The sequence below is a fragment of the Piliocolobus tephrosceles genome, chromosome 8, assembly GCF_002776525.5.
Source record: "Piliocolobus tephrosceles isolate RC106 chromosome 8, ASM277652v3, whole genome shotgun sequence".
NCBI classification, from domain to species: domain Eukaryota; kingdom Metazoa; phylum Chordata; class Mammalia; order Primates; family Cercopithecidae; genus Piliocolobus; species Piliocolobus tephrosceles.
In genome coordinates, this window is record NC_045441.1 from 73702261 (window position 1) to 73774349 (window position 72089).

The 72089-nt window shown below is 36.9% G+C and overlaps 1 protein-coding gene across 5 annotated transcripts; it reads right to left on the bottom strand.

The window, feature by feature from the left end:
* Window positions 1-11620: 11620 nt before the first annotated feature.
* MIOS (meiosis regulator for oocyte development) lies at window positions 11621-48587 on the bottom strand. 5 transcript variants are annotated; one of them, XM_023224862.1, is made up of 12 exons: window positions 48358-48587; window positions 47300-47397; window positions 41654-42987; window positions 41230-41328; window positions 32086-32340; window positions 29613-29782; window positions 26889-26954; window positions 25894-26052; window positions 19937-20089; window positions 18612-18816; window positions 13033-13162; window positions 11621-12107 (listed from the first exon to the last, which is right to left on the bottom strand). In XM_023224862.1, the coding sequence occupies exons 3-12, from the start codon at window positions 42945-42947 to the stop codon at window positions 12011-12013; spliced, it is 2628 nt and encodes an 875-aa protein (XP_023080630.1). In that variant the 5' UTR covers window positions 42948-42987; window positions 47300-47397; window positions 48358-48587; the 3' UTR covers window positions 11621-12010. The 5 variants fall into 5 exon arrangements, with proteins under 5 accessions (XP_023080630.1, XP_023080632.1, XP_023080631.1 ...); XM_023224864.1 differs by lacking the exon at window positions 48358-48587 and adding an exon at window positions 47950-48347; XM_023224863.1 differs by lacking the exon at window positions 48358-48587 and adding an exon at window positions 47739-47951.
* Window positions 48588-72089: the final 23502 nt, after the last annotated feature.

Sequence of the window (72089 nt, forward strand, 5' to 3'; positions counted from 1 at the left end):
CCATCTCCAAAACTCATTTCATTGTATAAAACTGAAACTCTGTATCCATTAAACAGTAACTCCCCATTCTCTCCCCTTTAGTCTCTGGCTACCACCTTTCTATTTTCTGTTTCTATGATTTTGACCAATCTAAGTACCTTATACAGGTGGAATCATAAAGTATTTGTATTTTTTGGTTAGATTATTTTGTTTAGCATAATATCCTCAAAATTTATTCATGCTTCAGCATATCAGAATTTCCTTTTTTTTTTTTTTTCTGGTCAGGGTCTTAATCTGCCACTCAGGCTGGATTGAAGTGGTGTGATCACAGCTCACTACAGCTTCCGCCTCTCAGGTTCAAGCAATCCTCCCACCTTAGCTTCCCGAGTAGCTAAGACTACAGGCATATGCCACCATGTCTGGCACAGTTTTGTATTTTTTGTAGACATGGGATCTCACTATGTTGCCCAGGCTCTTCTTGAACTCCTGGCCTCAAGCAATCCTCCTATCTCAGCCACCCAAAGTGTGCTGGGATTTCAGGCGTGAGCCACCACATCCAGCTCCTTTCTTTATAAGGCTGAATAATATTGCCTTGAATATGTATACCACATTTTCCTTACTCATTCATCTGTCCAGGACACTTGAGTTGCTTTCACATTTCAACTATTGTGAATAATGCTGCTATAAATATTGGTACACAAATAACTCTTTGAGACCATTTCAAAAAATTGCTTTCAATTCTTTTAAGTATATACCCAGAAGTGGAATTGCTGGATCATATGGTAATTCTTTTTTCTTTCTTGTTTTTTTCATTTTTATTTTTTTTGAGACAAAGTCTCACTCTGTCACCTAGGCTGGAGTGCATTGGCACAAGCATGGCTTGTTGAAGCCTTGATCTCCTGGGCTCAAGTGATCCTTCTGCTTCAGCCGAGACTACAGGTATGTTCCACCATGCCCAACTATTTTGGAAATTTCTTTTGGTAGAGTTGGGATCTCGCTGTGTTGCCCAGGCTGGTCGTGAACTCGTAGGCTCAAGCAATCCTCCCACCATGGCCTCCCCAAGTGCTGGGATTACAGGTGTGAGCCACCACACCTGGCTGGTAATTCTATTTTTAATTTTTTGAAGAAAGGCCATACTGTTTCCCACAGTGACTTTGCATGAGCCTGCAACATTTTTATAATAAAAAGTTAGCTTTAAAATTATTGGAAGTTCTTAGAATATACATTATACTAACAAAATAATTAATCTGGTCCAGTTCATTGTCTATGAAATATAAGAGTACTAGACTTCAGTCAAGAGACTTGAGATCTAATTTCAGCTTTACCATCCGGTTCGAATACCTCTTCAATTGTTCAAATTGGTAGTTAAGCTGAAAATGGCGAACAGGTGAACACTGGCCAGTTGGTAGTTGGTGCCTAGAATACTATGCTGAAAAAAGATCTGAGGGAAAGTGGGAGATTGATGAGCCACTTGTGCCAAAGGTAAAGAAGAAGTGTGTGGTCACTTATTCACGACCAGATCAAGCACAACTTGGCCTAACCTGTCCCATATCATGGTGACTGAAACGAGTTGCTGTATTTCTCATTGGAGAATTTTAACACATAGAGGAAGTTTGCAATTGGCTCACACGTAGAAATCTTGTTACTATGTGTTTTTCTTATCACCCAGTGCTTCTTACTATGACCATTTTCTTCCCATTTTTCAAAATACAAGTACGACTCAGCTATCTACATTAATCAGTGTTAGGTAAAAATGTCCTCTACTTAACAGTCCTCAAAACAGCCTTTGTTAGCTTCTTCTTAAAAGCTCACAAAGACAGAAAGAAATGAAAAGTCACAATACCACCACCAACAGATGGTGGAAATAATATTAATCAAGTATAGGACAGAGCAGCTGGATTGAGGACCTATGATAGCTCCATTTCATTGTATAATCAATTCGTCTCAGCTCTGAAGAAAATGCACATGCACTTTGATTGGGTGACCAATACAATGTAGTAAAGGTAGTCTCTTAATTCAGAGGCAGATAAAACCAACTGTTTATATTAGAATTTGAAATTCAAAGAGGGGAAGAGAGAGGAAACAATGAAGAAATAGGAGAAAGCCATGCTGGAAGATGAATATAGATGAGGAGGGAGTTTAAGCTCAGTAATATTGAGAACTTGAAGAACTTGGTCCCAGGAGCAGAAAGAGATGCTAAAATACCGATTCCAAGTACCATTCATTTTCCTTGGATGTATCATTTAACCAAAACTACAATCTGTCACTTTTTTGTAGGACTATGAAGACCCACATTATCTGCCATCTGTTTTAGAAATGCAGCCCACGTCATCCCGACATCTAAATGATGTTCTTATCACCTCATTCTCACATCTGCCTGCTGAAATATAAGAAAAGCTTTATTTTGCTGTATCTCAGTACCATTTGTAAATATCCTTCCTCTAACTTTCTGCTTTCTGGATAAATTACGACTTTTCAAAAATGCCTAACTCTATCCTTTCTTCTCTGAAGGAAATAATTTGGCAACTTCATTGGTCACCATTGAATGCAAATTGTAGCATTTCATAAATTTGCATTTCAAGGAACATGACAGTGATTAATAAAAAGAATGAGAAGTTTGGAAATCTTAGAGGGTTGTTCTTGAAACAAGAACAATCCTTCCATGCTTCCTTCCTCAATCTAAGGTTTTGTGATGCTGTCTGATGAGCAAAAAAACAAAACCACCTTACCAGGTCTGACAGAGTGACTCAGAAGGGATTATTTTTTGTTATTTTTAATGCCTAACTTAATTCTTTTATTTAAATGCTAATTGATTATCCTAGTACAACCCTCTAGTGGCAGAATCAATTTCAGTAATGATGTTGATGGCTGCAATGTGATCAACTGAAGCCTCCACCACTTGGTACAAAAGGAATGGAAATGATAGGCAGCTCATTAATCATTTATTCCAGAGATGAATGTGTTCAGTTGCTGATAGGGTGCTGTAGGTGAATGCTGCCAAAATGAGAAATGTCAATTGTCAGGCCTCATGCATAATAACTGTGGAGCTATTTTTAAGCTTCTTTGAAGATCAAAGTTATGCCTTTTCCCTACAGTTCCATCACATATGCTTGGCAATTCTGTTCTCTGAAAATTCATTTTCACCATGCTCAGATGTCTCTGCTTGAGAAAATATATACAGCTCAAAATCTAGCATATTTGAAAAGTTATCTAGAATCTGCAGAGGTCCACACCCTGGAAGAGGACTCTAAATGAATAAACAAGAAGTAAAAGATGCAAACCTGGAGCATGCAATGAGTAACTGTTTTGGCCAGTTTTTCCCATGAGATATGTTTTACCAGGATGATACACGTTTTTAATTTTCCAGGTCCCCATAGGGAACATACATTTTCTGTATTCATGTAACACTTTCTGAAGACAGAAGTAACAAAATTCAATAAAATATATTTAAAAACAACAAAATGTTTCTAAAAGAGTAGTTGTCCCCAGATGAACTTGAAAATCTGTCCCTAGCTTATCTCTAAATTGTGTCTGGTTCTTCCAGTAGAAAAAAAAGAAAAAATGTACCCTGTCTGGAGTATTCTCTTTTGAAACCCAACAGTATCTTAACGTTAATTGAAAGAGTTACACTCAATTTTCCAAAAAGCATTTCATGTATTTCAGAAAGCTGTCTATGTTTAAAGTTGCTAATCTATCCCAAGAGTGATGTGACCATACATTCCATTTTTGAAGAATGGAAGAAAAAGATCAGAAGATTTAAAATGATAAAACATATTACTTTATTTATTTATTATTATTATTTTTTGAGACGGAGTTTCGCTCTGTCGCCCGGGCTGGAGTGCAGTGGTGCAATCTCAGCTCACTGCAAGCTCCGCCTCCCGGGTTTAAGCCATTCTCCTGCCTCAGCCTCCCGAGTAGCTGGGACTACAGGCGCCCGCCACCACGTCCGGCTAGTTTTTTGTATTTTTTAGTAGAGACGGGGTTTCATCGTGTTAGCCAGGATGGTCTTGATCTCCTGACCTCGTGATCCGCCCGTCTCGGCCTCCCAAAGTGCTGGGATTACAGGCTTGAGCCACTGTGCCTGGCCTTTAACATATTACTTTTTAAAGAAGTATTACTTTATCAAGAGATACTTCTCCCACATTTGTCACATTGCTGAATATGTTTGCTCCATAAATTACACATCTCCATCTATTTTGGGAACATTTATGTACCATAAAGATACATATCCATAGTTGTTCAAATATTAAGTATACTTACTTAATGCATAATGAAAGTTTGCAAATTGACAAGGAAAATTTTTTTTGACCTAACACCCCAGGAACTTTGTAACATTCAAATTTTTACTATTCAAATTTTTACATTCAAATTTAAGCACTATGGTGCTAAAAAGGATACTTAGCTTTACATTTTACGGTAGCAACTTCTTATTTAACTATCATCAGCAAAATATATGGCTGCAATGTGATATAAATCTGGATAAGCATGAGTTTGGACATCTATTATTTCAAACTCCAGTCTTTCTTATGTGTAAGTGGAGCTAAAATTCTTTAAATAAAAAAGATGTAAGATAAACAGTTTGCATGAATTCTTACATATATATCTGTTTCAAGTTGTGAGACATTAATCCCTCCAAATGCTCCTCCAGACTTCCCTGTCTTTGTGACTTTATATTTTAAGAGACTGATTTGATTCCTGCATCTAAATTTCCAGTTAAGAAATTACGTTAAGGCAATAAGCTTTTCATAAATTGAATGATGAAAGTCTCTACTGAATTATTATTGCTGCTGTTTCTAACGTTACATAAATTATCCTTTAATCCTAAAGTTGCCTTTTTAGCAAAGCATTTTAAAACATTGTGCCATTAATAGCAGATGAGTAAGAACATTACATTTTTGAAAAATGTTATGGAAATCTCTATTTCCTCAAATTATTTTTAATCAGAAAATAATTTTTAAAGTCCAAAATGAGAAAATTAAATAGACATTTCCTGGCTTGCAGAAAGAGATGCTAAAATGATACTCATTTTATGCAAATGCTATAGCAGTTGTTATTAAGCTTAATAGATTTGAGTCTGCTGACAACTATGCTTATATCTACCTCTTCCATTAGACATACAACTCCTCCAAGGCAACTATAGTGCCATCAATCCTTTGACATCAGAACCTTTAACACAGCGTCCAGCACACCTAGGTACGTGTATGTACTTTGTTGAAGCAAAGACACATAGGCATGTTCAGAATTCATCACTTAAACCTAAATAACCTGCTATGATTGGAAATGAATTGAGAAAAGTGCACTCCAGATTAGACTGAACAATAATCATATAAATTCAGTACACAGAGGAGGACAGCTTTCCCACCACAGATCCAGAGCCAAAACAGAGGAGTCAGGAAATCTCATGAGGAAGATATAGGAGAAAAAATATTGAAATAAAGTTATTAATCATGTACCCACTAAGCTCAGGGAAATCAGAATTATTTTACATATTCATTTCCCAATATGCTAAATAGAGAACATAATGCACTACTTCCAAATGTAATGAAGAATTGAGAGGACTATATCTTGTTATTCCTGTATATTACTAGTATAGAATAAGAAATCTATAAAATGCTTTCTGAACAAATAGATCTCAATCCAAATTTTCATAATACTTTGTGGCCTGTTTTTTCACCTCATAAAATAAATCTGAACACACGATTGTTTCACTGTGTTTAATAACAAGATACAAGGTCATGGATAACTTTTCTAAAAGCCAGTATATATATACACACATATATATGTGTATACATATATGGGTATAAATACGTATATATATGTATATACATACCTATATGTATATGTGTATATATACGGTGTGTGTGTGTGCAAGAGACAGGAGAGATGCACATACATTTATATATTCACATAAATACGTATGTGTGTGTATATATACGTGTGTGTATATGTATGGTGTGTGTGCAAGAGACAGAGGAGAGAGAGATGCACATACATTTATATATTCATTATTATTGGGAAAAATCAAAGATACAGATATGAAGAAAATGTTACTCAAAATTCTACTCGTTAAAGATGGCCACTGTTAAAAGTTTCTGTATTAACCATATCCCATACAAATATATTTATATGCTAGATATACTATCCTATAACTTCCCTTTCCTTTCACTTACCATTAAGAAACCTTTGTCAATGAAAATATCTATATTAATTGAATCATTTCTTAGTCACCCACTATATGCATATACAATAATTTATTCTTTTCTATTATTGGACATTTAGGTTTCCAAGTTTTTATTATAAACAATACTGTGTAGAATCATATCACAAAAATATACATTTTTGTGCACTCATGCAATCAATTCCTCAGAAAATATTCCCAGCATACTATGTCAAAGGGTATGAACCTTTTTATGGCTTCTGACAGTTTACCTGTCCTCCAGACTTAAACTCTCATAAGCTGTTATCTCAGAATGTTTCCGTCCCATATCCATGAATGCCTATTATTTTAAATCTGTGCAGACAAGCGAAAAGTAATCTACTTTTTAAGCAGCATGTTACTGATTTAGCATTTATTTAAATTTGTCAGCTGTTCTATTTTGCTTGCACAAGTCCTTGATTGATATTATCTACTGATTGTTTTTTCCTCGACTTTGAAAATGTCCTTTATGAATTAAGGCAATTTGTCATAAATGTTGTAGTTTATCAATTTGTTTGCTTTGTAACTATTTATGATTTTTGCCATACCAAATTTTGATGACTTGGAAAAGAAGCAAAGGTGTGCCTCCTTTCGCTTTCTTCTTTTTCATTGCCATCTGCAGAACCAGTGACAACAGCATCCACATCTTACTGTTGTCTATAGTGAGAAGGATTCTAGTATTTCTCTAATAGGCATCATGTGTGAGACAGTGAAATAGGAGCGGAGAAAATGGAGAGAAAACATTTCCTTTGAATAACAACTAACCTAAAAAACAAATTAGAGATCAATTTTTGTATTTTATCAAGTGCTTTGTACATCCAAAGAGCTATTGACATGGTTCTTCTTTTGGTGTATTAATACTAAATATGATTAAAATATTACCCGGTACTTAATTCTTGGAATAAACCCTTCTTTGTCATAGTGAATCATTCTCTTATATACAGAACCTACAAAGTAGTACACAGAAGCAGAAAACAGAAATTAAAAGGGCAGCTTAGGAAGTCAAGACTACTGGAATCTAAGTCTTGGCTGTATTTGCTACTCGTGTAACCTAGGACAAGTGAACTGATGTCTCTATGCCTGAATTGCCTCATTTACAGAATGGGGACAATAATGATATAACTACCCCATAGATTTATTCCAAAAACAGGATAATGTGCTTGGCACCTAGCACATAAAAGGCATTAACAGTAATTTATATACTGCTGCATTTGATTTACTTGTGATTTTATCATGTTAAATTTGTGTTAATTTGCTATCTGGGTTGTTAGCTTTTAAAAACTTTGGGAGGCTTTCCTTCTGTCTCTGTACTCTGGGAAAAGTAGTATTTTATAAAAATTAATATATTTGTAAAGTGTTACTTGTTATAATCAGCAAAGAAACCTATAACATTTGCAGGTAGGAGAGCAAACTTGCAGATGATGTAATGGAAGGAGTAGTGGATAGGGGAGCTGCTATCTAGCAAGGCCTGTTTCTGTCGTTGTGATGTGCATCACTAGACTTGATACAAGATATTGACCCAAATATGTGTCTCCCACCTCTCTGATGCCTATCTGCGCAGATGTCAGAAATTGTGCCCACTAGCTTTAATTATGGCTATTCCGGGAGAGCAAGTCTCACAGTATACTTTCGAAATTACCACTACCACCCCAACATTTTAACTTAAACGAACATCAAGTGTAGCAGAATGGCAGAAAAGGAAAAGGTACACAGAATAATCCTGGATACTTTCTCCAAGTACCCGGATTAGTGAGTTCAATTTAAACCTAGTTAAATTAAGAATTGAGAATAGATATAAAAACTTAAAATTTTCAATAGTCAATTGTTAAATTTGCCGTAATTTTTTCCTCTGGGTTCATTTTGATATCACATTTAACTCCTAGGAGGTCAGTTGAAGGATTTTTGCATGAAAAAAAAAAAAAAAAAAAAAAAAAAAACAGTAATACTCCAAATTTATCCAAATTATGGCATTTTTCTTTTGAGATAGGACTTAGCTACTTTTGTTTACCCTATATTTGGAGTATTACTATTATTGGGAATTTTCATTGTTTTTAAAAAAATCTATTTCAGCCAACTCACACCAAGGAGATTTTCATTCTTGAGACAAATGTAGATTCTTTGTTAAAATTATACTGTATTCACTGAAAAAGTACTGATACATGAGCAATCTATGAAAATGAAGGTAACAATGCTAATCACTACCATTTATAGAGCACTATGTGACAGGCACATGGCACTTCATGTTTATTGCATCACCTAATACTCCCACACTCTATGAGGTAGGTATTTTCTGTATCTTTCTTTTTAACATATGAAGAAACTGAAGCTCAAAAAGGTCAAGTCACTTACCCAAGATCCCGAGGCTAGGATTATACTTTATGTTTCAAAGACCATGCTTTTACTACCTGCAGTCAAATGAATGACTGAAATTGAGTCATCTAATTAAATGCAGAACTATATTCTTTTAAATACTTACTATGTGAAGCATTGCCAATGGGAAGCTACTTTTAAAATAAGGATAAGAACCATTCTGGAAAGTGGGTTAAACTGAAAAACAGAGCCTAAAAGGAATGTTACTTTTTTTTTTTTTTTTTTTTTTTTTTTTTTTTTTTTTACAAATTTCCGAACTTTTATTTTCTTAATTTATTTCTAATTTTATTCCATTGTTATTAGGAAATATACTCTGCATGATTTAAATTCTTTAAATTTATTAAAGCTAATTTTATGGCTTAATTTATGCTCTATCTGAAGGAATGTTCCATGTGCACTTGAGAATAATTTGAATTGTTTTGTTGGATGGATTATCTTTTTTTTTTTTTTTTTTTTATACTTTAAGTTCTAGGGTACATGTGCATAACGTGCAGGTTTGTTACATATGTATACTTGTGCCATGTTGGTGTGCTGCACCCATCAACTCGTCAGCACCCATCAATTCATCATTTATATCAGGTATAACTCCCCAATGCAATCCCTCCCCCCTCCCCCCTCCCCATGATAGGCCCCAGTGTGTGATGTTCCCCTTCCCGAGTCCAAGTGAGCTCATTGTTCAGTTCCCACCTATGAGTGAGAACATGCGGTGTTTGGTTTTCTCTTCTTGTGATAATTTGCTAAGAATGATGGTTTGCAGCTGCATCCATGTCTCTACAAAGGACGCAAACTCATCCTTTTTTATGGCTGCATAGTATTCCATGGTGTATATGTGCCACATTTTCTTAATCCAGTCTGTCACTGATGGACATTTGGGTTGATTCCAAGTCTTTGCTATTGTGAATAGTGCCGCAATAAACATACGTGTGCATGTGTCTTTGTAGTAGCATAATTTATAATCCTTTGGGTATATACCCAGTAGTGGGATGGCTGGGTCATATGGTACATCTAGTTCTAGATCCTTGAGGAATCGCCATACTGTTTTCCATAATGGTTGAACTAGTTTACAATCCCACCAACAGTGTAAAAGTGTTCCTATTTCTCCACATCCTCTCCAACACCTGTTGTTTCCTGATTTTTTAATTATTGCCATTCTAACTGGTGTGAGATGGTATCTCATTGTGGTTTTGATTTGCATTTCTCTGATGGCTAGTGATGATGAGCATTTTTTCATGTGTCTGTTGGCTGTATGAATGTCTTCTTTTGAGAAATGTCTGTTCATATCCTTTCCCCACTTTTGGATGTTACTTCTAATATTAAGTATGAAGTCTGTCATCAAAAAAAGTACCAATATTACATCATGTGGACTATTTGTAAAGAAATCATAATTTCTTGATACAATGACTTCAACCAGATTTATTCAATCTTTTAAAAGTAATAAAAACACTTTTATTAAATACGTCCATTGATCATGTTTAGGTAAAGTATCTTGTTGAGTTTATAAACCCAAATACCAGTGACTTAGTGATAAAAAACAGAAAATAATTTGAATCTACCTTCATTGTCCATGCACACTAAAATGCAAAACAAACACCAGAGACATAAACTGCATGTTTGGGCTTCACAGAAAACATTTAAGAGGTTGACACATACATACAATCTTAAAAATGTCACCCTCATATATTAGGATTACAAATAAGCATATTACATAATAGACTTTACATTCATGTTTTCTCTGTATTTCCAAAACTTGTGACTATTTCAGATAAATTCAATAATTTTATATTTTACTTTAATGAGAAATGAAAATGTACATAAGAGTCTGACATTACTTAAAGCTGACTTTCATATTTAGGACATAGTAAATTTGAAAGGAACACTTCAAATGAAATATTTAAGGTAAAGGGTATATGTTAATAAAATGAAATCAATTAAGATTTACTCAAAAGAAGGCTGGAAAAAGTACCCTTAATAGCAATCTTTAAAAAAAAATGTGCAATTCCCATGTCTTTCATTTGAGAAGACTCATGTAGGTGAGACATTTAGAGTAGATATGCACCACTTCTAATGTTTTCCTAGAAAAGGGTTTTATGTATCAGATACTCAAGGTTAAAAATAAATTTAATCTACTTTTAATATTTAGGTTGTACCTCAAACTAATCTGACAAATCTTAGTTTTTATAAGGCAAAACTGCTAATATGAAAGCTCTTAAAATTCTTCAGTTTTATTTCTCCAAAATCTATAAAATAAAATTAGATTTACTCTTTATGAGTACAGATTCAACTACAAAGTTCCTAGTTCAGTCCCTCTGCATATGGCAGATGACAGAGAAGCATCTTGTAAATTCTTTGTATTTCTCTTATAACTATCTAGCTATGAAATGAGAAAAAATAAATTTTAAAATAAAGTCTCTGACTTAGCCCCAGTAACACTTAATATTTAAAAACTTACATCTAAAGTGGTCTCTGAAGTGACCCTATTTCCCCAACACTTCCTAGTCTACCTTGGAAAGAACAAGGTATGATATTCCAAATCAGGATGGAATTTGACAGTACAGAAACACTGACATTATACTAAATGGCTAGTTACATATAATCTTGCATAGACTTTGTATGCAGTAAAAGGTTCTCACGTGATGAGGTTGACAAATTAATATGGAGAAAAACCTTTGAAGACAAATCAGGACATTGGAAAGCAAAAGGTAGAAAGTGAAAATTTTGTATGTTCACCTGAAATGGTACGTTTTTCTCTTCTGAAGAGAAAAAGTTGTAAGATAGATTCTTCCTCTCGACTTTTCTAGGAAGATGATAATGTCTACGCCAAAAGATTGCTTATCTTAAAATCAAAGTATATGAGGGAAAAGGCTCCTTTAAAAAATACATATTTATACATACACACATAAATATGCACACACACACACACACACATATATATATAACAGACAGTAATAAAAAATATTCTCCAGTGTGTGATAGGGGCTCTTCAATTCTAAAAGTAAAAATCTGTAATTTTAAATCTGAAAGAAATCTAAGCACAGCTGAACTTAAAACTATTGTCTGAATCACAGAATTAAGTCATTTTATTTTAAAAGTGCACATATTTTATTGAAAGATATCCAATTTCAGCTTTGAAGATATAGGCTCAAAATCTGTTCTTGGCTATTCCAGAAATTTTGCTTGTAGAGTGTTCATAATTTCAACCAAAACTTAGAAAGTTTTTCTAAAGTAGACTTTTCAACCTGCTGAACAGAACTCATGTCTATACTGTGATGTTTATTTCAGCAGCATTTGTCTCTGTGAAGCACATCAAAATCACTCAAACATCAAAATTACTGATCTGATAGAATGATTTATTTTCCCATTACAGGTAAGTCATGAATGACTTGTTCTGAGGTATGTTTCTGAGCTATGAAGGACACCTATTAGAAAGCTCCACACTTGAAGGTTTCTCTTAAGGTGATAACATTTTTATGGCTGGACAGCCTCTGCAGGTACCAGATTCCCTGTTGTATCCAACTGCATACATTTACACGTGCATGCAGACACAGGGCACTCTGCATGGTCCCTAAAAAAACAGGTCAAATAACAGTTAAAAATCCAAATTAGACATACATACATTTCTTTCTTTTTTTTTTTTTTTTTTAAGAGACAGGGTCTCGCTATATTGCCCAGGTTGGACTCACACTCCTGGGCTCAAGCCATCCTCCTGCCTCAGCCTCTTGAGTAGCTGGGACAACAGGTGTGCACCACTGTGCCCACTTGTTTACTTGTATCTATCTATAATGCAACTTTTCAAAATGGCATTTGGAAAAATGTAGAAACTAAAACCCAGAGGAAAAAAGCATCAAAAGCATCAAATTATAAATTACTGCCAAGCTGAACTTTAGGGAGAAGAAACACATACCTTTTACTTTCTACATATATGGCAAGATATTTCATTTACAGTTGTGAAGGTGACAGGGATGTGCTCAGAGTTTAAATTAGCTAGTGAGACAAATTGGGTATAAATGCTGTATCAATCAGGAGCACAGGGCCACTGGCACCATTCAAAATAAAATTCAAATATGGTCTTGAGAGTCTCAATTGCGTGACTACATAAAAAGTTTACTTAGAAGAGAACTCAGGCAGCAGTATGATATGCTCTTTTATCATTTCATTAGTAATTCAATTGCATGATAAATTACAGCATATTCAGTTGTAAAAACTGTAAACATATCCTCTCCCCAAATAAAGTTAAATAATGTTTTCAAACATTTAACTCATACAAAAGATTTAAATTAGTTCTTACATAAGTATTACCTTTACAGTTTAAGGTTATATAGAATATCTAATGATGAAATGTTCATACCACCTTTGTTAACGTCTGAGTGACAGTAAAAATAAAATTCATACTTTGGCTAAATGTTAATAGATAAACCCAAACTATTTAGAAGCAATCTGTGTTATCCCCCACAACTCCAAGCCTATCAAAGAAGAAATGTGCTGATTACCTGAACCAACTAAGCATATGTCCAGCATGTCCACCATGCCTGCAATTATGACACCATGTAAACCAGTTGTTAAATTGGGCTAATTTTTTGTCCTTGCTCAAGTCCACTTTTTCATCTGATTTGGTTCCTCCTATGACGAAAGAAAACGATCTTCATTAACTGTATCACAATATTTTATTTAAAGTTACTTTCAAAAAGCATTTCTAAAACTGTGTTCCAAGTATGAATCACACATCATATTGAAATAGCAATTTTGATGGTAGGTTCCAGTTTAGATGAAGCGAAACTGAATGACAGAAGCTCCCCTACATTTTTAATAGCCAATATAAAAATGGAAAAAAATAAAACCCACTAAGAAACAATCTAAATTTAAAACTTTGGGGAGACCAAATCAGTAGTTTAAAATCCTTCCACAAGGAAAATACCAGGCCCAGTTTACAAGTGAATTTTACTTAACATTCACGGAACAGGTAGGGCTGGGTGTGGTGGCTCGTGCCTGTAATCCCAGCACTTTGGGAGGCTGAGGTGGGCAGACCACTTGAGGCTAGGAGTTTGAGACCAGGCTGGCCAACACAGTGAAACTCCGTCTCTGCTAAAAATACAAAAATTAGTCGGGGGTGGTGACACGTGCCTGTAGCCCCACTACTGGGGAGCCCCACTACTGGGGAGCACAAGAATTGCTTAAACCTGGGGATTGGAGGCTGTAGTGAGCCGAGATTGCACAGCTGCACTCTAGGTTGGGTGATGGAGCAAGACTTCGTCTCAAAAAAAGAAAAAAACAATCAATCAAGGGATAGGTAATTCTCATTTGTACAAGCCCTTTGAAAGAAGAGAAAAAGCGGAAAGTTTCCCAATGCACTTCATGAGACTTGTGTAACTAAAGCAATTGCTTAATTAGACAATATTTTTACTTACTTGCCATCTATAAAGACATTATGCATCAATAACTATGTTCAAAATTTTGCTTGGACTATTGCAGGCCACACTTTCATGACCAAAAGAATAATCTTGCAGTCAGGAATAGTTTTTAAAAATATCTGTTTTTGCTAATAATATGAGGTGAAAGAATGTGTAAGTAATTCAATGATTTAAGATGTAAACACAATAAAATTATTCCTGAAAGGGTCACCAACAATTAATAATGAGAGCGTAAAAAGGAAAGGGGGAAGAGATAAATATAGATCTGATATGGACACTACTTTAAACCTCTGTGTAAAGCTCTCATTAGTACTTGTCACTTTGTTTTTGTAAATTCTAACATAAACAGATAACAGACTGAATCAGAACAAGCATACCCTTATGTTTTTCTGATGAAGCTGGAAGTATTAAGGTCTACCTCACTGCCAAGTATAAAGGCTTAAGATCAAATGACTTCAAATTTTGAAAGACTTATAATGAATTATGAAGACAAGTGCCACAGAACACTTTAGAGGAAACTAGAGTTTCACTTACGCACTAACTCATAACGTAAGAAGAAAATGAAGGAAACCAGTAGATAATCTAGCTTTTAAAAAATGTGTCATTGTCCAGAAGTTAAATTCTGTGAGGGCAGGGATTTTTGTTTTCTTTACTGTAACATTTCTAGCACTTGGAACAATAGGTATCAAATAAACATTTGTTGAATAAATAATATTTATGACGTTTACAATGATGTTAGAATTGTTTCAATAGATTTCTTATCTTCAAAGCACAATTGAGTATAAAAGTATCAAGTCTCAGTTAAATAAGCTTGTAGAAATTTCAGCTATTTGAATCACAAAGCAAGATGGATGGATGCAATCTCTGATTGCAGGCAAAGCACCAGGGAGGTTTAGATACTCGAGCCATTAGCCAGCGCTTGATTTCTATTAGATCCTGTTTTATTTTGGAACTAGGACTCTTCTGATTTCACATATCAAAAAAGAGAATTTGCTTCTTTTTCTTTTTTTTAAACTTTTACTTTAGTTTCAGGGGTACATGTGCGGGTTTGTTATACAGGTAAATTGCGTGTCATGGGGGTTTTGGTGTATGCATTATTTCATCATCCAGGTAATAAACATAGTACCCGACAGGTAGTTTTTCAATCCTCCTCCCACCCTCCACCCTCCAGTAAGCCCTGGTGTCTGTTGTTCCTTCTTTATGACTATATGTACTCAATGTTTAGCTCCTACTTATAACGTGCGGTATTTGGTTTTCTATTCCTGTGTTAGTTTGCTTAGGATAATGGCCTCCAGCTCCAAGCTGCTGCAAAAGACATGGCTGCATAGTATTCCATGGTGTATATGTACCACATTTCTTTATCCAGTCCACCACTGATGGGCACTGAAGTTGATTCCATGATTAAACAGTGCTTATTATTCTCTAACTTGGCTCAGCAATGCCTTTAAAGATCATATTCAGGCTCTTGCTAATTTTCCTACTGTTTCTTATCAGTTCACTTCCTAGGTCCTCTCACAACAATACACTTGCTCTTCCAACACCCCCTGTACTTATAATACTTACCAATCTCTTCACCCTAGTTCATGTCTTTTACTCTTGGTCTACAACCTAGAAGGCTTCCCTGTAATCTTCATATATTAAATCTGCCAATTTTAAAGACTGGCTTAAATGGTAACTTCCTCCTGAAACTTTCAATATCCTTCAGAAAGAAGTAATATTTCCCACTCTCAAAATTCCTAATTCTTTCCTTATATAATAGTCCTAATTCATGTTGGGGGTTTAGATGTGTTCCAGAATCCAGGGTGTTTGGGATTTTAGAAAAAAGGAGCAAATATGTACACCTTGAGGGTAGTCTAAAGCACTCTGTAATCAAACTCGTTAGTATTTCTGCAGTGAAACATGAATATTCACTAATAAATAAGAGAAATAAATATCTTAATAGCCTCACGTCAATTCTGAACAGGTTTTGTGGCCAAATGAGATTACTGTAATTTTATTTTTAAAAGGCATTGGACTTTCAGATCTTTTTAGAGACTTTGAAATGACAGATGAAATTGTAGACCAGTATTTATTTTCTAGAAAATATCACTTATTTTATACTTGTTAACTATGCTTATTGTACACCAAAAGCTCCAAGAGATTCTTTGATTTATTCATCTCAGCACATCAGCCTTATATTAATGTACCAAGTAAAATCAGTGTTCAAATATGTATTATATATAAAAAAATTATTTCTGAAGCAAATATGGAAAAAATTCTATAACAAATATGGAAAAATGTTAATATTTGATAAACGTGAGTGCTGACTATTCATTATATTAGTCATAACAAAGAGTTTGAAATGTTTTAAGATTTTTCTTCAAATTCTAGAAAATTATTTTCTCTTCTTACCTATTTCAAAAATAGAAAAGATTGAAAAACTGCTATTCAGCAAAAAGGAAGAGTGCCCAGGTGTAAGAATGCAAATAATCCTTATAGCTTCCTGAGGCTTGTGGTCCAAAAGATGTGTTCCATTTAATTATTTCTATATATCTCAGTTCGTATACATATATGACTTATTTATGCTATATTTTACCTCCTTGTGCTCTCATTGTTGTAGATATTCCAAATTATTATTTTCTGTTTATTAGGACTAGAGTAACATAAAAGAGTGATCAGTATGTGATGTATAAAATAAAATTCCTCGATTAAAATTTAAAACTAAAATGCACCTTTAAAACATTACGTATTCCCTTCATTTCTTTAAAAAAAGCATCTAGATGGAAAAATAATTGCTAAGCCAATGATACCAGCAAGTCTTTCATAAATGTTAATGTAATGATAAAGCAGACTACTTAAATGAACAAGATACAGAATAGAATTATAAAATGTGTGTACTAGAAAGGATCGCCAGTCCAGAGGAAGGTGCAAGTAACTCTCAATGTCACAGAGTGAATGTCACAGAGCTAGAATTAAAACAGACATTCTCACACTCTAACCAGTTCTTTATTCATTATACCTGTGTGCCAAATACCCAAAATGATTTTAATTGAAAATCTTGCCACAGTATAATTTTCAAATTAGGTAAAGAGCTGGAATAATTCCAGCCACTAGGTATAAGATATCTGATTATCTACTATTCTCAAAATTTTTTTCCATGTTTACTGTAAAGAGTAATAAATAATCTTAATATTTCTAACCATTACAAAATATAGGCTGGGCATGGTGGCTCATGCCTGTAATCCCAGCACTTTGGGAAGCTGAGGCAGGTGGATCACTTGAGTTCAGAAGTTCAAGACCAGCCAGGGCAACAGGGTGAAACCCTATGGTCCCAGCTACTTGGGAGGCTGAGGTGGGAGGATCACCTGAGCCCAGGAGACAGGAGGCAGAAGGCAGAGGTTGCCGTGAGCCGAGATCATGCCACTGTATTCTATCCTGGGTGACAGAGTGAGATCCTGTCTCAAAAACAAAATGAAACAAAACAAAAACACTGTGTGTATATATGTATATATTCCAAATTGTTATTTTCTGCTTATTAGGACCATAGTAACATAAAAGAGTGATCAGTCAGTATGCAATGTATAAAATAAAAATCCTTGATTAAAATTTAAATCAAAACTAAAACGAACATTTAAAACATTACGTATTGCCTTCATTTATATATATATGTATCAATTTACGAGGTAACTGACAAACAGCAGAAGCAGCATCGAAATCTAGCAGTCAAGGGACATGACTTCTAGGCTGATACTTTCTCTATGCATTTTCTTATTTATTATTATTTTTTAATTAAAATTTTTTTTTAAATTTAGGACACAGTCTTGCTCTGTTGCCCAGATTGGAGTGCAGTGGCACGATCTTGGCTCACTGCAACCTCTGCCGCCCGGGTTCAAGTGATTCTCCTACCTCAGTCTCCCAAGTAGCTGGGACTACAGGTGCATGCCACCATGCCCAGCTAATTTTCTGTATTTTTAGTAGAGACAAGGTTTCACCGTATGAGCCAGGATGGTCTCGATCTTCTGACCTCGTGATCTACTGGCCTCAGCCACCCAAAATGCTGGGATTACAGGCGTGAGCCACCACACCCGGCCAAAAAAATTTTTTATAGAGATGGGGTCTCACTATTTTGCCCAGGCTAGTCTCAGACTCCTAGGCTCAAGTAATCCTTCTGCCCTGGCCTCTCAAAGAGCTGGGGTTACAGGCATGAGCCACATCGCACCTGACCCTTCTCTTATGTATTTTACAGGTAGGTTTTGAAGATGAATGAAGAAGAAATGTCAAAGTGCTTTAATGATGTCAAAAGATCCTTAGAAATACAACGTATCTGTTATTAGGTGTAGGTATACTGACTTTTAAATAATCAAATTTGAACAAACTCCCCTTAGTGAAAACAGTGATAAGAAAATTGTAGTATTTTAAGATTATTTCATCTTCAAGTTTTTCTCACAAACTTTAAATTGGTCAGAACTTGTGAAATTACCTGAAGTATCCATAGATACAGATTTTACTTTTAATTTACATAGTTCATAAATTATAGGAACATAAAAGCCTTCAAGCTAGTAAACTGCCCTTTCTTAGAAATAATAACAAACTCTAGCTAGTTTGTATTTTATTTGCAACATTAACTCAATTATGTAAGAATCATTTCAGCTCATAAAGCATTTTGTAAAATTATGTCATACCAGGACAGCTAGAAACTGGTGTTCCCATATTAATGAGACAAAGCGCACATCGAGGAAGGGGTTTTCGACAGCCAGGACAACTTGTGACTTTAGATTTTGTTGGTGAGCCACTCACACCATACTGACTAAAACCTCTGCCCTGATGAGGCACAGTTGAACAGCTGTAGGAGATTGACTTGCCACAGAAATTGCAACTCACAAAAACCTACAAAACAAATGAAAGAAAAAATAAATGTAATACAAACCATAATGGAATGCTAAATAACTTAGTTTGCTCCTAACAAATTATTTTTAAATACTTCTAAAAAAGTTTATTTTATATTTCAAAATTTATCTGCTAAGGTTGGCTAGCTCTCATTTAAAATTTGTACTTGGCAATTACATTTTTTGGATACTTCCTTTTTAATTATATTCTTACTAATATCACTGAAATTGGTGGAAGAACTCAAACTTTAGACTCCAACATTTTAGAAATAACAGTGACTTCAGAATTCACACTGGGCCATTACAAAATATTCCAGTATGACTTCTAAACCACAGTTTAGCGATGTAATGTTCTGAACAAAATTTTCTTATAAAGAAAACGCTGTTCCTAGGACAAAAAGAAGTTAATCTTATAATGGTAAATAGTTAAATTTTTTGAATAATAGCAATAGAAGCTGTTCGTTTTGTTTTTACAGTAAATTGCTAAGCTCTTAATCACTTATCATATAGATTAGTAACATGTACTACCATGTAATGCTATTTTATCAACACTCTGGTTTTAATATAAGCACTTTCTCAAGTTCCTAAAATAAGAAAATAGCACCATCCAGTGACCATATTGAGGATAACATAATATTTGATATCTGAAGTAAGACACAGTGATTTAATGTCATATACCTTACGTGACAATAATCTTTTATTAAACTAATGCTAAAAAAAAATTCCATGTGTAATTAAACACACAGATATAGGTAATACTGCTAAAGTGTAGAAAAACCCAAATCCTACCTTACTGCACATAAATAATGCCAAAAAACTTAATACACAAGTGGAATTTATAAGATAATATAATAATTTAGAATCTGAAAGGGCTGGAAATATACTAGAAAACTTCAGGCCTGCTGTGGTTTGTTCTATCTCAGACTAAAGCTCAAGCCACTGAGATGATTGTTAGCAAGAAGCAGAACCAAAGGACAGGAAGATCAAGGACAAAGCTCAGTCTAGAAAAGACAAAGACATCAATGGGAACTCAATATAAGCAAAATAATGAGCTAATAGTAACTTATTAAATTGAACATCAACATGTTACAACTTGATTTTCTCCAAAACAATGCACTTACTTGTGCTAAAGGCTTGGAACTGGGATCCAACTTACTCCTGTGAATATCAAATTCAGCTCGTTTATGCCAAAATCTCCAGGCATCTAATAAATTTCTATAATTCTCAATCCAGTACTGAACCCTTTCATCCTTAAGAACATCTAAAGGTGAACCCTAAAACGAAAACATGAATTACTTCAATTATTTAAAATCTCCTGGCTAGGCCAGAGACTTCTGGGTAGCATGTAAATATGAGTAACAGAAGAAATAGGCTTTTTTTTTTTTTTTTTTTTTTTTGCCAAAAGCTGCCTCCTAATGAGAATAAAGACAAAATTTATGGAAGCTCCATTAATTTATCTCAAGCTGGGTTCCACTAATGACATAAATATGTACTTTATATATCTATCATACCTGGCCAGGAAGTGTAATTCTCTACCTTTTAGTTAAGTTTAAGAAAACAGAACTCCGTGGTTGAATGTTGTAAACAGTGATATGAATACCCTTCGTCCCAGCAATTAAAAACCTCTGGGTTCACAAACTCTGTTTACTATCAAATCCAAATGTAATACAGGCTGGACGTGATGGCTCATGCCTGTAATCTCAGCACTTTGGGAGGCCGAGGTAGGCGGGTCACTTGAGGTCAGGAGTTCGAGACCAGCCTGGCCAACATGGTGAAACCCTGTCTCTAGTAAAAATACAAAAATTAGCCAGGTGTGGTGGCAGGTGCCTATAATCCTAGTTACTCGGGAGGCTGACGCCTGAACCAGGAGGCGGAGGTTGCAGTGAGCCGAGATTGCACCACTGCACTGCAGCCTGGGTGACAGTGAGACTCCATCTTAAAAAAAAAAAAAAGTCCAATTGCACACCAAAATTGCTTGGTCACATCTGAACTAACAGTTAGCTTGGTCCTTCCTATCTAGCAATGCATGGTAAACTAAGATGCTGCTTTTATATACTTATTTATCCGTAAGTTAAACCCGTCTATTCTTACTCTTGCCTTCAATTAAAACATACATTTCTTGCCTTAAAAATAATAAAACAACAAGAAAAAGCAAAACCAAACCAAATACCTTCTTAGTTCTTTTGCCCCTAGCCACAGTTAAAAGCAACACCTTGTTTTAGTTAAATTTACTTTAGAGTTCTTCTCATTAAGAACTTCAAGTTCTTGCCAGTAAGAATTTTCCTAAAGTTATATTTTCCCTGGCAGCTGCGACATTCCACATTTCATCTATGCTTGCTTTAGGTTTTCTTTTCTTTTCTTCTTTTTTTTGGAGACAGAGTCTCACTCTGTTGGCCAGGCCGGAGTGCAGTGGCACGGTCTTGGCTCACTGCAACCTCTGCCTCCCGGGCTCAAGCAATTCTCCTGCTTCAGCCTCCCGAGTAGCTGGGATTACAGGGGTGTGCCACCACGCCCACCTAATTTTGTATTTTTAGTAGAGACGGGGTTTCACCATGTTGGCCAGGCTGGTCTTGAACTCCTGACCTCAGGTAATCTGCCCGCCTCGGCCTCCCAAAGTGCTGGGATTACAGGCGTGAGCCACCATGCCCGGCCGCTTTAGGTTTTCTTAGAAGACTTTCAGCACTGTTCAGGATATCTTCCTTAACTTTACATAATGCAGAAAGGAGAGAAAGCCTCTACTTCTAATGATGCTTTGGCATCAATCTGAAGGTCAGTTTTCTCAGTCCTATAGAAAACACAATTTTCTATAGAAAATTGAGGGCAATAGAAAACACAATTTCAGAGAGAACCTGGCATATATCTTACTTATTAAAAAAAAAAGAACAAATATCATAACAGCTAATATAATCTTTAGACACCCAATCAAAAACTGAAGCAACATATCTTTCATCTATTAAATTCGGTGTTAATTACCAGAGTTAAATTTAGCTAAAAGAACAAGTGAAACACACAGCTTACAATTTCATTTCTTAAAAAAGTAGAGGTCTACTCTAGCCCTAATTATGACCGACTAGGCGGAACTAAGTACCAAAGTAGTATATAATCCTTGGTTTAAAAAGAAAATTCACAGAAAAATAAGATGTTTTCATATCTCATTCTTTCCCCTTATATGGCAGGAAGGAGATAAACTAAGAAAGAATTTGGTCAATACATATACAGTAAATCTTCTCTAGATCCTCTCCAGTAAAGCCTAAACATGATCTGTAAAGAAAACCACAACATGATCTGTAAAGAAAACAGTTCAGGCCAGGCGTGGTGGCTCACGCCTGTAATTCCAGCACTTCGGGAGGCCAAGACAGGCGGATCACAAGGTCAGGAGATCGAGACCATCCTGGCTAACAAGGTGAAACCCTGTCTCCACTAAAAATACAAAAATTAGCCAGGCTAGTGGTGGGTGCCTGTAGTCCCAGCTACTCAGGAGGCTGAGGCAGGAGAATGGCGTGAACCCAGGAGGCGGAGCTTACAGTGAGCCGAGACTGCACCACTGCACTCCAGCCTGGGCAACAGAGTGAGACTCTATCTCAAAAAAAAAAAAAAACCAAAAAAAAAAAAAAACAGTTCAGAGATTGAGTCTGACCAAATTAGAAGGGCTTGGGAAAATAGTGTTTTGATTAGTAAAGAGATAAGGAATCTGAACCGAGAAATGTAAATCAGGGGGCTCCAACCCCCAATACACCCCCAGGTCCGCAGCCTGGTACAAACTGGGTCACACAGCAGGAGGTGAGTGGCAGGGCAATGAGCAAAGCTTTATCTGTATTTACGGCTGCTCCCCATCCCTCACATTACTGCCTGAGCTCTGCAGTGGCGGCATTAGATTCTCATAGGAGAGAGAACCCTACTGTGAACTGCACATGTGAGGGATCTAGGCTGCATACTCCTTATGAGAATCTAAATGCCTGATGATCTGTCAGTGTCTCACATCATCCCCAGATGGGACCATCTAGTTGCAGGAAAACCACCTCAGGGCTCCCACTCATTCTACATTATGGTGAGTTCTAGAATTATTTCATTATGTGTAATAATATTAGAAATAAACTGCACAAAAAATACAATGTGCTGGAATCATCCCTAAACCAACCCTCTGGTGCTATAAAGTCCCTAGTGCAAAAAGGTTGGGGACTGTGGATGTAAACTATAACAAAGTTAAGATTCTGAAACTGAAAAGCACAATAACTGAAATGAACAATTCCCTGGGAAGTTTAACAGCAAATGGAGATGATGGAAGAGTCCATAAGTCAACAGAAATCAACAAATCTGGGCCGGGCACGGTGGCTCACGCCTGTAATCCCAGCACTTTGGGAGGCCACGGCGGGCAGATCACTTGAGGACAGGCATTTAAGACCAGCATGGCCAACATAGTGAAACCACGTCTCTACTAAAAAACCAAAAAAATTAGCCAGGTGTGGTGGCACATGCCTGTAATCCCAGCTGCTTGGAAGGCTGAGGCATGAGAATCACTTGAATGCATGAACCTGGGAGGTGGAGGTTGCAGTGAGCCAAGATTGTGCCACTGCACTCCTGCCTGCGTGACACAGCGAGACTCTGTCTTAAAACAAAACACAAACAAACAAAAAAATTAACTAATTTGCAGAATAGTGGGAAAAAAAACATGGAAGGAAAAAGAATAGAGCCTTAGGCACTTATGAACACTATGCAGTGGTTTAATACATATGTAGTAAGAATCCTAGAAGAAAAATAGAGTAAGATTGAGGCAGGAAAAAAATATTTAAAGAAAGAATATCCCCAAACTTCCCAAGTCTGATGAAAAACGGACATGCAGATCCAAGAAGCTCAGTGAACCACAAGCAGGATAAAATGAACCACAACCAGGCACATTAAGGTAATACTACTGAAAAATCAAAGGTAAAGGAAAAATCTTGGAGGAAACCCAAAAAGATTGTCCTATATATAAATAATAGAAAACATTTTATTGATGGTTGCAAGGAAATCAAATTTACTTAAACATTAAAAATCAGAATTTAGGCTGGGCATGGTGGCTCATGCCTATAATACTAACACTTTCAGAGGCCGAGGCGGGCAGATCGCTTGAGGTCAGGAGTTTGAGACCAGCCTGGGCAACATGGTGAAACCCCATTTCTGTCAAAAATACAAAAAATTAGCCAGGAGTGGTGGCGTGAGCCTGTGGTCCAGCTCCTTGGGAGGCTGAGGTGGGAGGACTGCTTGAGCCAGGAGGCTGCAATGAGCTGAGATCCACCCCAGCCTGAGTGATATGGTGAGACCCTGTCTCAAAAAAAAAAAAAAAAAAAAAAGAAACCCAACAAAAAATGAAACATCACAGACAGGCAAACAAGTATAAGAATAGCTGATTCTCATCAGAAACAACAGAGGCCAGAAGAGAGTGAAACTACATCTTTAAAGTGTTAAAAGAAAAAATAAGGGTGAAATAGACATTTTCAGTTAAAATTTGAGAGAATCTGTCACCTATAACACAAGGAATGCTATAGGATTTACAGAAAGGAAAAAGAATGCCAGGAATGATAAATAAGTGAATAAACATAAAAGCCCATGTTTTCTTTTCATAATTTACATAAATGACAAATAACTGTTAAAAAAAAAACACTGTAAGTTAGAGTATATAATATCTGTAAAAGTAAAATATATGACAATAGGACAAAGGAATGGATGTGTAAATTAAGTCACACTGTTGTGACATCTGTGAAGCATGAAGTAAAACCCGGAAAGTGTCAGAGTGACATAAGAAAAGGTAAAGTAGAAAGAAAGCATGATGTGTCAGGTGAGAAATGTGAAGCACGAGGGGGTAAAATGTTGACTTTGATGAGCTGAGGATGCACATTGTTAGATCTACAGCAACATCTTTTAAAAAAAGATAATGAAAAGAGATATAGCTAAAAAGCCAATAGAGGCAATAAAATGAAACATGGAAATATTAACCCAAAATAAGGTAGGAAAGGAATATAGGAACAAAAGGAAAAAGGAAAAACAAAACGGAAAACAAATAGCAAGATGGTAGACTTAACCATGATCATATAAATGTAAATGAAGGAAACACTCCAATTAAAGGCTGGATTATCAGATAATCAGACTGGATTTTAAAAAAGCAAGATCTGTACTGTCTGCATTTTAAATATATTTTATAAACCTCGGTAAGAAGTTACTAACCCATTTGCACTCTGTACCCATCTGTAGCCATATATATACAGTTTAATTTAAATGACATAATTTTATTTCAGCAAGAAAAAATGTTATAGAATGGTACTTTTTCTTCCATGGGCAGTGGCTTCATACACTAGGTAAGTTTACTTGGTGGTCTGTGGGCTAGTATTTCTACAATGCACAAGAAGGTGGAATGGGAGAGGGGGCATTTTCCTGTGTTTACTCAGAACACAGTATGCTACCATATTGTGATATGAGGATGAGGGCAGGAAAGGGGAAGGTACCAACACCATGTAAGGATAAGATCAGCTGGAGGGCTACGGGAAATCTCAGGAGAATACTCTAAATTTTACCATATTTCCAGCAAAAGTAAAGTAGACAGCAACCTATGCCTGGAATCTGTTTTTAGTCACTGGACAGTAAAAACTGAGAAAATATACATAAATTGGTTACTCCAAATCACCCCCATTGATAATAAAAAGAGAAAATGAAAGCCGAGAGCTGTGATATAACTAGATTTCAGCACTTCAAGTAAGACTATAGTTCAGATCAGGAAAAGGCAATCTTTCTTGTAGAAGATACGGTTATGTCAACAATTGGAGAAACAGAAGAGAGGTTTCTCTACTCCATTTGCGCTTTACATAAATTCAGATGCAGTCAAGACTGGCCTTTCTCAGACTGAAAGGAAAAACTGGATAACTCAATGAAGAGGCATGGGGACAGGAAGATAAGGCACATGTCTTCAGCAGATCAACTCATTAGGTGAAAACTAAATGCCTTCTAAAGATCCTAAGCAAGCAAAAGTGCATATTTACTTTCAACTGAGGAAAGAAAATATAGATTATTGTTATGTTTTTAAAAGCTGCTGTCAAACTGCACTGACCTGTAACATGCAGTAACTTGCTGTTTGAACATCTCCAGTTCTATCAACATAACTCTCCATTAAGTCCACTCCATCTTTAGTAAGGCCTGTAAGCAAAATTCCTTCCAAATTTCCAGCCTCTTTCATTTCATTGGTCAACTTTTCGATGTATCTATTTAACTGGAAAATTTAAAGTGATTTTTCTAAAGCAATCTGTTTCACTATGTATTTTGTACTTCAAAACTACTACATTTTGAACAATTTCATTCCAAATGGAAAACATTTTAAAACAAAAGACTTTACTATAAATATGTAATTAAGGAGTCTGCATCTATTACAAATTTCAAAGCAGTATCCATAATCATTTAAAATATTTTAAAAAGGCATTTACTATGTTGATAATTAATCCATAAAAGAACTACAGATGGTTTATTATTTTAAAGAGAATTGTCCTCATTATTCTGTGAAGTTTTTGCTGTCTGTCATAGTAGTATGTAACAGAATCACAAAATCTGAGTTGCAAGGGAACTTTAAGATCAAGAATAACCTCCTTTAGGTCTTCCCTGACTTCAACCCACCCCAAACTCTTGCCAAGATTTCTCCATATTCCCCCAGCATTTTTCATTACTATAGTACTTAGCACATAGTATTACTAGTTGCTTACATGCATTTCCCCCTCCCTATATACACAATAGGCATTTAGCATTGTTTAATGTATTAAAAATGAGGAACCCTTTCACAGCATCACTAAGAGGTGAGTTTAACATCTTTACCTACTAACTAATCTTACCCTCCAAAGAAGAAATATACTAAAATATTAAGTCAGTATTCTAAACAAATAAATGTAGTTATGGTAGACATTTTCAAAATATTTTGATCTAATATATTCTTACCATACTTTTTAGAAGAATTTACTTATCAATCTCATACATATATAATTATAAAGACTAATTTCTTACAGTAATTGTGACAGTATATATTAATTACTTCAAATGTGGAATTAAATCAGTTTTCACCTGAGTATCACTAAGGAATTTACAAGCAAATGCAACTCTGTCACGTACTGCAACTTTGTTTTCATACTGGAAAGAAGAGAAAAAGCAAGGAGTTACTTCTAGGTGCAGTGAGTTTTAAATTTTTGCAGAGACTAAATGTTTTATATAAGTAAAATGAATACGTTTATTTCCAAATTTATTAGCAAGTTATATTTATCTTGCAGAGTCATTAATTGCCTGAGATGCCTTTCTTGATGTAACTCTCCGGGAATTCAGCAATACAGTTTTGTCCTTGCAAAGTAAAAATTTACCTTTTAAACACTGGCCAAATTCAGTTTTTAAAAATCCAGGTCAGTCTTATATAACTCCAATACAAAAGATAAGCAATAACGTACAGTCTATCAAATTTAAGGTGCCACATAATCTTTCCATCATAGAAATTGATTTTAGAGAACTAAGGAAATCTTTCCTTGGCTACTAAGTTAATCAGTACGTCTAAAAAATTTGTGAATTGGCTACGCCAGTACACAATTTAGAAGAATACCAATATACGTTTCCAACTACAAAGTGACAAGTTTTAAAACATAAACAGACACACTCTTGTGGCTAAAGTTGTTATATAGGTGGTTTGTGGCAAAGATTTTAGAGGCATTAAAATAACTAAAATTTTTGTAAACTTGTCAATATCATGAAACACTTTTGAAATATATTTACTACAAATGTAGGAAGGTACAATTAATTTTGTGATTTGTAAAAATAATTTAAGGGTGGAAAAAAGATCCAATTTCCATTGAAGTCATCCTATGAAAATTTTACTTTTTTAACCATAAAATCACTTCAGTTGATATCTATCTTAGCATACTTTTTCTATGATAAAATATGGTTTCGCCCTAAAGAGAGAACATATTTCATATAACTAGATTTAACTCTTAGACTCAGTTGCATATGTTACAAAATTTTGATCTGGAAAGGTTTATAAACATTATTCTGTCCCATTTTTACATCTCAGGAAAGTAATACTCAAAAAAGTTAACTGAATGGCTAAGGTAAATGGGGCAGAGCAAAGAGTCAGGCCTGTATTTTCTGACTTCCCAATTCAGTACTTTTCACATTCTTACTATTAATATTTTCTTAACAGAGCAACATTAATTATTTTATATATAAAGCATAACTAAATACATAAATGAAACAGCTTGGAAATACGAACTTCTCACTCAAGATGACTGTTATCTAATAACTCAAATTTATGTATAAGAAAAGAAGGATACTGGGGCCGAGCGTGGTGGCTCAGAGTTGTAATTCTAGCACTTTGGGAGGCCAAAGCAGGTGGATCATTCAAGATCAGGAGTTCGAGACCAGAATTGATATTTCTGGCCAACATGATGAAACCCCGTCTCTACTAAAAATACAAAAATTAGCCAGCATGGTGGCACGTGCCTGCAGTCTCAGCTACTTGGGAGGCTGAGGCACGAGAATCACTTAAACCCAGGAGGTAGAGGTTGCAGTGAGCTGACATTGTGCCACTGCACTCCAGTGTGGGTACAGAGCAAGACTCTGTCTCAACAACAACAACAACAACAAAAAAAAAAAAAAAAAAGGAAAAGAAAAGTACTTCTTATGGGTCACTTAAAATACAGAAATTTAATATTTAAACAATATACATCTTTATCAATTCAAAAGTTAACAATCCACTGTTTATCTAGTCTCTATCATTCTCTAACACTTCCTGAAAGTATTATTTTATCTCTTCAAGATACATTTGAAGTCTTGTTTAACAAAAAAGATTACAGTTAAAAATAAACAGTCTTAACATTATATATATTATTTTGAAGTCGTCAGAAAAGTTCAATAGTAATTTATTAAAAGTAATAAAATACATAAAGTGCAAAATATACATTTATTAAACATTTCATTAATCTGCTCAAATAAAATACTTATTTTTACAAATTCTTAGGGACTAATACTTAAATCACTTATCCAAGAAATGTATAATTGATAAGAAATGGTATAGTAGCAGACACAGAAATGAATTTCAGTGTAGAAAGCTCTTCCCACTGTTAGAAAGAAGCCAAGTAGTGCAAAGAAAGTTGTAGTACTATTGTTTAGCTTAAAACCCAACAGCTAAAACTGATAAGCAAATCTCACTTCATTCTTTCTTTCCCCATTTTGTGATAAAGAACCTATTTGATAGTGTTAAGATCACAGGTGGCTAAAACAGAGGAGAAAAAGAATAACACAAAGACCAAATAAAAAGCTGAAATAATCCACTGTAAGTACTGTTATCATTCCCAACAGAAACCACAAAGATTGAGACAAGATGCATGGCCACCTCCACCATAACTGATCAATAATCATGAGTTGTTTTACTTAACTAAACACACACACATGCATATGTGCATGTATGTACAGTGTATTTAAACAGTGAATATATTTTTATGTTTATATAGCTGTAGATTTCTACAGCTCAGTTCTTAAGCTAAAGGATAAAATATTCCTTCTATATCTGTAAATTATATTATTAAAACCATAAAAATCAAATCCAGTTTGATATCAATTAACTAACTCCAGGATGGGAATCACACTCAAGAAGAGCTGCTCAAAAAACAAAGCCCAAGATGCCTTATTTTAACTAACGTATGCATCAAAATATAGTATTTTATGCAACAGACATTTGAAAATTTTAACAGTTAGATAAAAACTCCTATCTTAATCCAAAGGAAGATCTCAAAGAACAAGTTAGCTTACCAAAACTCCATCATAAGATCCTGTTTCACTTGTCAGAAATGCAAACATGACACACAAATATGGGTTGTTTAGCTGTAATCGCAGTGTGCTACACATTTCTCTCCAAAGGGAGTTCTTCTCATCCGTATAACCCGATAAAGCCATTGCCACCACATTGAGATTCAGATCTCCTGCATATTAAAAACAGCCAGCTAATCAAAGTGATCAAAAGCTTACTATCTCTTCTACATTTCTTAAACCATAAATAGAAATCAGAGGGTGACTTTTACCCTCAGAAAAATGAGCTCATAGCATAAGGGTTTTGGGCTGCTCTGCCTATGGAGTAGCCATTCTTTTATTCCTTTACTTTCTTAATAAATTTGCACCTTACACTAAAAAAACAGAACAAAACAAAACGAAACAAAACAAAAAGGTTTTGGGTTTTGATTCAGACTGGAAACTCTGGCAAAGACAATAAGCAAAACATTTCTATCTTTATAAAACTCATGCCCACATGTGCAAACTCTATGCAGGAAAGCAGATCTTTTAATTTTCAAGTTCTCATTCCAGGCAGGGTCTTATATATGTTATTCCTATATATGTTCCCATATATGTATGCTATTGCTTGCTAAATGAAGAAAAGTTAAGTCATCCTACCAGAATCACTGTCAACTTTAACAAGTTTATTAATGCAAAAGTATTTGAAAAACACTTATAGTGAATATTATTGCATCTCAAGATTGCAATACTCAAAATCATTTTATTTTCCTATTCCTAAATAGGAATGTAGATATTTAGATGTATATAAGTGTCAATGCAAAGTGCAGAAAGTAATATTTCAACACTTTAATTACAGTATTACACTTACAATTTTTCCAGTACAAAATAAACTATAAGAATTACCACAGAACTGCATTAAGAGCCATTTGCAACAAAACATTTGTTACCAATCGTCTTTTAAACATTTGTTCTCAGCAGTTTAGATGCATGCTGATAAGCTGCTAACTTTGCCTTCAGCAGTATGGCTGCCTAGTCTTCTAACCTAAGTTCAGCTTCAAAAGAGAAAACTAAATTTTCCTTTAACTTTCACTCTTAAGTATTTTCTACACTTATTATATAAGTTTTCTTATTCTATTTCTTGATTCTTTTTCTTTCTTTTCCAAATAAAGCAGTGTTTCCTACTTTATGTGCTTAACAGCTTTATATTCCTCATTTCTCTCATTTCTATAAACATTTTCCCAAGTTACTTTGTGCTTGCTTCCTTTGCCTAATATATTAGATTTAAGGTCTTTTAAATAAAAAATGAAAATAGCAAAGAAGTATCTTTAGATTTTGTATAGAACAATTTACTTCTAAATGGAAAAGAATGTTTGACTCACAGAAGTCTTCTCTTCAGTCCTTAAAATCACTGGAAAGATACAATTTCCCTATTGTTAGTATGGGTGTTTAAATTGTCTAAGAAATTTCCCAGGTACACAAGATAGGAAAGTTATCACCCTTTCAAGTTATAGCAAAATTATAATTAGAAATGGCTTTAAATATCAATTCTTTTTTCCATCATCACATATTTTCTATTGCCGTCTTAAATGAGGAAGACTTTTGTTAGAGCAAAGGTGAAGGAAAACATGCCAATCTGAGCAAAACATTAACTTTTTTAACTTTTAGACTGCAAAAAATATATATTACAGTGAATTTCATGTTTTTCTCTATGCTACAGCTGAACCATAAAGGTTTCAAAATGGACCAGCAAGTAAGGATTCAGTATTCTGAATATTCAGAAATGATTTTTTAGGTGTACTAAAGACCAATAGCTATATATATTTTAGTTATTTCCAAGTGAAATATTCCTAAGAAAAAAAACCCTGAGGTTTTGGATTAGGATTTGTTTTTCTGAGGATCCTCTGGCAAAATTACACAGTAAGAAAACCTTATCTTGTTTCTTTCTTTTTAAAAAATACTAAATGAAAACTATATTTTAATTGCCAGACTCAAGAAGCATTTTTGAAGATCAAAGTATGCTTTTTATAAGAATTTGTATTAGCCTAAATAAAAGTGTCATTCAGAGTTTCTTAAAGGTCAAACAATAACCATCCAAAAGAAAGTATAAACTAAAACACACTCTAACGTGGATCATAAAAATACTTGTAGGCTAAAGAAGTCCTAATCTTTAAGAAGATATATTTTTAAAAATGTAAGTGAACTGTCTTTAAAAGAGAAAACATTGAAAATGGACACACTTGAGCGCTCCTTATAATATTATACTGACATTTAAGACACATCTTTGTTTTTACAGACCTAAACCAAGGCATAAGAGATGAGTTAAGTATTTACTGTTATAGATACACTACTGTGCTAATTTTCTCTTCCAACAAAAATTAAATGAAAATTTTAAGTGATTAGATATTTGAAAATTATTAGCCTCTTTTCTTTAAAAGATTCTATGAACTGCTAACATCTTAGATTATAACTAATATTTCAGTTTATAAACTAATACCTTTTTCGGAAGACGCCCCTTCATTCAGGATTTGGATTGCTCGGCGAATATCCAAGTTGAACAATGCCACAGCAGCAGCTCTCTCCCATTCCCCTTCTTGTACAAGGGAGTTCAAAAATGGCCCCACGTCTACATCCGTTCCTTTCTTTATCCACCCACAAAGCTGTAAAGCTAAGATTCTCTCTTCATTTAAATTTTGAATATCACTTTGCTTATCCAATCCACTCCAATTATGTCTGCTGCTTTCCACCATTCCTAAAAACAGCAAACATTTTTATATTGTTTTATTTCAAAATATATTTGGAAAATAAGTCAGTTTTACAGAGAACTATGTTGACACATTTAGAATATTTAACTTCTCAAATATAATTTTACGATAGTGTAAATCTGAAATATGCCACAAATAAAACATATTTTGCATGTTTCTAAGTACAGTAGCTCCTTGAGTTACCAAAGAACTACTGAAATAAGAGCAAATGCTCAGATGGACTAAACTGAGTTACTGCCTCAGAGAAAGCTGCCTGGCCACCTAATCTGACATAGATAAACCTGTTATTATCTAACTCACCACCCATTGTTTCCTCTATTTCCTTTCGCACTTAACATGTACTCCCATTTAGTTATTTAGTTTTCAGTCTTAATCTCTTCTCCCACTAGCACATAAGCTCCAAAAGGGCAGGTGTCTTGTCTGTTTTATTCACAAGGTATCCCTACTGTCTGAAATCCAGTAAAAGTGCTCTTGCTTTCTTCCTTCTTTCTCTGTACATTAAAAAACAAGATTACAGACTTCAAAGTACTTTGAAAGTTTAAGGTAAGTCATAACTTTAAAACACAATGGGACTAACTTGAAGACTATTTTTCCCCTTACTAAATCAGAAAACTTTATTTATCATTCTTTTTTCAGAACAAACCCTTGCCTTCTTATAGCATTATTTACACTGCAATCAAGGCAGTTGATCCTAATGACAAGGTAATTTCACTTAGGATGATACTTGGTGCCAAATAAAGTCAAAATGAATAAAGATGACACTTAAACACTGTAACAAATTCTTAAATGTTCTAGAAAGTTTTATCACCAAAATTGTCATAATTATGTTTTTTAACAAAAAGGATTTTCAGAATAAACTACATTATGAATTAGGCAACATGAATGTCCAACATTACCAACTTTTTATGTTTTGTAGTAATTTACATTTTTAATTTACAGTAATTATTTATATATTTACATCTAATACTGCAATTATACATTTGTAAATAACTAGATCAACAACAAACAGATAGTTGCTAGAATTCCTCATTAAACTTGTTGGTTGTAGGCAGAACTGTTAAGAAGGGCAGCATTCCTGCCCCCCTGCCACCCAACCACACTCTTGTGTAAACAAACCCCTCCCCTTGCATACAGGCAGAATCTGTAACTTGTCTCCAGATAACAGAATATAGCAGAGGTGAAAGCAATTTGCAGATACAATTAAGGCCCTTACTCAGTTCACTGAGTGAATCAAGGGAAGATTATCCTGTGTGGGCCTGACCTGATTAATCAAGTAAGTCCTTTGAAAGACAGTCTAGAGGTAAGAGAGAAGCAGCAGGAGACAGATCTGCTGGTATTGAAGAGGTAAAAGCTGCTATGTTGTGAGAGGGTCTGTGAGAAGGCCATGTGGCAAGGAACTGCAAATAGCCTCTAAGGAGCGGAGAGCAGCCCCTGGCCATTAGGCAGCAAGAAAATGGTTACCTCAGTCCTATAGATGCAAGGAACTGAATTCTGCCAACAACAACTCCATGAACTTGGAAGAGCACTCTGACTTCTAGAAAGAAATACAATTTGGCTGATATCTTCTGCTTAGCCTTTCTGAGACTCTGAACAGAGAACCCAGCTAAGGTGTGCCCAGACTACTGACCCATGGAAATGATGAGATAGTAAATGAATGAAAATACACTCTCCAAAGTTAATTTAACTATAGTCATTCTGGTCAAGAATTTAAAAGTATAAACAAACACAAGCAAAAATAAGAAAATATTAAAAACGTCATTTGCAAGTTAAATTACATATATAAATTTTTCTTTTTTTTGACACGGAGTCTTGCTCTGTCACTTAGGCTGCAGTGCAATGGCGCCATCTCAGCTCACTGCAACCTCTGCCTCCCAGGTTCAAGTGATTCTCCTGCCTCAGCCTCCTGAGTAGCTGGGACAACAGGCGCACACCATCACACCCAGCTAATTTTTGTATTTTTAGTAGAGACTGGGTTTCACCATGTTATCCAGGCTGGTCTCAAACTCCCAACCTCAGGTGATCCGCCCGCCTTGGCCTCCCAAAGTGCTGGGATTACAGGCATGAGCCACCGTGCCTGGCCTATTTTTACTCTTTCCAAGTATTCAGACTAAATGATTTTTAAGAAAAATTTTAGGCTGGGCGCCGTGGCTCATGCCTGTAATCCCAGTACTTTGGGAAGTTGAGGCAGGCAGATCACTTGAGGTCGGGAGTTCGAGACCAGCCTGGCCAACATGGAGAAACCTGGTCTCTACTATAAATACAAAAATTAGCCGGGTTTGGTGGCACGCACCTGTAGTCCCAGCTACTTGGGAGGCTGTGGCAGGAGAATCGCTTGAACCTGGGAGGCCGAGGTTGCAGTGAGCCAAGATCACACCAGCCTAGGTGACAGAGTGAGACTCTCTTTAAAAAAAAAAAAAAAGGTAAAACAGTATATAGTCAAAGGTCTAAACTCTTTTATACCTAATTCATACTTTTAAAAACCTTGTGTGATTATCTGATTTTAGGCTGTGGCAAGTCTAAAATATTATGCATGTTAGTATACATTTTATATTATATCCGACTGCTTTATGAAAAAGTTTCAAGATGTGTTCCTTGTAAAATTTTGGAAATTCAAAAAAGAATTAAATAATTCCACTTGAATTATTTTTAACCTGACTACTGGAAACTATTGCCAATTCAGGTCAAAGAGTTAAGAGGAAAATTTCAAAAAGTTCTCTTACTTTAACAGCACTTCCTACCCACTAAAAAGCAGCAGCATGCTACTTTATTTGCGATCATGAGGGAAGTCAGCCTAAAGACAAAATCACTTTTAGCTTATGAAAGTGGATTTTTAAGAACTATAATGTGAAAACTTCTAACGATTAATGATAAAGTTAATCAAACACATTAAAAAAAATAAAACATTCATTCTGAATAACAAATTTGAATTGTCAGGGCAGAATGCAGTCATTTAATTTCAGGTGGAGGCTGAGATGTATTATAAGGTGTTTATTTTCGTATCTCTCCTATAAATTTTGGACTTAAAGCTGGTATTTAGTGATAACACAATTTTAAAACGGGTGAACAAAAATCAGCAATTTATTTTTCAAATGATTACCTACAGCTTAATATAATATTCTAATTTCTTAAGAGTTTTTATTTTATAGAAATCATGTCATGGAACAGAATAAAGAACAATACAGTCACAAGTTGATTAACAGTAGGGATACCTTCTGAGAAATGCATTGTTAGGCAATTTCGTTGTTGTGTGAACATCACAGTGTACTTACACAAACCTAGATGGTATAGCCTACTACACACCTGGGCTACACGGGCCTATTGCTCATAGGCTATAAAGCAAACTTGTCTAACTCACAGTACAGGACAGCTTTGAATGTGACCCAACACAAATTTGTAAACTTTCTTAAAACATTACAGGATTTTGGGGGGATTTAAAAAAAAACTTTATTTTTTAGCTCATCAGCTATTGTTAGTGTATTTTGTGCGTGGCCCAAGACAATTCTTCCGATGTGGCCCAGGGAGGACAAGATTGGACGCCTCTGCTTTACAGCAAATTACTGTACTGAATACTGCAGGCAACTGTAACACAATGGTAAGTATTTGAGTACCTAAACACAGAAAAGGTAAAGTTAAAATACAGTATTAAATCTTTTGGGGCCACCATCATATATGCAGTTGATTGTTAACAGAAACGTCATTATGCAGTGGATGACTGAATATGAATTCAAAGAGGTCACTGCTAGGAGGTGGAAATATTAATATATCCCGCATGTTAAGAACACAGTTATTGTATCATGTATTTTTTCTGCTTAGAGACCTTTTTATTGATAACTATGCTACGGTTGATTATTAGAATTATCAAATAAGCAATATGATGTCAGCATGGGTTTTGACTTACGAGTTTAACATATACATACATTTTTAATATATCTCCGAAAACAAAGTAAAATATATTTATGCATGTAACACTAAAATAACAAAATTGTATTTCCTAAATTTGAGACTGTCCTATATATAAATAATAGAAAATGTTTTATTGATGGCTGCAAGGAAAACAAGTTTATTTAAACATTAAAAATCAGGATTTTGGCCAGGCACGATTGCTCACGCCTGTAATCCCAGCACTTTGGGAGCCCGAGGCAGGCAGATCACTTGAGGTTAGGAGTTTGAGACCAGCCTGGCCAATGTGGCAAAACCCTGTCTCTACAAAAAATACAAAAATTAGCCAGGTGTAATGGCATGCACCTGTAATCCCAGCTACTCAGGAGGCTGAGGCACGATAATCACTCGAACCCAGGAGGTGGAAGTTGTAGTGAGCTGAGATTGTGCCACTGCACTCCAGCCTGGGTGACAGAGACTCTGTCTCCAAAAAAAAAAAAAGAAAAAAAATTAGGATTTAACATTTCTTTCAAATCAGTAAACACTATGCCCTTTGTAGCTACTGTTTCATTTTAATATCTATGTAATAACCAAGCAATACAATTATCCAGTTTATAAGAAATCCTAGCTATTTTGCCCCTTGTAGTCATTTTGCATAGACAAATTCTCAGTTCTCTAGATTAGATTTTTGTTTTTGTTTTACAAAAAAAGATAGACAGGGTCTCTATGTAGCCCAGACCGGTTTCAAACTCCTGGGCTCAAGCGATCCTCCTACCTCAGCCTCCTGAGTAGCTGGAACTGCAGAGTTTACTCTTTAAGCATAAAAATATTCTTTTCACGATAGATGAAAAGCAGGCCAATATTTTTTATACAACTTTCTGCCATCTTAAAAGGAAGGAATTATACCTACTAATAACACTGTGAACTTGCTATACAGGTCTGTAGAAGAGATTCCCTCAGAGCATGCATTCTTCTCATCCTGGTTGATTTCAACACTTAGCCCATTCAATAAACTAGCCTCTCAGTTCCTTTGCTTCCTTATCTCCAGTGGTCTACACCTCTAAGACTTAAGCTACTCCTTTCACAGCCACACTTGAAACTGTCCTCCTCCAAAAGACCTACTTTCTAACCACAACCACGTAGCCTTCCAAAAATCTCACTTCCTTATATTCTTCACAACCTCACAGTATCTTCACCACCATTATTTTTACTTATCAGTCTTATCCTGTATTCATTTTCATCTCTATCCAAATAAGATCCCAAGGGTCAAGTGAATCACTCTCTTGCCAATATATTTAATTATCTCGCCCTACTGTCCTTTATTCTACCTTCTGGTAAAACAATGTTACCAAGTAATCCTCTCATGTTTCTCAAGACAGCTCTCTCTCCTCTTCTCCATATCCTCTTCCTACAACCTCCCTGCTCCTTCTCAGCAGGAGCCATAAAATGGGAAATCCCTCAGCCTCTAATTATTGAACCTTAAACATCCTGCATACGGCATCCTTTTCCCCTTTCCTCTGGCAAATGTGGAGGTGTGCACCTAAAGAAACTGTGCTCTGGATCCCATTCCCTCCCATTTCTAGGAACTTTGCTTCATTCCCTTCTCTCTGCATCTTTAACCTTTCTATGGGCTTCCTCCAATTAGCATTTAAACATGCTTAAATTAATCCCACGTTGAAAACAAAAATAAAGCAACACAAAGCTCCGGGCTCCAGATTTGTCTCCTCCTACTGAATATCTTTTTGTCCTTCTTTATATAGTCAAATTCCTTGAAAAAAGTATTTATAATTGATGACTTCATTTCCTCAACCCACTCCGAATTTCTAATCTAACTGCAATTTGCTATCCATACCACCCGAGAAAGACCTTCTCCTAGTCCTAAATTCAGTGAGTCCTTTTTAGTTCTTATTTGGCTGGATCTGAAGCATGGAGCACTGGACAACTGACCTCTCTTCCCTCGTCCACATGAATATATATTAGGTTGGTGCAAAAGTGATTGCGGTTTTTGCCATATAGATCTTTCTCCTACAACTCTCAACAATCCTCCTCAGTCTCCTTAAGCCACCTCTTTCTTACTCCAAACAATTCCATCTACTTTACCAAATATAATTTATTTCTAACATACATTATATTCCTCCCCTGCGCTTTGAACTCATATCCTATTGCCCAATGGACATCTCTACCTAAGCATCTTGATTTCAACTTGCTCCAGAATAAACCAATACTCTTCCTGTGTGTTCCTAATTAACATACTTAAAATTAACTAGTTTCCCAAACTAAATATATGTGTGCTATCTTTGACTTTTCCATCTTCTCCACCCCTTTATCTAATTAATCATTAAATTTTGTCCTATTCTCTAATGTATCCACATTTCTCTAGCACCTCTGCTACTAACCTTGGTAAGGATACCATCACGTCTTGCCTCCTTGCAGCAAGCTTCTATCTGATATCCCTACTATCAATCTTGATCCTTTAAAAACACAAATCTGTCATAAATCCATCTGTTTCCCTGTCTTACAAGATGAATCTCCCTAAATTCTTAACATGATTTCTAAGTCCTTCTTGAGTTAGCCCATTGCTTACCTGTCTAGCCTCCATTCGTTCCTCATTTCCTCTCTCATGCTCTGTTCCAGCCATAATAATGTGCTATGCTCTGCTACCCTCTGGGTCCACTGTACATGCTGCTCCCTGTCTAGACCTTGTCTTTGACTGCACCTCCTCTGAGAAACCTCTAATCCCTACAACCAGATTAGGAGTCCTTCCTGTAATTAACTGTTCTTCCCTATATTATAACTGCCAGTTTACTTGTCTGTATTCTAAACTAGAATGTAAATTCCCCAAGAGCAGGGATGACACTGATCATGCTCATTCTCCATGAGGGAAGAGATTTATGTATCTTCTTGACAGTTATGTCTCTAGTTCCTAGGATAACTTCTGGCATATAGTAAGCATGTAATAAATACTTGCTGAATGAATGAGCTTACTTCATATTGTAGTTGTAAAAATTAAAGTAACATGGGAAAAGCAACTAATTCATAGCAAGCACTTATATATATACTATTTGTTACCAAAATCAAAATTTAGCTGTGCGCTCTAATAAACTTGTATATTAGGTTACTGTGGACAAGATGGCTCAATGTGTTGACTTACTGTGTGTTGAATTATGAGAGAGACAATTAGAGGAAAACGTATGACCAAATAAAACAGAAGATTGAAATCTAAGAGTGGCATATTTGACACTATTTCTTTACTTTTCACCTTTGGGTAGTAAAAACAAAAATATCTATACCAAACAAAACAAAAAGCTGAAAACCTAGCAATGAGAGAATGATGAACGAGGAAATCTTTCCAACAGTAGTCTTTCTTTAGTCTGGATAAAGACTATTTTGACACAGGGGTGGGATACTCAGTTTGTCTCTAGTGCACCAGAAACGTAAACATATTACATTTTCCCCTTTGGCTTTTCTTCAGAGGTTGGCTTTTCCTTAAAATATATCAAAATACAAAAAACACAATAACCAACCTCTAAATAATTGAGTGCAGTGTGGCCTAATCTACTATACAGCTAACACACTATAAATTCTATAAACGTGGTGTTTAATTCTTTGTAGCAATAGGCAATGGCTCTAAAATCATGAACCATGGTACCAGGTTCATTTGCGGGGGTAAAACAGTATGTGTGCCCATTTACCTACGTTAATAAAAACAGCAGCTTCTAACTAAACTTATTCATTTTACTATTTATAATAAAGGTTACTTTTTTGGGTGGAGGGCTAATACAAAAACAATAAAATCAAACTGATCAATAAGTAGTTTACTGCATCTTTCAGTAAAGTGAAGCAAAGTAATTTGAAAGACCTTAAAAAAGACACTATAATGTAACAGTTTAATTAAAACACTTAACCTACTCTAAAACATTTTATTATTTTGTATTTTGTTTGTATGGTATTGATACCAGTTCTGTAAAAAATAAAATTGAATTTACTACTTCTATTACTGCTCTTTGACTAAATAATGTTAACTACTTTTCTAACAGCTTGACTTGGGCCCAGATTTGACTTAGCAAAAGCTAGAGAACGAATCCTAGGTCACAGAGATACAGGTTGAGCGTCCCAAATCTGAAAACTGAAATCCAAAAGTCTTCAAAATCTGAAACTTTCTGAGTGTTGAGATGATATTCACAGGAAATGCTCATCGGAGCATTTTGGATTTCAGAATAGGGATGGTCAATCTCTAAGTATATAATGCAAATATTTCAAAATCTGAAAATATCTGAAACACTTCTGGTCCCCAAGCCATTTTGGAGAATGTATACTCAACCTGCAATTCTAATATAACCCATTATTCAATTCCAGAAAAGAATAGGAACAACTGTTTAAAGCAGTCAGAAAAAAAAAGAAAGTTTGGTTTTTGCCACTTTTACATTATTCTTTAATAGTTTACCATACCAATTTCAATCCTACATTAACTCACACATTAATTAATTCATTCACTAATTCACCAACGACTATTTCAGGTATAATTCCTTCAGGTTAGGTCGTATTTCATATCATACTCCTTGCTGTTAGATGGCTCAATGAAAGTATCTGGGAAGCAAAATGAAAAGGGGTCTCCTCCAATTAGAGATCTTTTAATTTAGTGTTTAAGAAGCAAAATGTTGTGATAAAACCTGAACTAACAATCAGTAACCTATAAATTGTCTAGCGTAAAACCTCTCAAAGTGGGTTTTCAAAAAAATAACATTGAGTAAACGTGTGAATAGATCTAAGAAAGCCAACATCACTTCAGAGAATTAAGACTTCCTGCAAAAAGGGTTTTGGATACAAATACAAGTATGCATTTAACTCAACAATACACTGAAATATCCAATCAGAAAACAACAAATTATTTATGTACATGATCCTGAAATAACTAATTTCTGCCAAATGATATAGAGGGCAAAATAAAAGTACAAAAGTTATAAACATATTGGAGAAATGAAATAGAATTTTCTTACCCAACGATGACTTTACAATTGATTTAATTCCTGCATAAACCAACGATCCTTTGTTGCCTGGAGATTTCTGATCCATATCTTCTGTGTATTGCTTCATAAGTATTTAAATGCATAGGAAATACTAGTGATACATAACAAAATATTTCAAAGCTAAATTTATTTTGATTTGGAGCCAATTCATAAGTATCAGTGTAAATAAGGTGGTTCAACCCTATTGCAGAGATACATTGTTCTTCCTCCTACACAATCTACAAAGCAGTATTTTGAGTTCAAAAGTTTAGAACAATTTTACTTTATAATGTTAACATTATGTAACTTGAATTTGTATATAAAACATTCAGCATATTTATAGACTGACTTTTCAGCAAACTTCAAGAACATTTCTACTTGATTCATCTCACAAAATTCACAACGCAAAGGATATAGTGCAGAGTATACCAGAGTGACTTAAGCTGTGGATCTTCATTTCCAGCTAAAATGTGGTTCCTCCACACCTGCTCTGTATCAAGTCCATACCTCGATAAAGCCCGAAGGCGCATCTTTGTTGCTATATCTTTTTCTAAAGAATTATCATTTTCTTCTTCCGTACATTCATATAAATGACGACCACAAGCCCACATTAAAGATGTAATTGGGCTCCAGGCAAGAGATATCCTTTCAAACACAGTGAAGTCAGACATTGTTCGGTTGGGAGTTACAACTATCATTCGATTTTGACTTGTTGGATGCCATGCAAAGGAAGCAATGTAATTGTCACAAGGCTGCACACTTCTTTCAATTATTGTGGGTTCAGTTTCATCCCCAATGGGAGTGGGTGTATGCTGCATATCATACAATCTAATAATATTACTATCCCTTGTTAAAGTGGCAAGTAGACCAGTCCTAGTTGGACACCATGCTACTTTTGTTAAGGGTTTTGGTTGCTCAGTCAGTGTCAAAACTGGCTTCTCAAATTTTCTAAGATCCCATATTGCAACCTGACCTTCATAGAAGGAAGCAACACGATCGTGGAAATATGGGTCTACCGTCACACCCTGAACAGCTTTTGTATTTACAAACATCTTTTGGCTTGTATTCCGAAGATCAAATATAGCTAGGTTACGATGCATACCAGCAAGGAGAAGTTTCTGGTCTCGTGGAAGCCAACAAAGAGAGAGACAAGCGTCATTCTGTCCTAACTCATAAAGTGGTTTTGTTACTAATAATGTTGTTTCAGTTTCACCTGCTGAAAGTTTCACTTTTTCCATGGGAACTATATCAGGAGTATATTTGCTGCAGATATCCCATATTAGCACTGAAAAGTCAGCTCTGTGCTTATCTAAACCAGCAGCTAGCCAGTTACTATCCAGTGGATTCCAGGCAAGGGTATTACATTGTCGTGCATGTTTTGGAACAAACTCTTTTCCTATCAAATCTTTGAACTTTGAGTTATGATCTTGACCAAGACTTGTAAGTACAACTCGACCATTTGCTTGTCCAACTGCCAGCAGACATTCAGGATCATAATTGAGATACCAGGCAACACATTTCATATACGGTGTATCTGAATTTATTGACAGTAATGTAGCTGCAGAGTCTTCAGATAAACGTAAAGATCCAGCTTTGAGTTCTGAATTCACAGTAGATTCCACATGATAAAGACTTAGTTCTGAGTCACACACAACAAATCTATCAACCTGGTGTGGTGCCCACAAAATATCAGGTTTGGTACCGCTCATGTTTACTGATGTGCTCAAAGGGTCCACTCAGGTCCATTCACTGAAAATGTTTAAAAATAAAAAGTTTTAAAATATCAAGAAAATATAATTCTCACATTGAATCAACTATTCAGAAAGTCAGACAATTCTTTATTCAAGAACCCTCTTTTTCAATATATTTGTATTTCTTCTATCTGCTAGGAATTCAAGAAAATATTTATTGAAAAAAAAGGAGAAATAACAACCACTTCCAATAAAATGAGCTGGTAGGAATCTGAGAATCCCATCCTGGATATATTTCCCAAGATCAATTATCTTAATTGCACTGTTACTAGTACCTTCAGCTTAACTTCAGGGTTATAACGACTTCAGTGTGGTAAGCAAATTAATAAGTATTATCCCTTTGAAGGGGGGAAAACTTAAAAGCATTATGAATCACATTCCCAAGCAATAGTTTAAAGCAGCACTGCCCAATAAAACCTTCTGCAATGACAGAAATGTTCCATGTTCATGCTGTCCAATATGGTAGCCACTAGCCACATGTAGCTACTGAGCATTAGAAATATGACTAGTTCAAATTTTAAACCTTAATTTTAACAAATTTTAGTATAAATAACCATATGTGGTCATCATAATGAACAATGGAGATTTAAAGTACAATGCCATACTAAGACAGAGGTTTTTTCAACTTTCAGTAATAAGCATCAGCCTTGTATGGCAGAATAAACACTGGAATGTACTGAACAAACCTGAGTTCCAGTCCTGGCTCTGCCGTATATTAGTTATATGCCTCAGAAAAGTCATTGTGTGTGGGGAACCCCTTTGTTTTCTCATCTACACAACGCAGTAGTTGGTTTAGATTAGTATTTCCCAAACTCCAGTCATGTAACACCTGTACCATTAATATTTTTCTTTAAACTGACTCATTTTTAAAATCTGAAAATTGACTTTAATCTCTTCATAAGGTCCATGAATCATGGTATGCTACACTGAAATATGTAACTATTAAAAATGCTTGATTGTGTTTTATCTACAAAGCATCCTGTGTATGACCAGTGGTACACACATACCACACTCTTGAGAAAGTGAATTAAGTGATCATTAGAGCTCTTTCAGTTTTCGGTTCTACAAACTTTGAATAAGTGTTAAAGTAGAATTTTTGCAAAAAAATAAATATTCTAACAGTAGAAGCACACAAACTAAATATAGCTATAGTTTAAAATGGTGTTTCAATAATTAAGGTTGTCTACAAAAATTTAAATGCCTGTTTCTGAGGTTGGCAAAAGGTAATAGTTTAGATTCAAAATGAATAAACATACGTAAAATCTTCATTGCAATTGGTATCTGTACAACTATGTTGTCAGTTCTCACAGGGTAAAGCTATGATTCACTTACCTCTCTATCCTTAGTGCCATATATAGAGCCTGGCATAGACTCCTAATAAAGATATACTAAATAGTTCAACTCAAACATAATTGCTTTTCTTTTTGATCTTGCCAAAGTTACAGTTAGGAATTACCAGTCTAAAATAGACTCATATTATTTAGACCACGGGTCCCCAGCTCCCAGGGCCGCAGACCAGTTCTGGTCCCTGGCCTGTTAGGAACCAGGCCATATAGCAGGAGGTGAGCAGCAGGCAAGGGAGCGAAGCTTCATCTGTTATTCAGAGCCACTCATCTCACACACTGCCACCTGAGCTCCGCCTCCTGTCAGATCAATAGCAGCATTAGTTTCTCACAGCAGTGCAAACCCTATTGTGAACTGCACATGACAGGGATCTAGGTTGTGCATTCCTTGTGAGAATCTAATGTCTGATGATCTGTCACTGTCTCCTATCACACGCATATGGGACCATCTAGTTGCAGGAAAACAAGCTCAGGGCTCCCACTGATTCTACATTATGGTGAGTTGTATAATTATTTCATTATATAGTGCAATGTAAATAGAAATGAAGTGCACAATAAATGTAATGCGCTTGAATCATCCTGAAACCAACCCCATCCCTCGTCTGTGAGAAAACTGTCTTCCATGAAACCAGTCCCTGGTGCCAAAAAGGTTGGGGACTGCTGATTTAGAAATTCTTATACTGATTTTATTTCCTTCTTTAGCATTTCTCAAGCCCAAGATCAATCATTTCAATTATATTCTTACTAGCACCCTCAGTGTCTTCATTTCCTTGCCACTTTGGGTTTGCCTTTCACCAGTCATTTACCCAATTATTTATCATCTTGTCTCCTCATTCAGGCTTCCAAGTGCTACCACACTGAGTAGTCTCAAGCCTCTGAAAACTGATTTCAGTATTTAAGGTATACAACATATCTGGTGTGCGGTGCTGGTAGTTTTGCTTTTATTCATCTTTCCCCTGGGCCCTTCAGAAATTTTGCTTTATAGAATATCAGAGTAAAACTCTTTCTACAACACAACCTTGACCAGGCTATCCTTCCTTGCTTAAAACCCTCTAATGGTCTCCAGCTGCTCTTAGTATAGCATTCCAAATCTTCAACCTAACCTACAAAACCCTAAATGCTTTTGGTCTCTGCCTACTGCATCGGCCTCGTGGCACAACATTCTTGCTGTCCTTTTACAATGTCCTTTTCAATTCCTGGAGTATACCCTCCTCCCCCATCACCATACCTTTGCAAATGATGTTTCCTCTGGTTAAAGCATAGTTCCCTGCCTTCTGGGCCAAGTTAATACCTGCTCAACCTTGACATCAACCACCCTCCATCCCCTCCCTAGTTGAGGTCAGGTTACTCAGACATACACCGTCATTAAACAGTATTCTTTCCCTTTAATCATCCATCTCTGTCTCTTCTACTGGATTATACACTCCATGAGAGCAGGTGAAGTATTTTTTTGTGTTCCACTGTACCTCTAGTCCCCAGTACAGTGCTAGGCACTCAGTAGGAAGTTTAATAAACATTTGTTAAATAAATGCATGTGCTGAATGATCCCTCTGACACTTCTCACAACTGGTATCTCCAAGTTTTACCTATTTCCTCATGCTTCCACTTCTACCCTTTATAGGAGAGGCTGGCTCCAGCCAATATTTAAATGTCTGCTATCATAATTTCATTTATTCTGTAACGATTGGGCACCTTCTATGTTCTAGGCACTGTCATAAAGCTGGGAACACAGCAGCAAACATGAGCAGATGAAGTCTCTGGTCTAAAGAAAAACCAGCGCTGTAGTGATAAAATTAAGCCCAACCTTAAAGAGAGTTAAAAAATTTAAGAATGAGGAGGAAGAGGGGCACTTCATGTAATAGGCAGCAGCTATGACAGCAAAGAAAAGGAACAGATACTGCCAAGTAAGGTTTCACACTCATACCCCCACAAACAAACGAAACCTCTTAATTGGAGACATCATGAGATCTGCCCCATTTTCCCATCTCATTGAAAAATCAATGTTTAAATAAACACACTTTTTATCTAGGCCTTCATTCCACAACCCTACTCTTTATACCAATGGTCTATGGTAAGCAATTTTGATGCCACATAGAAAAATCCATCTTACAAAACACAAAATACGAGTTGTAGCGTAAATTTTAGAACTTTGATTCACATGACTCTCAACGGAGAATATCAGCATTTCTTCCATTGTTATGCACCTAAAATATTTACACTGCCATCCACAAAATCTGATGACAGTAATTCACACAGAATCAAAACTTGAGAGAAAAAGACTAGCTAATTCTTCTCACTTTACATAAGAGTAAAGTGAAGACCAGATGTTTGGGTGCTTGTCCAGGGTCTCTCAACTTCCATCCTGGATTACTGCAAAGAGAAAGGATCAGCTACACAATATGCAAGGCATGGTGCAAAATAAAAATGCAGGGCCCCTTATTTAAAAATTATTTAAAATGTCAAGACAGTGATAGCAGACTAGCCATTAAAATAAGTGCTAGCCATTATAAACGCTGGACTATGCGCTACGGCACAGGTTGCACATTATAAGAGTAACCCTCTATAGAGAGGTGCATCTATGTCCACCCTTTTAAGAAGTGTAATTTTTCTTATCGTCTAATACACAGGATAAACAGTTCCTTGCTCATGAACATACATCACCAAGAATCTGGTGTAAAGAAAACAATAGAGAGTCAGAAATCCTACAGCCACTCCCCAGTTCAAATCCTAACAAATCTTGTAATACTCCAAAATCATAAACCGAGATAAAATCGATCCTTTTTCCATCTCACAAAGTTGTGACATCAACTGAAATGAGCTCTTCACATCACACAGATGTTAGTATCACTACCATTCCCTTAATCAGCCCTGAAAGTTAATGTTTTTTCCAAATGTTGGAGACATTAAAAAATCAGGTGTAGAAGGGGTGCGGTTTGCAATAAGTATAGCTTGCATTTATATCCTCACCTTTCAAGTTTAACAAGTCTCATTTCCCATCAGTGACTTATCAGCAAAGGAAAGCCATGCTCATTCTGTGTTTATTCACCAGAATATCTGTAACAGCACTGTCCAAAAGAAATACAGTGTGAGCCATATGATTTAAAAATTTCCAGTAGTCACATTTAAAAAGTAAAAATAGGTGGAATTAAATTTAAAAACACATTTTATTTAACCAACATATCAACAGCATTATCCTTTCAATATGTAATCAATGCAAAAATTATTAGTGAGGATTTTTACATTTTTTTTGGCACCAACTCTGGGAAATCCGATGTGTATTTTACACTTACAGCACATCTCAATACCATGTGGCTAGTGGACAGTGAAGTCCAACACATTACAATACTACTAAGTGTACAAAGTATCCAATCACATGCTTTTTGATGTTGTCTTTTACTTTTCTTACCATGGCAAATTACGAGAGCGGTTTCAAGAAATTTCCACCATCAGCATCTTCGAGGAGATGCACTGCACATATCCAAATTTCCCTTAAAATATACAAAAGGCCTGCAAAAGCAGTCATTTGCTAACCAATTCAGCAAAGTCCATATGTGTGAGGTTTCATTCATCCTCTTAAGGAATTTTCATCACTCGTATGTGAAGAGAACAGAGCTCACCGGGAGATAGGCCGTTTAAGAAGTACAGTATTTAAGAGGGTACAACGGCAACAGGGCACGTTGCTACTCCAGGTAAAGCAGGAATCTGAATCCGACTCTCCCGCTCCAAGCACCTGGCTGAGCCTCCCGGGAAAGGCGGGGACGCCGCTCCCCACAACCCTGCCGCGGTGAAGGCTGCAGCGTGGCCTCTGCGCCCCGAGGAGGTCCCCGCAGGTCCTGCGGCCGCCCGCAGCCCCCGGTGGCTCCCGCGGAGGCCCGACCGGCTGGCCGCCCGGCGCGATTACCCCACAGCGCGGAACGCGCTCCCCACCGAGACGCCCGAGCCTTTCAACTAGGCTATCTCGGGCCCCTAGCTGCGGCCGCTGCGCTTCCGAGAGCCGAGACGCGGGCCGGGTCGAACTCACTGACCTGAGGTGGCAGCGCGGCCGCCGCACAGCCGCTTCCGGCCGGGACACCGCCCCTCCCGCCGCAGGAGCCCGGACGCGGGCAAGATGGCGGCCGCGGCGGCGCGGCCCGTGACCTGGACCGCTGGGCTGGGGCCCACGACCCTACCACCACGCCACGGGGACGCGCAGCCGCGCCTTGGAAGGGGAGTTTCCCGCCACGAGCCCGTCCCTTCCTCGCCCGGGAGGCGCCTCGGGGCGGGGTCACTGGCCGGGAGGTCCCGCCTTCAGCCCGAAAGCGCCTGTGCACCCCGCAGGCCACGCCTGTGGGTCCGCAGGCCGAATCCCCGGGTTCCTAGGCTGGGACTGCTTCTCAGAACCTCTCTGCTGTTATCAAGCAGGGTCACACACTCTAGCTCACTGGGTCCATCTTAATTTCTATTAAACTTTTTTTTTTTTTTTTGCAAATGATGTAGTAGGAGATCCAAGGTATTTAGTTAATGATTTATTCACTCAGTCATTCCACAAACTTGTCTTGATCACCTGTTATGTACCCAACACTGTGCTGGAATGCTGAGGAGACAGGAGTGAAGTAAAAAGACATGGTCCGGGCAGGAAACAGGCAAGGAGAGCCTTGACTTGGTAGGGCTAACACAGTGCTACACAGGAGGGACGCCTGTTCAGCTTCGGGGTTAGCAAAGCTTCCTTAAGGACTACTAGGCTGAGACAAGAAGGATGAGTATGGGATTAGCCAGGTAAGGGAACAGGGCAGTGGGAACTGGAAGAGAAGAGTCTTCTAGCACTGAGAAAGAGCAAGTGCTGGGTCAGGAGAGAGGACATAGCAGTGAGGAGGCAGTAGGTATGGATGAATGAGCGGAGAAAGTGGGGAGAGATTAAGATGCAGTCAGAAAGGGGTTGGAAACCAGTTTAGTGAGTTTGGATGGACTTTTTCCTAAAGGCAATGGTAAAGTCATCGAACGTTTATTAATCAGGCAAGTGGTATGATCAGTTTTGTTTTGTTTTGTTTTGAGACGGAGTCTCGCTATATTGGCAGGCTGGAGTGCAATGGCGCGATCTCTGCTCACTGCAACCTCCACCTCCCGGGTTCAAGGCATTCTTCTGCCTCAGCCCCTGGATTAGCTGGGACTACAGGCACGGCGCCACCACGCCCAGGTAATTTTTTGTATTTGTAGGAGAGATGGGGTTTCACCATGTTGGCCAGGGTTGTCTCATCTGTTGACCTCGTGATCCGCCCATCTCGGCCTCCCAAAGTGCAGGGATTACAGGCGTGAGCCACCGTGTCCGGCCAGTATGATCAGTTTTTGCGCAGAGCTGTAGGGATAGAGTATCAGAATGAGGGAGGATAGAAACGCAGGATACCAGTGGCATGGAGAGTGGGCATGGAGAGAAGTGGGTGCCCTGGGGAATATTTAGAGGTGGGATGAACAGAGGTTGGTGACTGATCAAGTGAATGACGGTGAAAGAGGATTCCAGGTTTTTTGTTCCCGAAACTGAGTGAACGGTGCTGCCTCAGGTGTCACGAGTCTGACCTCGAGGCAGTCTTCAGATGTCTGACAGTCTTCACTTGTATGTTCATGCTTAAAAGTGGGTGGTCTTGGGCTTGTGGTGGTGATGGCTATAAACAGCATTATGAGCTTAGTCTTGATGATCTTCGTGGCAGATGGTTTTGATAAGATGATGAGTTTGGGGAAAGTATTGCCTTTCCAATCCTGCCATTAGAAGAGTGTAGGCTGAAGAAAGTGCTGTATTATTGAGAGGAGACACGGCAGTATTCATCACTTTAAACACTATCTTGCCAATCTTCTCAATGGTTTTGGCCCTGGCCTCAAACCCCTACACAAAACCTCAGATCAATACAAATCTCTTCCTTTTCTACTCTTACTATTCATAGTTGAGGACAACTTTTCTGCTTGCACTCAGGAGATGACACTGCCTTCTACATCAGAAAAGAAAATTAAAACTATTAGGTAGAATTTCCACAACTTCCCACTACTTCCTCCTGCCCTCCTCCAACATCTTGATTCACTACCATTCTTATCTTCTTTTCAGTGACAAGGAGTAAAAGCAGGAACCCCACATATTTCTCCTCTTCTGAGACCTTGCACCATCAATTACTCCACTTCCATGCATCTTAGCCTCTCCATTCCTACTGGTTCTTTACCTTCAGCACATACTCAAGTCATTCCCATTTTCTCTTCGAAGGAGAGGACCATATTTGTTCTCTGTGATTCCACTTCCTCCTCTCTCCCTTGAATTCACTCCATTCAGTCCTTCATGCCCACCATGCCACAAAACTGCCACTTGTCAAGGTCACCTGTGAGCTCCATGCTGCCAGTTTCAATGGCCAAAGCTTCACCCTTGCAACTTTTGTTGTTCTTGACTACTTCCTGTCTCTTGACATGTCTCATTTGCTTGGTTCCATATCATCACTTCCTTCTGGTTTGTCTTTTATCCCTGTGACTTCACTGTTCCTTTAACATGCATGCTCTTGCCTCAGGGCTTCTTCACTAGCGATTCCTTCTGTCTGGAATGCAGAAATCTACATGACTCATACTCTCCCTTCACTCAAGACTCTGCTCACTTGTCACTGACTACCTATAAATTAGTTCCTTTGTTCTTGTCTTCATGACACCACAACTTCACATACATCGCCATCTCTTTACTTTTCTATAGTTGTCTTCTTCTAGACTGTGTCTTCTCCTTATTCCCAGTTTTCATTCTGTATTATTTTTTTCTTTTTAGTAAGGGGAAATATCTCTACATTCAAATCTGAGCAGGGCATTTGGTGACCCACTTAGACATGAAATTCCTTGGCCTCCTTTTCAGCAAGGTAAGGCTATATCAAAAAGTGATGTCCTGTAAGATGTGAGTAGGACTGGATCCTGTCCCTTAAAAAGAAAGCTGCTTGCTCTACCCTTTCTCTTCCCTCTTCCTGCTCTCTGGCAAGTGGCAAAAAGAAATGGAAGAAAAGACTGGAAATGGAAGCCATGTATTAAGGAAGGCAAACTGTTCTCACTAGCCTAAGTCCCAAACGAATCTCAGGAAGCTGGGGCACCTCCTCCCTTGGATCACAGACTTCTGGACCGTTATGCAAGAGAAAATAAACTTTGTTCTTTTAAAAATCATTGTTTGTTTGGAACTGGTAGAGCAGCTTAGCCAATTCCCTAACAAAAACAGAGGGGCTGTGTCTACTTTATTCTCTGCTTAATCACCAGGATGTAAAACAGTGCCTAAAAAATGTGGTCAATAAAAATATGTTGAATAAATCCTAAAACAACATCTTTATTCTACATCCTCCTCCAGCTAATGTCCTTTTTTCATCTTTCTTTTCCACTCAAGCTTTGTGATAGTATATCTTTTTATATATTGCCACTAGTTCTTCTAAAGCCCCTAACAGGAATAAGTGACATTTTTCTCAGTCTTTTGGAAACTGATTCCCCTTCTCTACTAAACCAAGATCCTTGTAGGTAGCAATCTTTTAGCATAGAACCTTGGATTTCCTTTAGCACCTGTTGCATAGGTATCCAAAAAATATTTACTGAGTTGAGTGAGTGCTTTGTTTCTTTGGAAACAGTAAACCATAGCAGAGAACTTGACAGACTGGTCTGAGATTACACTAGTTGCCTTTACTAAACATGCGTTTTACAATAGATCCTAGAGCTGCTGTAGTTCAGTCTCAGTATTTTGTTTTTAATTTAAGCTTTTGTATTCCTAATAGGATTTTTTTTTGTTGTTTGCTTTTTTGAGATCAAGCCTTGCTCTGTCGCCCAGGCTGGAGTGCTGTGGTGTAGTCTCGACTCACTGCAAACTCTGCCTCCCAGGTTCAAGTGATTCTCCTGCCTCAGCCTCCTGAGTAGCTGGGATTACAGGCATGCACCACCACGCTGGGCTAATTTTTGTATTTTCAGTAGAGATGGGGTTTCACCATGTTGGCCAGACTGGTCTCGAACTCCTGACCTTAAGTGATCTGCCTGCCTTAGCCTCCCAAAGTGCTGGGATTATAGGCGTGAACCACTGCGCCTGGCCAGGATGTTCTTTTTAAGCTTCTTCATTTATGTTGTGGTGATCCAGGACAGGATTTTTGTTGTGGTTTTAAAACAAAAAGGATTGCAGCTGAAGGGCAGAGAATTTCTTTCTTATTTACCGCTGCTCCTGGCAGCAATTCAGTTACTACAGTACTGGGACATTTTGTGAAATCTGTGACTGGCTAATCCCAATTCTTTTTATTTCCACATGCACAAAATCAGTCTGTACATGAGAGCAAGTTTTGCTTTTAGATGAGGCTGAGGAGGTATCAAGCTGAAACGAAGGCCCTGTAAACATGTGCCATGGCTTAGGTAATCTTTTCACAAAGGTTGAAGATCAGAAGATCTGAGATATCTTAAAATAATGGCCTTCAAAAACTTTTCTAGCATATCCCCAAATAAATTTTTTAAATCAGTGCATTTCTTCATACATTTTGGGATTACATCTAACATTGTCAAAATAAATTTACATAGTTGTCAAGTATATGATTTCTAATATTTTTAAAATCTTTAAATTGTAAGCAAAACAGGGCTGGGCATGGTGGCTCACACTTGTAATCCCAGCACTTTGAGAGGCCGAGGCGGGTGGATCACCTGAGGTCAGGAGTTCAGGACTAGTCTGGCCAACATGGTGAAACCCTGTCTCTATTTAAAAATACGAAAATTAGCAAGGCATGGTGGTGCGCACTTGTAGTCCCAGCTACTCAGGAGGCTGAAGCAGGAAAATCACTTGAACCCAGGAGGCAGAAGTTGCAGTGAGACAAGATTGTGCCACCGCACTCCAGCCTGGGCAACAGAGTGAGACTCTGTCTCAAAAAAAAAAAAAAAAAAAAAAAAAAAAAAGGGTTTTGGAAAAATGTGACAAAGCATATCATATGAATTCAGATTTACCTCAATACTAAGAATTATGTTTAAATAGGACAAAGAAGATTTAAAAAATTTTTATTTTAAGTTCAGAGGTACATGTGCAGGTTTGCTATATAGGTAAACTCATGTTATGGGAGTTTATTGTATAGATTATTTAGTTACCCAGGGATTAAACCTAGTACTTGTTAGTTATTTTCCCTGATTCTCTCCCTCCTCTCACCCTCCACCCCGGTGGCCCTAATGTCTGTTGTTTCCCTCTATGTGTCCATGTGTTCTCATCTTTTAGCTTCCACTTATAAATGAGAACATGCGGTATTTGGCTTTTTGTTCCTGCATTAGTTTCCTAAGGATAATGGCCTCCAGGTCCATCCATGTTCCTGCAAAGGACATGATCTCATTCTTTTTTACAGCTGCATAGTATTCCATGGTATATATTTACCACATTTCCCTTATCCAGTCTGCCATTGATGGGCACTTAGGTTGATTCCATGTCTTTGTTATTATGAATGGTGCCACAACAAACATACATGTGCATGTGTGTTTATAATAGAATGGTTTACACTCCTTTGGGTATATACCCAGTAATGGGATTGCTGGGTCAAATGATAGTTCTGTTTTTAGGTCTTTGAGGAGTTGCCACACTGTTTTCCACCATGGATGAACTAACTTATACTATTACTAACAGTGTATAAGCATTCCTTTTTCTCTGCAACCTTGTCAGCATCTGTTATTTTTTGATTTTTCAATAATAGCCATTCTGACTGGGGTGAGATGGTATCTCATTGTGGTTTTGATTTGCATTTCTCTAATGATCAGTAATGCTGAGCTTTTTGTTCATATGCTTTTTGGCCACATGTATGTCTTCTCTGGAAAAATGTTCATGTCCTTTGCCCACTTTTTAATAGGGTTTTTGTTTTTTGCTTGTAAATTTGTTTAAGTTTCTTATAGACACTGGTTATTAGACTTTTGTCAGTTGCATAATTTGCAAAATTTTCTCCCATTCTGCAGGTTGTCTGTTTATTCTGTTGATAGTTTCTTTTGCTTCACAGAAGTTCTTTAGTTGAATTAGATCCCATTTGTCAATGTTTGCTCTCGTTGCAGTTGTGTTTGGTGTCTTTGTCATTAAATCTTTGTCTATTCCTACGTCCAGAATAGTATTGTCTAGGTTGTCTTCCAGGGGTTTTGGGTTTTACATTTAAGTCTGTAATCCATCTTGAGTTAATTTTTGCATATGGTATAAAGAAGGGGTCCAGTTTCAATCTTCTGCATATAGCTAGCCAGTTATCTCAGCACGATTTATTGAATAAGGGGTCCCTTCCCCATTGCTTATTTTTGTCAGCTTTGTTGAAGATCAGATGATTGTAAGTGTGCAACCTTATTTTTGGGCTCCCTATTCTATTCCATTGGTCAATATGTCTGTTTTGTACCCATACCTTTCTGTTTTGGTTACTGTAGCCCTGTAGTATAGTTTGAAGTCAGGTAGCATAATGCCTCCAGCTTTGTTCTTTTTGCTCAGGAGTGCTTTGGCTCTTCAGGCTCTTTTTTGGTTCCATATGAATTTTAAAATAGTCTTTTTCTAGTTCTGGGAAGAATGTCATTGGTAGTTTGATAGTAATAACATTGAATCTCTAAATTGGTTTGGGCAGTATGGTTGTTTTAACAGTATTGATTCTTCCTATCCATGAGCAAAGAACATTTTTTTTTTCATTTGTTTGTGTCATCTCTGATTTCTTTGAGCAGTGTTTTGTAGTTCTCCCAGGAAAGATCTTTCACCTCCTTGGTTAGCTGTATTCTTAGGTATTTTATTCTTTTTTTTTTTTTTTTTTTTTTTTTTTTTTTGGCAATTGTGGATGAGATTGTGTTTTGATTTGGCCTTTGGCTTGCCTGTTGTTGGTGTATAGGAATGCTACTGATTTTTGTACATCAATTCTGTATCATGAGACTTTACTGAAGTCATTTATAAGCTGAAGGAGCTTTTGGGTAAAGAATCATGTCATCTGCAAACAGGGATAATTTGACTTCTCTTCCTATTTGGATGCCCTTTCTTTCTTTCTCTTGCCTGATTGCTGTAGCTAGGACTTCCAATACTATGTTGAATAGGAGTGGTGATGGAGGGCATCTTGTCTTGTGCTGATTTTCAAGGGGAGTGCTTCCAGCTTTTGCCAGTTTGGTATCATGTTGGCTGTGGGTTTGTCATAGATGGCTGTTATTATTTTGAAGTATGTTCCTTCCATACCTAGTTTATTGAGAGTTTTTTTTTTTTTAACATGAAGCGGTGTTGAATTTTATTGAAAGCCTTTTCTGCATCTATTGAGATAATCATGTGGTTTTTGTCTTTAGTTCTATTTATGAGACAAATCACATTTATTGATTTGCATATGTTGAACCAACTTTGCATTGCAGAGATAAAACCTACTTGATCATGGTAGATAAGCTTTTTGATATTCTTCTGGATTTGGTTTGCCAGTATTTTGTTGAGGATTTTTGCATCAAGGTTCATCAAGGATATTGACCTGAAGTTTTCTTTTTTTGTTGTGTCTCTACCAGGGTTTGGTATCACGATGATGTTAGCCTCATGGAGTGAGTTACAGAGGAGTCCATCTGCCTCAGTTTTTTTGAATAGTTTCAAGTAGGAATGGTACCAGCTCTGGTAGAATTCCTCTATGAATCTGTCTGGTCCTGGGCTTTTGTTTTTTTTATTTTTTAGTTTTTGTAATTGGTAGTCAGCCACTGATTCCATTTCAGAGCTTGTTATTGATCTATTCAGGGATTGAATTTCTTCCTGACTCAGTCTTGGGAGGGTGTATATGTCCAGGAATTTATCTATTTCTTTTAGATTTTCTAGTTTATGTACATAGAGGTGTTCATGATATTCTCTGATGGTTATTTGTATTTCTGTGGAGTCAATGGTAATGTCCCTTTTATTGTTTCTAATTGTGTTTATTTGGATCTTCTCTCTTTTCTTTTTTATTAGTCTAGCTAGTAGTGTATTTTATTAATTTTTTTAAAAAACAAGCTCCTGGAATCATTGATCTTTTGAATGGTTTTTTGTGTCTCAATCTCCCTTAGTTCATCTCTGATTTGGGTTATTTCTTGTCTTCTGTTAGCTTTGGGATCAGTTTGCTCTTGGTTCTCTAGTTCTTTTAGTTGTAGATGTTAGGCTGTTAAATTGAGATCTTTCTAACCTTTTGATGCAGGCATTTAGTGCTATAAATTTTCCTCTTAATATTGCCTTAGTTGTGTCCCAGAGATTCTGGTGCATTGTATCTTTGTTCTCACTAGTTTCAAAGAACTTCTTGATTTCTGCCTTAATTTTATTATTTACCCAAAAGTCATTCAGGAGTAGGTTATTCAATTTCCATGTAAATGTATGGTTTTGAGCAAATATCTTAGTCTTTATTTCTGTTTTGATTGCACTGTGGTCCAGGAGAGTGGTTGTTATGATTTCAGTTCTTTTGCATTTGCTGAGGAGAGTTTTGTGTCCAAGTATGTGGTCAATTTTAGAGTATGTGCCATGTGGTGATGAGAAGAATATATATTCTATTGCTTTTGGATGGAGAGGTCTGTAGATGTCCATCAGGTGCATTTGATCTATTGCTGAGTTCAGGTCCTGAATATCTGTTAATTTTCTGCCTCAATAATCTGTTTAATACTGTCAGTGGGATGTTGAAGTATCCCATTATTATTGTGTGGGAGTATAAATCTCTTTGAAGGTCTCTGTGGACTTGCTTTATGAATCTGGGTGCTTGTATATCAGGTACATATATATTTAGCATAGTTAGGTCTTCTTGTTGAATTGAACCCTTTACCATTATGTAATCCCCTTCTTTATCTTTTTTGATCTTTGTTGGTTTGAAGTCTGTTTTGTCTGACATTGAGATTGCAACCCCTGATTTTTTTCTGTTTTCCGTTTGCTTGGTAGATTTTTCTCCATCTCTTAATTTTGAGCTTATGGGTATCATTGCATGTGAGATGGGTATCCTAAAGACAGCATACCAATGGATCTTGGTTCTCTATCCAGCTTGCCACTTTGCCTTTTAATTGGGGAACTGAGGCTATTTACATTCAAGGCTAGTATTTGTTCTTATTCATATTCCGAATTCTATTTCTGTCATTTCAGCCATCTCAGCCTTGTTCAGAACCCTTGCTGGAGAGGTGGTGTGGTCATTTGGAGGAAAGAAGGCACTCTGGCATTTTGAGTTGTCCAAGTTCTTGGGTTGGTTCTTTCTCATCTTTGTGGGTTGATGTTTCTTCAATCTTTGAGGTTGCTGACCTTTGGGTGTTTTTTCCTTTCTTTCATCTAGTATGATGACCTTGAGGGTTTGGTTGTGGCATAAGATGGGTTCAGTCAACTGGCTTTGTTTTTGGAAGATTTTAGGGGGCCAATGCTGAAGCTCTCAACTCCTGGACTGTGTGCTGTCTCTCAGGGGGACTTGTATCGGGCTCTGATGTTGTTCTATGGATCTTTAAGGTTAGGAATCCACTGTATGGGGGTTTGGGGTGGGGAGCTGAGGTGGTTTGGATTGCTGTTCACTACATTTTAATGGGTGGTATTAGCTGAAGCATTTTGTAGTGCAGTAACACTGGGATCCATCCTCATTCACACATGACAGCAGCAGTGGCAGCAGAAGCATAGTAAGGTATATGCTTGTTGGCTGTAGCAGGGTACAGGTGCTGGGGTGCCTGCCCCCAAGTGGGCATTCATCACAGTGGCAGAGGCAGCACCACTGGGTGGGGGGGGTGGGGGATTCCCTGCTGGCAGCTGTGCATGCAGTCATGCTGGTGGTGGTGTTAGCATGGGGGTGTGGTGCTAGTGGGCACAGGTCTGTGTGTGTTCTCTGTGTGCTGCAGGTAAGGGTGTTCCCTCAGAGCAGGGGAGGATCCACTGTTCTTGTGCCTAGTTTCACTCCCAGGGCAGTGTTGGCACAAGGGCAGGGCACTGGTGGGAATAGGGCTGGCTGACTGGCTCTGTGCTCACCAAGGCTCCAATTGCAATGGTGGTGGTGGTGGGGACGTGGGGTGGAGTTTATTCCCACTGCAGCAGTAGCAGGGCAGGGAGCTTGCACACACTGCACTGGTGGGCAAAGAAGGCAAAACTGGTTCATGTACATGTGCTCTGGGAAAGCATTGTGGGGGCCTGCTGTGAGCCTGGGGAAAGCTGCAGTGTAGGGAGGGAGTGGGCAGGCTGGTTCATGGCCATGGGGGCCACCCTTCTGGAGCTGTCTGCCAGCCAGGCATGATCTGCCAGTGCAAGAGCTGTGAAGTGGGACCACAGGGCACCTGAGGCTGCTTTGCAAGCAGGTGTGGTGAGGCTGGGGCCCTGGGAGAGGCCAGCAGACCAAGAGGTGCTCAGGTTGAACTGGCCCCATATGATGGGCAAGATCACCCTGCAGTGTTCAGATCTCACAGTTTCCATAGGGCTAAAGTCTCCTATGGGAGCAAGTTGAGCCGAGGGAGGTGGGCTTCCGTGGCTGTGCTCCACTACAGATCCTCCTGCACCAAACCCTTCAGGTTCTGCCTCAGCTGATGTGCTGCCCCCACCACTTCTCTAAGCAGCTCTTCCTGCTAACTCAAGTGTCTGTGCTGGTCGAAGGGGTCTCCTCCTGCGGGGATTCCAGAGGCCCATGGCAAGAACAGGTTGCTCCTTGCCAGTTCAATTCACCTGTTCTCCTGGAGTCACTGGGGCCAGGAACAAGTCCCATTGTGTGGTAGCCTCATGCAGGGTTCCCAGCTTCTTCTCCCTTCAGCCCAGCTTCTGGTTTTCCCTCCATCTACTCTAGGTGCCTTCCCTCTGAAGATCTGTTAGATGAGGTCCAGTCATCTTGGTTCCTTGGTGGCAGCTGTTCCACCTGGCTGTGTCCAGTCGGCCACCTTGCCCTCCCACCAGAAATTTAAAAAAATTTTCAGGTAGAAAAATAGTTCGATTGCTTTGAGTTTTGTGTGGACTTTTAAAGTGTCAGAGTTTATTCACTTACTAAAAGTGATTTGGAAAGTTATGCCTTTGGTTTAATTATTGGTAATTACACTGTCATTCTGTTTCCCTTGTGTATTGAACTAGGTCCAGAATCCAGTTTATGTAGACCCTGAACATGTTATGAGAATCTTATTGGTATTTGTCCCCTGTATTTAAAGATTAGCATTGGATTATTTCACATTACATGCCTGTATCAAAACATTTCATGTATCCCATAAATGTATACACATACTATTTTTTTAAAAGTACACCTTTTTAAAAAAGATTTTTAAAAATAAATAAATATTAACATTGGAATATTTCAAAGTTGTCAGTGTGGATTGTCTCAACCAATAACCACTGCTTGATCTATATAATTATTTTTTAACAATAATTTTATGATTAAGTTATTCTTCAATTGTAGGAAATTTTACATTGTTCTAGTTTTTCTCCTTGAACTTGTATTTCCATTTCACTTTTTCCCATTGGATTATTTATTTGTTTATTTAAGAAAAAATGTATAAATATATAGCATCTACTGTGTGTCAGAGATTTTAAATACAGACTCATTTAACATACTGTCTCAGGTTAGGTTTCCTGGGAACCAGATTCTAAGATGGAGACTAGGATGTAGCATATTCATTAGGGAGTATTGTTGGGATCAGCACCTGAGGATGGGAGGAGGAAGAAGAGAGATTAGGTAGGGAGGGAAATTGAGCAGCTATGCAATGCCAAAAAAGGCCTCAGCCAGCCCATGGGTAACTCTAGAATTGGACTGGTCCTTCAGAGTTGTCCTGAGTTGAGGGCCAGTGCATAGGCATTTATACTATTCCATTTATGTGGATGTGTCATTGAATGTGAACTGTCTCTTGGAGGAGGCATGATTTTGAGTAAGGCAGTTTCCTCGGTTAAGGCAGTTCCCAAAGAAAGCTGACAGCTGAGGGCTGTCTGCTGGCAGCACTCCCCACAGCTGAAGGAAGAGGTCACTAATGACTGAAGGAAAATCTAGAGGCGCATCACAGGGCTCACCACATCTTCATCACTTTATGAGGATAACACTATTATTTTTCCTATTTTGCAGATGAGAAAACTGAGGCACAGAGAGGTGAAATAAGTTAGGCAAGCTCATACGTTTCCTAAATGGTTGCACTAGGATACAAACCCAGACGATCTGGTGCCAGCTTTGTGCTTCTAACCACTGGCTCATGCACTCTCCAAGGGAACTGCCTTTTGATCTAATTACATGCTGTCATTAAAATAATCTTTTAAAGCAGGAGTTAGCAAACTTTTTGTAAACAGCCAGATAACACATATTTCCAGCTCCTCAGGCTATGCTGCTTTTGTTGCAACTATTCAATTTTGCTCTTGTAGTGCAAAGGCAGCCATAGATAGTACATAAACAAATAGCCGTGGCTCTCCACCAACAAAACTTTATTTGCAGAAACAGGTGGCAGGCTGGATTAGCTTGTTGACCCCTGTGTTAGGAAATTATTTAAAGATTGAGAAAACACTATGGTTTACTATTACTGGAATGAAATATTACTGGATGAAATAATTATAATGATCCTAGCCTTATTTTAAAAGGGTAAGTTTTAACAGTAGATTTCTCTGTGTGGTAGGTTTAAAAGTGATCATTATTTTTTTCATTATACTTTTCTGTGTTTTCTAAATTTGAATGTAATTGTTATATGCATAACAATATAAAAATGTTTTTAATGAGAAAAAAATGAATGTTATTTTAAGAGTATAATTGGAGGGATTAGGATGCTAAATTCCATAATAGACACATCATAATCATATATCCACAAAGTTAAGGCACAAATAAGATTCAAGGAGCATATCAGATGCCTTATTAACTGGAGCAGTTTTAGTATGACAACTGCAACATGAGCAATGCAAACATTTCCTGCCTTGCTCATTGCTTTTTTTGTTAGTAATTTGGTGCATTTCTTCTAATGCGCACTGAGGCACTAAAGTAGCAGCTATTAAAATTGTTCTCACACTGGCACTGTTAGTCCAGTAAAACCACAGTCATTTTACTGCCTGATCTCTATCCCTCATTGAACAAGACTTGAATAAATCACATTTGGGATTTTTGAAACAGATAATGTGGCTACATTCTGCCAATGTCTCTGCTCCCACAGCTATTGCCCTGCTTTAGGTCTTAATTACTCCTCACCCAGACAGTAGTCTCCCCAGTTGGCCTCTGGCTCCCTGGTTCCTACTCATTTACTCTAATTCTTCTCCTCTGTGAGGCCAGATTGATTACTCTGAAGCATACCTGAAGCGACCCTTTATTTAGAGCCTTTCATTGGTTAACATTCCCTACAGATCAACATCCAGACACCTCAGCCTTGACTTAAGATGTCTGTGTTGCAAGTCCTAATGGTTGAGAGATGAGAAAAAAAATTATTGTATTTTCAATGAATTAGATGAACTTTATAATTAGACCCAAAGCAGTTATATAAACAGTTTTCTATTGGTAGTAAAATAAGAAAAAGATTTCCAGAACAAGAACTGGGAGGCAGATGTTTATTAGACTATGAAGACAACACATTCAGGACCAAGGGCATTTTGAGAAAAAGATTAGGTCACAGAAAAATCAAAGCATATCTGATTGGCCTGAGTCAGTAATTCGGACTATTTCAGATATAAGGTACAATGTGTAACTGGAAAACCTTCAGATGAATAACAGACTTGACTCACACGCTCTAAATCCTGGAACATTAGCAGCTCATTTGAGAAGCTAAGCCTGACTTTCTTGGCTGAGTGTAATCATAACCCAAGGAAGCAATGAAAGAGGGGAAAAAACCCAGAAGCAAGAAAAGAACCAGAATTAGAATCAGGACAGGCATGATGTGGACAGAAATTTACTTCCACAGTTTTAGCCTTTTTATGACTTTTATGCTATTCACTTTTATAATCATTGTTCTATTGGCATATTTTGTCCTCTTTTTGAAAAATATTTCAAAGAATTTCCTACTTTAAACTTCAGAAGAGGGATTCAGTTTGCAACAGTGCTTAAGATAAATCTCATTTACTAAATTAATAGATGTTAAATGTGTTAGTTGTATAAATGAGGTAAATATATGTTAATTATTTAAAGATTAGTAAAGTACATATAATGGCGAATATTTCTCTTCATGTGACATGGATAAAAGCATCTGGAATTTTTTTAAAGGTTTATCAACATGAGGTTGTCCCTATCTACTGTGACCTAACATATTTTTTCACACTTGATTTCTTAATTCATACCAGAGCTGTCCCACTGAATTGTTCCCAATTACTTTTCCATAGCACTTTCCTCATAACATGCTTTTGTTCCTTCCCCCTAGGCCCCCAGAATGCCCTTCTCCAAGACTTAGAAAAATCAAATGCTATCCATCCCTCAAGATATATCCCTCCAACCCGTCCTTGAAGTCTCCTGCAGCTAGAAGTAGCATCTATCACCATCTGGACTCCTTAGCACTTTGCTGTACCTCCCTTGGTCCCCATCTCTTTACACACACACACACACACACACACACACACACACACACACAGTATTATAATACTATTACCTATTATATTACATTATATTATTGTAGTTCTACAGGAACTACAAGAAATTCTACTGTGAATTCCTTGAGGGTGGGATACATTTTACAGTCATCACTGTTTCTCTCATTATTTGTGGAATCAAAAAAATGAGTGCATGATGAAAAATTATACAAACACATACATGCTTTCATTCCAATTGAAAATTTAAAAATATGACTGTTAAAACAATGTTGAAGGACATGTAATAAAATTCAAATATTTCTACCATGCACAATTGTTTTCTCTGTGCCTCTTTCAACATTTATTTGTGTGCACGCACAGCATATTTGTTTGTGTAACAGGATGTTAAAAAATAGAATTTGTTACCTGTAGTTTTTGCTAAAGCTCTACTAGACTGTAACAGAATAATAGGTGGTGAATACTCCATTCCCCATGAGATGCTACCTACCTATGTAGAGCTGGAAAAGATTTTGCGACCTGAAGACCCAATCCTTTCTGAGAGATATAAAGGAACAAAAGAATCTGGAAGAGATTTCTTTGGAGAAATTCATTTTCTGTGAGTCTCACTCCTAATCCCCTATGAGATGTCTGGGGGTGAGGGGCAGGTACTGTTCCACACAGGGAGCTTGAGCTGTGCATCTTGGAAGAGGGAGGTGGGTAGGGAAGAGGGTGGCCCGCTTTTGGACTCATGCCTTAAAACTCAGGTACTGGGGTTGGCTGGTTCTAATGACCAAGAGGTGAGAGGTGCACCTGTGGGGAACAAGCTTCACTCTCAGAGTTTGTCAGGATGAAGGATATGTGGGCCTTGCCCTGCAGATGGGATGTGGACTACAAGGGCAAGAGAGTCAGCTTAAAGACATCTGTAGAATTATCTGCCAGGACTGAGGTGACCACAGCAGAGAGATGTTGGAGGTATTCTGTTGGAAACAAGATAGTGTGAGGTAGAGATTGTATTTGATACCCGCCAGAGAAGAGATATTGCATTAAGGCCAGCATTAAGAAAACTTCAGATGAGAAATCCTGGTGAAGCAAAGTCTCCAAAGAATGCATGAGACCTCTGCAGTGAGAAAGAGATCACCTCAATACCTTCCAAAATCAAAGCATGGCAGTGACCAGCTAAGCAGATCTTTCCTGTCTTCTACCTGAAAGGGCCTGAAACTGCGATTCATGAGTTTGGGGAAGGCAGAGAGGCACAAAGTGGGGAAATGGAAAAGTTGACCATGTCCCCTATCCTACTGCAGTATTCCAGAGAAGAAACTTCAAGCTCAGAATATTGGCTACTACCCGGGATAAATATTTAAATTATTGGAACGAGAGAGTTTTTATGACTAAATTTGAAAGAAGTGACTTTTTTTTTTTTTTTTTTTTTTGAGACGGAGTCTAGCTCTGTCGCCCAGGCTGGAGTGCAGTGGCCGGATCTCAGCTCACTGCAAGCTCCGCCCCCCGGGTTTACGCCATTCTCCTGCCTCAGCCTCCCAAGTAGCTGGGACTACAGGCGCCCGCCACCTCGCCCGGCTAGTTTTTTGTATTTTTTAGTAGAGACGGGGTTTCACCGTATTAGCCAGGATAGTCTGGATCTCCTGACCTCGTGATCCGCCCATCTCGGCCTCCCAAAGTGCTGGGATTACAGGCTTGAGCCACCGCGCCCGGCCAAGAAGTGACTTTTTATATCAAAGACCAACCCAAAGATTCATGACCACTGCCTGTGATTTCATCCATGTTGCAAGGAAAATCCCGCCCCAATAGGAAGAGCAGTGGGGGAAAAATAAAGTTGTTTTATGATGCATCCTATGGATTTCTACTCGACAGAGTGGTAATATTCAACTGTAATCGGGATGAGCAAGCCACTTTATTAAACTAAAATTTTAAACTTTAATAAATATAATACAAACTGAAAAATAAAAATAATTTTTCAACTCTACACAAAAATGTTAACTGCATAAACAGTGAGATGTTACACAGGGCTGAGGCCGATAGTTCTTCAGTTTGTACCTTAAACGCCTCCATGGAGGGTCAATTGCATCCTACTTATTCTGACAGTTATCAGGTAGCAAGAGATTTGAGGAAGGGGCACTTTTCTAATCTGGGGTAGAAAAAGGAAGGATACCGTGTATCATGAGAAGTATTCGCACATAGTGTGTCAATTAAACAAGTGCTCAGACTGTTAACAATATTACTATGTGATGAGTGTTTATACAGTGGATTCAAAAATGAGCTTCTTTCTAGAAAGCAGCTTAGTTTTCATTAATTACCAGCATCTTGGAAATTATTTATTTAATGGTTTAAAAGTTAAAGTTTCTAACTATATTTGTTTTTTTAACATCAGCCAAGGAAATACATTTCTATCATATTGCATCTTCGGAAGTATGCAATAAGTGTAACTATTGAATATATATTGAAGAGCCATAGACACTGAATTTAACTGGAAGAGACTATTTTAATTAGAAAGACACTCAATCATCTCCTGTGATCAGCTTAAAGTTTTTGTTTTGTTTTGTTTTCTCTTATCTGGAAGAAGCTAAGTTCATATTTAGAAAATAAAGTTAGTTTTTTGGGTGCATGGGTTTTAGAGTAAACCAGTAATTTAGTAAACTTTGACATTTCCACTTTGTCTCCAAACATTTAAATTCCATTTGTCTGATTGAAGTTCTAAGGCATTCTGTGTTTACTTAGAAATGATTCCATATATTAATGTTTACAAATGCTAAATTGTATTTGTTAAATACATGTCTTATTGCCTAAGAGTTTTCCTTTCTTGTAAGTTTTTAATATAAATGTCTAGGAAATAAGACTCCCATTTAATAGCTTATAAAGAATGCTGATGTATCAGCAGTGGCCTTGACATTATTGGATACAAGTAAGATATACACTGATGATTAAATCTAATTGGCTAATATTATCCATTCTAATAAAAGCACTGGCTCCACGATGTTTTCTTGTGGCTGAAATTAACATTTGTGTTCCTACCAGCTCTTTAATATCTTAGTAACTGAAAATTATTCCTTTGGACCTAATTTTTTCTTTACTTTGGATGTATTTGACAAGGTAGATGTTAGGGATTGGAGACTATATAAAGAATGAAATAAAATGTAGTCACTTTTAACTATATCCACATATATCCACAGTGAGATCGGGGTTAACACTGATAATTATTCTCAACATTCTTCTTCTGGGTTTGGAGTTAATTGAGAAATATATGTAGTGGTCAGAAACATAGGGATCAACATATCAGCATAGTTTTCAGTAAAGCTGAATGTGCCTTGGACCTGCAACTCAAACCAAGCTTCTTAGTAGCTGTACCAATGTCTAGACTTCGGGGTTTCTCATGGGTATTACAGCTGTAAAGGGTTTCACTTGCTGCCTTCCATCCTTGGAGTCTGAATAGTAAGTGTGGAAAAGAGGAAGTCACAATGCACAGGACTTTTAACATATTAACTCCACTAGTTCAAGAAAAATCAACTAACGGGTGTTAGATCAATAGATGTTAGACTATCACTCCCCATCATAACACTGAGATGGGTCAGTGTTAGGGTTGCTAGATTAGCATACACAAAAATTACAGGCGCCAAGTTAAATTAAATTTCAGATAAGCAATGAGTTTTTTTTCAATGTAAGTATGTTCCAAATGTTGCATGTGACATACTTATACTAAGGATGAGATACACCTAACTCCTCCTCATATGGGTAGGGTGAATTAAGGAATATAGAGATATCTAAAATTACACACTAGCAGAGGTATCATGAAAAAATGAAGGCAGGGGCATAGGGTTCCCATGACATACTTTGGGGAATTTTGCAAGTTTAAGTCATCAAAATCTTTGGAAAGATAAAGTTATTTAGAAGACAATCACATAATGCTACAATATTCAAAATAGTTTTTCATTTTACAACCATTGCTGATGAATGACTATTGCTATGGGTACTATAAAGAAGTAGAATTTTTTAAAAAAATTCCTGCCCTTAGTGAAATATATATTATTTAAGTATTATTTTATAACACAAAATATTTACTTCTCAGTGCAAAACACAATAAGTATTGTTTGATGAATGGTACCATAAATAATGCTGAAAAGAATTCAGAGCAAGGAATGATCTTTGTGGGCTGCATACCAGTTAAGAAGCATTAAAAAGTAGAAATTTGCCCCATTTCCTATGAATCTAGAGATAGAATGAGCTTCAAGTAGAGGACAGAAAGAAATGGATGATGTCAAATGATAACTGGTGATTTGTTTATGAGTACATATAAGATGTCTACTTGGGATTTCTAGGGCTATTTAGAGAGTGAGTATTTTGCAGGAGCTAAGGATTCAAGTTAGTGAAGTGGCAATCTGGTGGTAAATTAAAGTCTCCATGAGAAATGCTGAAAATAAGAATTAATGAGATCTGGTGGCTTAAGGAGTAGAGTCCAAAATGATAAATCTGTGTAACTGGCGTGGTATCAACTCTGTTTTAACTATTGCTTAATAGGTTGAGGAGTTGAAGTGTTTTCAAAGTACTTTTTATTATGAAAATTTAAAAACATGTATATTAAGGGGAAGATGACAAAAATCTGTATACCAACCACTCAGAATTTAAATGTTTCAGGGTTTTTAAAAAATTATCCTCAGATCATTAGAAACAGAGTTGAAGTCCCCTTTGTATCCAGTCCCAGTCCTATTCCCCTTTCTCTCTGCAGTGATAACCACTATCGGAAAACTGGTGAGTTTCCTCCTATCAAAGTTTGTTATAGATTTACAACATATAGATATAGATAAAATAGCTAACATTTTGTATGTTTTAAAATGTTATAGAAAATATATCATATTTTTATAACATTCCATAGCTTTCTTTTCTATTTAAAATTATATTTTAAAGATATATAAAGGTTATAAGATATATTTGTTGAATAAATGTAAAAGATAAAACTAAAAAAAATAAAATAAAAAAAAATAAATCAATGTTGTTATGTCCCAAATTATTTATCCAACCTACTGATAAACATTTAGGTTGTTTCAAGCATTTGATTAGAATAAACATTTTTGTCTATGTCTTTTGAACAAATGTGCTAGAATTTCTCCAGGGTATGTTCCTAGAAGTGAAAAAAATACACATTTTTATTTTTAACAAATATTGCCAAGTTGCTCTATAACGCAGTTTTACCAAATCGCCCTCCCACCATGTGTCCTATTTCCCAACATCCTTGCTAACCCTTTATTACTCTCTTTAAACTTGTCAATCTAATGAAAAACATATGATATCTTAGTGTTTTTAGTTTGCATTTTCATGAATACTAATGAGAGTAAATACTTTTTCATATGATTATTAGCCATTCTTATTTCCCTTCTAAAAAATTGCCTTTTCATATCCTATTTTTTTCTTTTTCTTATATATTCTGGATACTGATCCTATACATTATGAACATGTTCTCGTGTTGTTTGTCTTTTAAGTTGTTTTTGAAATTACAGAATATTTATGGATTTTTACTGTTTACAAAGCTCTTTTGATACTCACCACAACACTGTGAGAGAGGTGTTATTTCTGTTGTTGATTCAGATGCTGCTGTTGCTATCCTTATTTTTATTGGGCTCCTCCTCATAGTCTTCACTTGTAGATGTGGAAGCTGAGGCTTTCATAAGTTACAGGTCCAGTGTCAAAAAGTAGCAGAACCAGTTCTCAGACCTGTGTTCTGTATTCTTTTAAGAGGCAAGAGGGCACCACACGTCCTGGAAGTTAGGTATGGTCTCTGGTGTGCTGAAGATGGCTCATGTCACCTTGTGAGGGTCAACTGCTAAATTTCCAGAAATTTTGTGAACCAGTTGTTAACCACAGATACTATTAAATGTTGTATTATATATTTAACTTACAAATAAATAAATTACATTAAAAACAATAGTAATAAATACTCAAAACTCATTACTTCCTAACTATTTAGTAAATCTTACTATTGTGTATGTACTTGAGGTTGTTTGCATCCATGGCAACTGTATGATGGAAATCCTGCAGAGTGGTATGCTGCTATATATTTGTGTTTCTCTTTCCAACCCTGTGTTCAGTGATGTCACATAAGTCATTTGAAATCTGACATAGTAGGACTTTTTACACAATAGAAATCTGCTACAAATTAGGGCTTGAATTACTGTCTCATTTATTGTCTAGACCAAAGGAAGTGATGGAGAAAACAATAATGCAGATTAAACTCAAAAGTGTATTTTATCTGTAACAGTTGAGTAAGAAAAAATCTAAGAAAATGTTTCAGTATTTGAAAAGTATTATATTATTCAGCTACAAAGTTGCTTACTTCATTGACAGACAAATGAAGTTTAAATGCACATCCACATTTTTCTTTGTTTCACTTTTGTCTTACTTGTTAAAGAAGAGGAAAATGCCAACCAACATTCTTGTTGGAATTACACTCATTCATCAACCAACATTCTTGTTGGAATTACACTCATTCATCAGTAACAACCATAGATTGGCTAAGGATATAAGAACTTGGTCAAAAATCAATGAAAACAATCTGTATGAGTCAGTTTGCTATATAGAATCTATAATAGAGAATATTGTGTATTTTGTTATTTGAAATTTTTTACCATACATTCATGATACCAATAACATTTCTAATAAACTTACGTATATGTGTGTGTACAATACACTTTTTTCCCCAGAGGGACAGTTATTAAATACTTTTCAGCAGACTGCTGGATACCATCTTCCTCCTTCATTTCTTCCACTTTTCTAGGCCAATTAGGTGCTAAGCTCTTTGATTCTGCTTCTTAATTTTTTTTAGACTTCTTCACTTTGCATTCTCATTGATGGTACTTGAGAGCCTTATCTCTCATTGGTGTCATAGTAAGTTTCCTAGTAGATCTCAGCCTCCAAGCTTATTTTCCTGCCATTATTCACACAGCGATTAGAGTGATTTTCCTAACATGAAAGTGTGATCATGTCACAACCCTGCTTCAAATTGTTCATTGGCTCCCATTGCTTTCAAGATAAAGTTTAAACCCTTTAACATGTCATAAAAGAAACTGCTGTTTATCCTCTGCTCCTGCACTTCCAACTTCCATATCACAGTCTGGGCTGGGTGCTCTCTGTGTAGGTCTCTTTTATAGATGTTATCATACTTATTGCTTTTGCTCTTTCTGGCCTAATATTTTGTTATGAAAATTGTCAAACATACAGAAAAGTTAACAGAATTATACAGCAAACCCATTACCTACCACCTAGATTTCACAATTGATATTTACAATGAACATATTTGCTCTATTGCATAATCTACCCAGCTACCCATTCTTCTATCCATCTCTTTTCTTCTCTTTTTCTTTCTTTTTTTAGATGGAGTCTCGCTCTGTGGCCAGGCTGGAGTGCAGTGGTGCGATCTCAGCTCACTGGTTCAAGGAATTCTCCTGCCTCAGCCTCCGGAATGGCTGGGATTACAGGCACAGGCCACCACGCCCAGCTAATTTTTGTATTTTTAGTAGTGACAGGGTTTCACCACTTTGGCCAGGATATTCTTGATTTCCTGACCTCGTGATTCACCCGCCTAGGACTCCCAAACTGCTGGGATTACAGGCGTGAGCCACTATGCCCGGCCACATCTCCTTTCTTTATGATGCATTTCAAAGTAAGTTGCAGACACTGGTACATTTTGTTCCCAAACCCTTCAGCATGGTATTGTCAACTAGAGTTAGATATTTGATTACTTATTATTATTATTATTTTTGTAAAACTTGCCATTGCTCTTTACTTGCTTATTTTCTTCACTGGGTTGAAGTGACTGCGTCTACCTGTTTTCTATCCAGTGCCTCACATATAGTAGAAACTAAGTTAATGTTAGTTAAATGAATGAGTTTTGGATTTCATCAGATGTTACTTAGAGAACTTCTTGATCTTATATAAGAGTAGTTTTATCACTCTTTGGTTCATCTCCTCATTCTTCTGCCCAGAAAAGCTGTAGAAAGCAATTTATATTCCACCCATTCAGCATCGCAGACGATTAAAATGTGTAATCTGTTAACAATAGTTGACAAAATCTCACACTATGTCTTTCTACAAAGTCCCACAAGGTGGTGCCCAAATCTCTTTTTTCAAACAACAGTCCCTCAAGACCCATGCAGTCCTGACTAAATTGTGTTAGTATTTGGCATTTCTGAATTTGGTCAATTAGAATAACAGAAAATACATAATTAAGTAAAAGTTACTCATTTTAATTAAAATTATATATGTGTAATTTCCAAATCTATAGTTCTCGATATAAACAATGAGTAATGATAATAGGTACCTTATTTCTGTGTAGAATTTAATATTATTAAAAGGTTGTTCATATCCCCAAATAGGAAAAAAAATTCACCTCAAGTCCCCTTTACTATAAACTTTGTCCATGAATAATCTACCCTTAGTATAGAATTTATAAGGGCAGAAGAAGAAACAAACTGTTGTACCGGAGGAACTAGATAATTTAGATGCAATGAAAAAAACAGATGACCCTATTACCTTAATTGGGAACAATGTTGTATAAACCAGCATTGTAACGGCTTAATATAACATGGGATAATAAGTTACTTAATGCTCTTAAAACACTTTTATTCCAGAAATTTGGGAGAGTTATTTTAAAACTTTTTATTTTTATTTTTTGATATTCTTATTAAATCTCAAATACACTGACCAGAAAACCCAAGTGGGTATTGTGTTTCTGCAACTTATTATTCATGCAAACGATGATATCTACCTATATTACTGGCTATATTTTGATTAGGGATCAAAAACATGGGCCATCAGTTACTGAAGTAGCTGTAACAATTCCCAGTTACTCAGATAAACCTGCCCAAACCTGTAGGAGAAAGTTTTTCAACCCAGGGTTCGAAGAGGTGGTGTTCATTGCCTTTAATGGCCCAAGCATTAAGATTTACACAGTGAGAGGTGAGACTCTTTAATGTGCTGGAACTTAGCCCATGATGATTTGTTCTGAGCCATTTGCCACTAAAGTTAAATCCTTATAAATATAAATTATTAGCCATACAGCCTCCTTTTTCTCCTGCTCAAGCACAAGCCTGGATAGCGCAAAGGCCTAAAATTTTTCTAGGGCATTTAGAGATAATGAAAGATGGCCACTTTGATGTACAAAGACCTAAACTTTATTCCCTCACTGATTAATGATTTGACCTTTGGGTGGGTCTTAATATCTGTCCTCTATTTTATCAAGTGTGAAATGGCAGAATTAAATAAAAGTGGTTGCTAAGTTTCCTTCCAGTTCAGAGATTTGACACTATTGTTTGTCCCCAAGACAAGAAAAGTTTAAATACCAATCAGTGGTAATCAAAGCGTTCACCGAGATCTAGAACAACACTGTCTAATACCTGAAAGTAAAATGAA

Bases quoted from the DNA above. Each gene is read 5' to 3' on its own strand.
- MIOS (XM_023224865.1), bottom strand. From the start codon at position 42,947: ATGAGCGGTACCAAACCTGATATTTTGTGGGCACCACACCAGGTTGAT. The intron at 29,783-32,085 runs GTATTAGTTTAT...TTTAATATGCAG, and splicing joins AGGGGCGTCTTCCGAAAAAG to GAGATCTGAATCTCAATGTG. The intron at 13,163-18,611 runs GTATGACATAAT...CTTTCGTCATAG, and splicing joins ACCAGTTTCTAGCTGTCCTG to GAGGAACCAAATCAGATGAA.